Source organism: Mixophyes fleayi, chromosome 9 (assembly GCF_038048845.1).
Source record: "Mixophyes fleayi isolate aMixFle1 chromosome 9, aMixFle1.hap1, whole genome shotgun sequence".
NCBI lineage: Eukaryota > Metazoa > Chordata > Amphibia > Anura > Limnodynastidae > Mixophyes > Mixophyes fleayi.
Window position 1 is genome coordinate 55,070,710 of NC_134410.1, and position 72,089 is coordinate 55,142,798.

Here is a 72,089-nt window from a genome sequence, read left to right on the forward strand (position 1 = left end):
GAATTCCCACAGCAACAATCCCCATGTCCCTCCAGTGTTCCCTTTTTAACTCCATTAAAAATCCCCGGTCCTTGCCCCTTCCCTGGGTCAACCCTCAGGCCATGATGCCTTTTCATTGGTGGAGGCAGGACTCTGGGTGGTAACAGGGTTGGAGGTAGAATATGATCTCAGCATTAGCCCACCTGCTTCACTGCCATCAAGTCTAGTTTTGGAATGTGCTAGAACAATGGTCAGTCAATAATCAAAACTACCTCCTGTTCTTAACCCCTTCCACTACTTTGTAACTTGTCATAGTCCCCAGCTCTACCATACTTCCCGTGGGCAGCCTCCTCCTCCCTCTTTGGTCAAAAAACAATGCTGGATCTGGCCACCGGGCAGCATTTAACATACTGGGTGGGCCAATGTAGCCCAATTGGCCAACCGACTGACAGACCGGGTTGGCACGATATTCCCATTGTGGTGCCCAGTATCGACACATGTTCAATCTTTGCCTTTTCCAAATCATGGGTGTCGTGAACATAGAGAACTTAAAGTTATTTATAATGCTTAATCCATCACATAATTGTGGGGAATAATGCCTAAATCATAACTGCAGTGTAAATATGGTATATCAATTGAATCCATTGAAAAGTTGAGCTACTGAAGTGTAAAATGTGAAGTCTGAAAATTTCTTGTATGTGTATTTGATGGCTCTTCCCATCCCTGTGTTAGAAGATAGCAGTGTCACCTGTGGCAGCTTCAAAGGGTCCCTGCTGGGAGCTATATTCGGACACAAGTTTTTTGGACACCTGAATAGACTTTGTGGGGCCGGTCACAGCTTGAGATCATTGTAGACAAAGACAGCATTGAAGACTACCGATATAGATATATAGAAATATGAACTTCACAAGTATATGTCCTCATAGTTCATATTTTTAGAAATATGTGTGCCACTCCATACTGGGGCGCATAAATCACACCAGGGTTGTGGATGACAGGTACTGCGGTATCCAAGAACAGCTAAAATCACTTGTCTGTGGGAAAGGTATGTCACATTGTCATAATTCCATCATGTTTGGTAGTTAAATGTGCGGGATATTATAACCGATTTATTGAAGGGGACGTTATGTCTCTATGATATATCTGTAAGGTATTACCAAAGGTCAACACTTTTTGGAATATTTGTGAGCAAACTATAGTGACACCCAGAGGACATCTCTGTGCCCCTATTAGCATTAACACTGCTCCTGTGAAGACCATCTCATTTCATTTGGCTTAAAAAAAACTTGTGTTGGGAAGGGGAAAATTGTCAGTTTCTTGGGTATCAATCTAATTGAAGGACTGTCCATCTTTTCTGCTTACTCCCAGGCATACACATTATTATACGTAAGTGATGCTCTGTACTTTCATCCCATTTGTTTTTATAACTGTTTGCATTTTTTAATTTGTCTGTCAAATCTTTATCAAATAGTTTTTTTATTACCTGCAAGCATAGTACCTTTTGTATATTAAATCTAACAATTTAATATTTCTGGCATTATTGCTCTAAATGAATCCATTGCCTGTGTAGAAGAGATAAGATTGCTTGACTATGCTAAGACCTTTCATTGCTGAGGTGTGAATTGTGAATACATTTGTATACCAAGCCAAGTGTGTGCCTACATGTATATTTGTGTCATAGAGCCTTGAGTGGTTAAGGGTTAACCCTTTGATTGTTGGTGCCTTGCTAACTGTGTGTAACAAGGAGTGCTCATTGTGTGCCAGTGTGGGACAGGATATTGGCTTCCTATTGCCCGTATTCAATAGGTCGTGGCTAAACCAAAATTGGTGTGGTTGTGTGAGCGCTGTTTGGGGCGATTCGGCAAATCTGTAGCCTTAGAGAAAGAGGTGAGTGTGCGATTTGGGCTGGAATCAGTATGTTCCCTTACACTAAACACTTCCAAGTCACGAGTGTGCAAAGTACGGTTTTGTGACTGGTAAAGGCAGTTAGGATAGGTTTTCCTGACAAAATAGAGGTGATATATTGTCTGACTGTGTGAATATATGATAAGATATTAAATCAAGGAGTAGCTAGATGGGCTTATCTCTGACAATGGGCCTCCCACATCCTGAATATCCTCTGGATATGCCTCCTCACCTTTAAAAAGTGTAAAAAACAAAATGAAGGTTAAACACTAACATACAACCATCTGCTTTATATTAATCAATGTCATTAAGATGTTGAATAATTGCTTGCAACACAATTTTTTGTGTATCTATGGTGAAATATTACCCCCAAATTTTGTGATCAAAATGAAAAATTGCTGTATCAAACACCAGATATATATATATATATATATATATATATATATATATATATATATATATATATATACACATATATATATATATGCACGGGAGTATTCTGACCGGGAGGCATCTGCCCAGGAGGACGTGGCCTTCAAATCTTCCCCCCTTCTTTTGGAGCAGCCAAGAGAGGAGTCAGAGGAGGAACCCAAGGATCTTGTGGAAGAAAGTAGGTATTTTGGTGTTATAATGTAGTAAAATTATAAAATCTTCATTAGTAAGCATAAAAGCGTTGTCCATCAAAATCTTTTTTTTTTCCAAAATGCCATTTAATCTAGACCTGGTGAGCTTATCATTCCACAAGTGTCTGCCAACATGGACCCAATATGTTTTTTTTGCAAAGCAACTAACCCCATACCGAATATATATCTGCACGTCCCTCCAAAAATTAATAGTCCTAGCAAATACTTGTTCAGCCTAACATGAACCTTGCAGAGACTTTCACTTAATGTACCACTTCTGAACTCTGCTGAGCTTGGAAAATGTGAGCACGAAATACACCCATAGAGCTAAGATATGTTTTAAAAATGTCGTAAAACCGTGATAGTAAAATATTTTTTTTCTTTTCTTTTTCCAGCTGACAAACAAATCCCACCCGCACAAGTTGCCATCCCCCACTCCCTCGTTGGCATTTTCTGCCCATGTGTTGTTACAAAATATCTAAAAATATTTTTAAAAATCAAAAATGTTAGACTTTTAGAAAAATATTATTTTATGCCAATTTTTGTTTTATTTTTTGTTGTTTATATTTAACCCAAAATTGAAGTTATAAAAAAGTTATTTGTTTGAAAAAAAATGGTGTGTTCTTGATAAGGAAAATTTGTACTGATATATATTTGTACCATAATAAAGGGACATTTGGAACATAACTAAATATATGAAATACATTTGTCCCTTTTGACTGGCATTAACTAGAACACAGTTTCTAGCATAATAAAATCTGTGATAAGGGGTCAAGGGATAAAAAGTACAAAAACTCATCCCCTATTAGTGTTAGAAACGAGGTACAGTTTGTCTGGGTGAAAATTGTTTTCTTTCCTCACACAATGTATGACAGCACAGCCGATATAATCACACAGTGTATGGCAGCACAGCCATTCTCCCGTTATGCCCCCACAGTATGTGGCAGTACGGCCTTTCTCCCGCTATCATCATATATGCCTTTTTCATAACAGGCAATATCATACAATTAGCATACATATTGCATCAAACATACAAAGGGTTAATGAGCAGTGTTAGAAAGAAATTATGATAATATCCATTATAATAAAACATAAATGTAAAGAAGGAATTGCAGACCTGTGCTTCCCACTATGAGTCAGCAATACAAATGCATATTGTACTCAAACATACATCTGCAGGTGAATTTATTAGATGGACAAATATTGACACAGTCCTTTGTGCGCCAGTTTTTAAATCATGTAATTGATTTGGCTATAGTAACCAATCAGATTCTAGCTTTGATTTAGTGCATTATACAAAATGACAACTAGCATCTTATTGGTTGCTATAGGCAACATCTCCACTTTTTCAAACCCGCAGTTTAGTAAATATACCCCTTAGTATCGTATTCCTCATGGAACGTTTCTTTAGAACCACTGCTTGTTTAAAACGGACGTGTATATATCCAATGAACGTGCGTATTTATAAAATGCTCATTACGTTCGATTTGCGTTTTTTAATGAACCAGGCCCAGTGTATCCAACCTCATTTAAAGAAACCACCAAAGAATCCAAAAGACCTACATTTTGTGGGCATCAAATATTTCAAGAAAGACTGGAGAGGAGGCAACTTTTTAGAAAATATCTCCAAAACTGAAGCCAAATAGATTTATGATTTAAAAACACTCTCACCATCAGGTCTAAATCTTGACTTTGATCATTCCTGACACAATAATGTTTTAGCTACACTTGCAATTTTCATTTTGAGCAGACAATGTGTTTTTTATTTTTATTTATATATATTTTTAATTTATATATTTTATTTTGTTTCATTTTATCTTGTTTTTTCTTTTAAATAATTTCCCCATTAGAGTCACATTATATTGCATTGTCACATTGTTTTATATCAATAAAGATTTTTAAACATTTTTCACTATAGGATGCCTTTTAGTGCCCTCTTTTTTTACATACTTTCACCCTTTTTGTCTGCATCTGCTTCCATACACCCTCTTTCACGCTACACGTGTGTCCCAATGACACCACAAAGCCAGCCATCTACAAGGGAAAACTTCAGCAAGAGGCAGAAGATGGAGAAGGCTGAAAAGATGTGGTAGGGAGAATCTTTATGGTAAGATTCAACCCACTATATCTAAAACGTAATTCACTGCATAATAAAAGCTTTAAATATTGTCTGCTCACATTTTTATATAAACATTGTGGGATTGATTCATTAGGGCATGTATCTGCTGATTTTGAGCGTATTATACTCAATTTCACTCATGTTCAGAACCGACAGATACGGTTGGCAAAACAGCCCTTTTCCACGCTCTAACATACGGAAAGGGCACTTAGTAAAGCCTATGATAAAGGAAGTGATTAGGGTGGGGATGGGACGTGTGGCCTTAGGCAATGTACAGTGTGCGTGTGCCAAACTCAAATGATCGTAGCCACGGCTCTAGATAGCCGTAAGGCCGTGGAAGTAATTCCCATTTTGGTCGTAAGTCGTGCTCCAGCTATGGGGCTAGTTTAACTTAGCCAGCAAAGTTAAACTAGCTGCCATGGAAAACCTCTACAGTATAAATAGAGCTTGGGCTAGATTTACTAAAGGGTGATTTGATGAAACCGACAGCTTTCGGACGTTTTTCCGGTGATTTTAAAATTTACTAAAGGCCAAACCGCCATTAAAATGGTCAGAATTGATATTGTTCAAAACCACCACTTTACAAATCGTCATTCTGATTTTAACAATGATAAACATACAAACAGGCGGATTTACTAAGCTGGGGTTTGCAAATCCACTGCAAAACTACCATCCAAACAGCCAAAATTAAAAAAATGTGGTTGTGATAGGCGAGATTGCTCAAACTGCATGTTGTTTGAGCTATCTGGCCATTCAGAACATAAGAGGAAGCACCAATGACATATAGATTTTGGGGGTAATCATTATTTATTGATTAATGGGCAAAATTCCATAATTCCATAACTTTGACCCATAATTAACTTATGGGTCAAAGTTTATTTTTCATTATCTTATTGGGGGGATAATATTATTGAATTATATTATGGGAGAAATATGAATATATCATTATATTAACTGGGCAATACTGTTTGTTAATGGTGGATATAATCATTTATGATGCACAATCTGGCATTTCATAGTGCCCCAAAAAATAATTATACCATAATTTGGTCCCCATAACAGACTGCTAAACATGGAATATATTTTTAATTTTATTGCAAGTCTCAGAGAGTCATCTAATACTTTAATCCTATGTACACAACTTGGACTGGGACACTTGACCTGAAATTTTTATATGGTGAGCACTCATATTGTTTGGATAGAAAAGATCATTGGGAAAGGAATTTTTTTTTTTTTAATACTGATCAATGTCTAAACAAATTCAAGTATTATATTATTCACTGGTGCCGGTTTTCAATGTTTTATATATATATATATCTTGTGGCAAAACCCCGCTACTGCTGAAGCACACACAAACAACTTCTTTCTTTGGATGCAGTTTTAATGGCAGAATGGTAAATGTTTTGACACCATACAGATTTAACACTGTTTCTTGAGACCATAAACACTAGCTAGACATGGACCAGCTCCCTAAAAAAAAACAGCCAGCTTCTCCTGACTAATGAGGCAAGCAAGCTTTTATAGAAGACACTCCTCCCACAGCCCTAGCTTGATGGGCAGGTGACACACCCAACTCCCCTTTAAAAGAGGAAACTCCCATCAGTGCTCTGTTTGCTCTGACATAAACACACCCTGTAAGTTTTCTGTGAGGAGGACACTACAATCTAGGTGCATTATTGTATGAATGTTTTGCCCTGCTTGCATACTTTCTCTGCATAGTGCCAGCTAAATGCCTCCCTTTGTTACAATATTATATATTTCCATACATACATACACACTTTCAGAAAATGGTTAACTGTTCTGTCTCAATAACATTGGCAATGACAGATTTGCTGACCTTATAAAGTTCACTTTGTTACTTGTTGCTTTGTTGCAGTGTGTCCCAGAATTCAAAATTGTATTGAAAACTTTATTAGACAGCCTGAAATTTACTATATAAATTAAGAGATAGAGTTAACAAATACGCATAATTAAAGCACATTCATGTTATCGTGTGTCTACATATCATCCTCTTGTTATTTACTGTTTTAAAACAGGGTTTTTGTATAGAAATTGCAACAGCTACAAGTTATTTTCTACTGAATGTCAGTGGGAAAATATATGTGACCTACATTGCATGTTATACAAACTACTGATATATTATAAGGTTTTTGTTTTAATAATATCTGTACCGTATTCCTACATAATACTGCATTCTTTCAACATGTAAGAGTTAAATGGTGTAAGTTAAATGGAGCAGAAACATGTAAACACATTACTTGATGGATGATAACAGGAACTAAGGAGTAGAGTATTAAACATAAAATAGCTACATTTTGACATATCCTATCAGGAAAAAACAATTCAGTAAGGAAGAGCTATCAAAAGAAAAGGAGCACAGACAAGAGTCTTGCAAGTAAAGATAAAAAAAACTATACCACAGGCAAAACAGTTAAAACATCCATAAGCGTGATTCTTCAATCAGCCACTTTATTAGGAATATTAAAATGACTGTTCAGGGCCAGAGACTCACAAATAAGTACATTGCTTTGTCTTCAAAGTCCTTTTGTAACACAAGAAATGAAACAAGGAAATGCCTGTTTTATACACAATAGGATTCAAACACCTCTGCTGGTAATAGAAGAAATACGAAGAAGATACAATTAAAGAAACAATAATTACATTATCTGTCCATTATTCAGTTTTCATTATGAAATGTCTACTTAGTCCTCTAAGGTGCAAGCTAACCAAGAGACAATGCTTAGGACAACTACTTTCATTATAGGAATTTAGTAGGTGTACTTAGTTTCCAAAATGTGTAATCCTAATCATCATTTAATGGCTTATTCATTCTTGTAGGTGTTTTACATATATTTTATAGTTATAATGCATTAAAATGGCCACAATTAGTAAGTTTATGGCCCATACACTTTTCCGTACTATGCATGTGCACTAAAAATGCGTCCATATATTGATTTTTGTACAACCTAGATTTGTGTCCCTTTATGCCTAGAGAGACTAAATCAGTGATGGGCAAACTATGGCCCGCGGGCCGCATCCGGCCCACTTAGAGGTTCTATCCGGCCCGCCAAAATTTAAAAAAATTTCATTAAAATGTGCATAAAATTATTAGGGCCTGTGTGTCAGAACCTTCATTTTTATGCCTTCCCAGATATTTTCTCCATTACACTTCATCCTCCTTCCTAAAAGGACACTTTGTATGTCAATCACTCAAACACCTGCCCTCCCCCTAATGTCTGAAAGTCATGTGAGAAGAGATGGGCTGGGCCATATACTAAGGCGGATTTCGATTGGCTACTGTGTTGTCAGTTAGTGGCTCACCAGAAAGCTGGATCTGCAACAACCTGCTGAAATAAGTGCTGTGTTTGTACAATCGCTGCACTTATAGAGGTAACACTGCTATATAACACCCTCCCGTCCCATTCAAAAATTTTGTATTATATATTTTGATATTTGAGTGTTTTAATAAATTATATTGGCCCGCCTAAAGTTTTTCTTTTTTTATTTAGACCGCTCATGAAAAAGTTTGCCCATCACTGGACTAAATGGAGGTGGTCAGGGGCGGGTGATTATAAGCTGAGAACAGTAAAGACATGTTTACATAAACGCACTATAATAAGACATGGCCGCATGCCCAGATACAAGTCAAGAGAAGCTTATCTCTTGTGAGTACTGGAGGGCACATTCAAAGATATGTGATTATGATGATGACCATCAACACCACTATCTAGCTGCTTCTGATTGCCTACTTGCATATTGATCTCTCCATCCAATAGTACTTAGTTCATTAGCATTGTAGATATATTATATGAAGTCATGGCCTTCTGTTTGCATTACTTGTCATTTCCATTTGAACTACTGCAGGCAAGTAGATTGCCTTTGGATATTTACAGCTCTACACAACGTATTTGGAGGTAGCATGGTATTTAGTTTAAATGATTGGATAATTGACTGATTTTGACCATCTTTGGTATGATGTAAGTATCAGGTCCACTTGCACTGCAGAATTTTGAAACATCAGAAGCATTTTGATATATTTTCTTTAACCACAATGATTTGAAATTAGTATGGAACTATGCACAATTTCATCAAAAAGTTTGGGTTTTATGCTGTAGTCAGACAGATTCTGCTGTAATATTTTATGATTGTTACATAAATGTATCATATCCATAGTATATATGCTGAATAAGGACAATTACTATTTTTCTTTAAGTTAAAATTTTATTTTACTGTAGAGATTAGATTGAAAGTTCATCTTGTCACATACTAAAACTGTCAACCATCTGCTCGATCATTGAGGCTTGTCCTTAGGACTTGTCCTGTGCTTTGCCTATCTTCTTTGTTCTATAACTTAGCCATTTGATCTGTTGCTATTTCAGTCTGTTGTTCTGTTACTTATATACTGCCTCTGTAAAATTGAAATTACCATATAATTTGTATTGCTTATTTATTATACAGTTATCTATGGAGAATATGTAGTCATTTGCATCAGTCCCTGTTCCATTGAAGCTTACAGTCTATATTCTTTATTATACATGTAAATTTTGTCATAAGCCAATTAACATACCAGTATATTTTGGACTTTGGAAGGAAAATGGAGCACCCAGAGAGAACATGAGTAGAAAATGTAAACTCCACCATATAGGGCCCTTGTCAGAATCAACCATATGACCTCAGCGATGTAAGGCAACAATGTTGATCACTGGTCTGTCATGCTGTCCTAATAATTTACAGTAAAATTACTTAAAAATTCAAATCCAGTTCAAAATTTGATTGAATTTCAGTGCTTCAAAGGCGACCAAACATTTTTATGGTACAATTGTCTATAGACGTACATTTGAATTATGCTACCGTTAACCTTCACCATTTACATTCAAAGATTACAGGTTGTGGTTTGTGATAATTGTACATGATAAAATGTGTGCTGTTATCTTTTAAAATAATTTTTAAAAAAGTATTTTTTTCATTAAATAAAACGTATATTAATTGTTAGGAACCCCTCCAGCCGGTACAACAAAACCCGGAGTCTGCTCCGAAAGCCTGGTGTTCACTGGGGCCCCTAGTAGTGGGGACAGACTTGGCCGCAGACTAACAGAGGGTCGAGAGTTGTATACTGGCTAAGGAGAACCCAGGAATAGAGTGTTATGGCGGACAGCAGCGTGGGGTCCAGGCAGAGTCGGTGCCGGCAGCAGACAGCGTATCCACAGAACAACCAAGGTCAGAGGTCACAGGCACAGGTTTGGAGTCCAGGGACAGGCGAAAGATCAGGGTCACTAGCAGAGAATCAGAATCCGGGATCAGGCATTAGATCAGGGTCAGAGGCACAGGTTCAGAATCCAGGAACAGGCAAGGGTCATACACAGAAAATAAATCTTAGGTTAAACACCAAACACAGGGACAAAGTAGCAGACAGCAGTACTGAAACAGGACGCTATAACCGGCAGTGAGGCTCAGATCTCACTGCCTTAAAAAGTACTAAGAGCCAATCAGGACAGAGGAGGATAGGGCTGACAATCAGCCTCAGGAGCAGCTAATTAATTACTAGCTAGAACTAGCATGGGTAATAACATAACCAGGAAGCATGTATAAAAATATAAGTGAACCAGTTTAAATCATATGAGAGATCCCCTGGTGTTGGAGGCTGTCCCTACACCCTCCTACATCTATGCCACAAGGATAATAACAGTGCACAGAAACTAAAACACACGCCCGGCTGCTAGTTCATGCCAGGATTCGGCGTACTGCCACGGCTCGTGACATTAATATTGTTTTCAATCGAACTGCAAGAGCAGAAGGCAAACAAAAACAATATGTAAAAACTAGATTCAATAAAATGTTTAAACTGCAAATAGCAAAATTCTCTTGACATATATCGAATTGAATACTTAGGAGGTGATTTGCATATGACGCAGTGCAAAATCTTCTTATGTAACATAATGTCTGGAAACGGGGCAGAGTTGCCATCAGTCGATAAGAGGAGTCCAGTATAGTTAAGTTCTATGCTAACTGCAGTCTGTGTCTAGTATTGCAGACCCTTGCAAAAATTAGAATTCATATTGCAGAATGTAATTATAAAAATGAAGTAAAAAGGTGAAGAAAAAGCATTTGTAGTTGAGTTACTTGCTTCTGGGCCAGTACACAGTCATTTCTACTACACAAAACACTTGAATATTGAAATCTGCAAGGCAAATCACAATGTACAGGTTTAAATAGAGATACTTTGGCACAAATACATTTTTTGGCATTATATATTGTAGAGATGATCAAATAAGAGACTCCTTATTCCAGGCTTCTTAAGCAGTCCACAAGCCCTAGTTATTGTCTGGCTGCTAGTCAGCATTGTAAGCTCCACCCAACAGATCCCACAACCCTTTTACTCACAATCACACACCACAGCCATCACACCCACATCATAGTCTCCCTCCTCAAGGTAACATCAGAATCAATAACGCTATCTGCACCTTTCCCTGCTGGACCTATTTTGGTCACCTTTTCCAATATATATATATATATATATATATATATATATATATATATATATATATATATATTCTATTGTGTATATAAATAACTACTTCTACATTTTTCAGTGATGTGGGCTGTTTCCTTCAGACAGGGGCAAGGGTATCAGTATAGACCATGCAATATCATCCAACAGGTTTCATCCATATATCTAGATATATGGATGAGGTATACAGAGACCACTGCTGTTGTTTACAGATTTCATGTAAGTGCATTTCAGTTTTGGTGTAAAAGGAGTATTTTATAGTTTCACAGTGATCTTCCTCATTTCTTTCTATTTATGCATTTACCCTCACTGAGTTCACCTGCAATTTAACCACCTATGAGCAGAGAGCTGCAGGTCAGCTAACTAACACACACAGAAAGTAGCTGAACAGTGAGATCACAAGCAGGGAATTGGAGTAAGCACGGCCGGAGCTACAGCACATTAAGTTAGAGCCAGCAGTCACTACGCGCATTATCCTCGCCACAAGGTAATTCATCTACCAAAAAGCATTTAAGGGGTGGAGGCTGGATCAACATTGCTGATTTGTTTATGTACTGTATCAGCATTTGAACAGTTTGTCAGCAATTCATTGGGAATTTGGGCGTTTTTCTCCTCCGTTCTAAGAATCAAGTTTCTATATTTATATTTATCTCACTGTGTTTTTTTTTTGTGTGCTTATACATTATTCATCTTTCCTATATATCTTGTCCCCTTGTTGAGCACCAATTGTATTTTTTCATTTGTCTGCAAAATTTAAAATTACGACTTTTGCATACCTGGAAAACAAAAGTGTCCTTACCCTTATATTTATACAACTCTATTTTGTGACACATGTATCTTAGGAAATGTGCAATTTTAAATCTAACATACAAAAACATTAAGTGCAGAAATGTGACATCATCATCATCAACTCAGAAACCTGCTCTAGATTCATTGGAGGTTTAAAGAAAAACCTCCTGAAAAACATATTTTAAAGGTATTGTCGTAAATGAATCTCTAAGGAGTGTGTTTGACTTGACCTTTAACGGCTCTACTGTAATGAACAAGAAAGCTGCTAACCTGCCTTCCCAAGCACAGGGCTACAAATATTATGTTAAGTTTTCTGTGTGATGTCATCATTTACATCATTAATGTTGTAATATGTCATATGCTTTTATGAATAATGTCATCAGAAAATCCAGAAGGAAGAGAGGGAAGGAAGGACAGGAAGAAAAAAAAAAGAAGGGAAGAAAAAAGAAGGAAGGAAGAGATGGAAGAGAAGACAGTTTACACCTCTGCAGAGCTGTTTGTTTAGATAAATAAAGCCATCTCCAGGGTGGCTTTGAAGGGCCTGTTAATGCTTCCTCAGAGTTATGCTAGCAAACCCAGGATAGGTTACAATAGTGGTTTTAGCAAAGTTTCTTTTACATTGATGAGCAGGGGTCCTTGTGAACATTTCCTCATTACACAAATTGGGAATAGGAATACTTTTCTAAACTGTGCAACCATTACTACCATTTGTAGAACGGTGGAAGAAGGCTACCTGCACTCTTCAGCACTGAGACTGGTTGAGTTAATAAATGATGGGTCAACACTATATTTTCTACCTTGTCCTACCCTCTTTTAAAGCACTCATGTCTGCTCTCATGAGCATAATTAGAATGGGCTCCATGGTGCTAATTTTTTCAAAATCATGCTAACCTGCCCTGGTTTCTTAAGGGATTGGCTATACAAACCCTAAGGTAAGCCATGCTGCTCTCCTTTTCAGTAATTTTAAATATTACCATCAACTGGAACAAAAGTACTATGAGAGGTAAATCCTTTCCTCAATGTGCCTACTAGTTTACAAGAGAACATTTGAGTTCAAGTAACAGTAAAAATTACGAGAAATGTCCACCATATAGTATAGTTTTACTGCATAAACCCAGGAAAATAGCCCTTCAATTACATTAAAAAAAGAAGTCTGAAGTTTGCTATAGCCAATAATTTCATTTTGCCATTCAGTTTTGTTTAAATTATAAAAGAAAGTTTATCTTGTTTGAAAATAAAATGCATGGGAAGATGTAGATAAAGTATGGTTCAGAAACCTGAATATATCAGTCTATAATGAATAGTGAAGGCTTTACTAAGGACAACCTATAATGTATTGAGAGAATAATGACAAAATAAGTAAACAAAGGTATTTACTAGACAAATATGATGCCAATAGTGAAAAACCTGCATTTGGAGAGGAGTCGGTTCAGCAGACAATGACACAAGTACAAAGAACATTTAGCAAGAAAATATCACCCTTGAACAATCAGTATGCTGAAATGGCAATTCCAATCCCTGTATACTAATTCTCTAAAGCACCTATGGGATAAAATGCTTGAGAACCCATACATTTTTGTGAGAACTTGGGATTTTGTATCTAGAGAGAAGCACACCAAAAGAGGCATAGATGCAAACCAAAGAGAGTTTATCCCACCTGATTACACTGAGGTGTTTGACACTGTAGGCAAAATGCTGAGGTTACTGCTGAGTACATGAAGTGTGGAGGTTTGGTAATGTACAACAGAGTTTGCAGGTACTGTCTTGGCAGCACATATTGTGTATTAAGGTACCCGAAGGTGTAGGCACTATTTGGACAGGGTGTAGCATACAATATGGTACATGGATGTGTTGACACTGTTTGAATAGTCCATAGCATGCAATAAGGTACACAAATGTGTTGGCATTGTTTGAACAACATGTAGCATGCAATAAGGCAAACAGAGGTGTTGACACTGGTTTAAAAGGACATAGCATGCAATGAGGTACATGGATGTTTTACACTAATTGAACAGCATGTAGCATGCAAAATGGTACATGGAGGTATTGGCACTGGTTGAAAAGATCATGGTGTGTAATGAGGTACAAGGAAGTGTGGCACTGGTTGAATAGCGTGTAGCACGTAATGAGGTACATGGATGTATTGGCACTGTTGAACAGCATGTAGCATGCAAAAAAGTACATAGAGAATTAGCACTAGTTGGACAGCTCATAGCGTGTAATGAGGTACAAGGAAGTGTTGTCACTTTTAAAGCAGCAAATAAATGGATGTAACAGAGTATATTGCAGTGACCCTATAGAACAATGATAGCAGGTGTAGCGGAGTACACAAACACAGATGACAATAGCTAGCAGCCAAATACATTGGCGCTAAGTCTAATAATCCCACCAGACTTTGCTCTGTGAGGACAGAGATCAGAGTTGGTTCCCTCCATAAAAGCAGCAGAGTGCTTAGCTGGTAGGAGGACTTTGTCAAAAACACAGCATATGGAAAGGAAGGTATGTTTGATCTGCTGTCATGGAGGCTGGATACAAGATTTGAAAATACACAAATAGCTGCTATATTTGTTCCTGATATAGTACTGGAGTGGGAGTATCGAAGTTGGACACAATTGATACTCAGGCACTGAGTAGATTCTTATAGTGGCTGGTTGTTTGGTGATTCCTTGAATGTGTCATCAGTACTGAAAGTTAGTGGGAGAGGTGTTATGTCATCTCTGAACCCAGCTGTTAAGGATTCTAATTGGAAAGGCCAGCAATAAGTGGCCTATTGAGTGTTTCAGGCAGACCAGTGATGTCTTAGAATACTGGTACTGACAATCTTCCAATGTCAATGTACTTAAATTTGTTTTGCTGAAATTTGGGTCCAAGTGCGATTTAAAATAATTTAGAGCTTAATAAACACTAAGCTTCAATAATTAGCATCAGTTATTGAGTCCACATTTGCTGCAGCCAATGCTTGTACATAACTATTTCATTTATTTTCATAATTTTGACTAGTTGCCCCATCTTCATTTTGTGCTAATTTGCTTTAGAATAGAGGCAAACAATCCCAACAAAATATGTTACTTATGGCACATACATGGCACATGATTTATTTATTTATCAACTGTCAAATGGTCAAACTTGAAATTTAGAAGTGGCATTAAGAAAAATAGGAATGAATGGATTTTGGATTGTTGTGTGGTCATTTTGTATAAAACATTGTATACTGGCAAGGTTACAGATAGTACTTAATTTTTCTTATTTATCTATTAATCCTAATTGTATATAGTCTATTATAATGGGGCTTTTTTATAAAAGGGTTCCAAAGCTATCAGTAGGATCTGAAAATGGTGTTATCATTTACTTGGAAGACAACAAACAAGTATTCTATAAGGAATACATTTTATTGAGGAAACAGATTATAAAAAAAACAATATTTATGATATGACATTATCACTCACCCCCTGTTTCCAACCGGTAACAATTTCCAACCATTCATTGGACTTGATGGGAAGATTTTTGAATCTGTTGATAAGTATGATTGGAGCTTAAATTGACATTATCAAGCCTTTGAAGGATGTCCCTCTAAGTTTACGTTTCAGCTCAGCATTCAGTTGTATCTTTTGGCTAAATATATAGCCATTTCAAATAAAAATGTTTTTTATGTTATTTAATATATTTTTGAAGGAGGCGTCTTACATTATTTTAAAATATTTTTTTCAAATATTCACTGGTCAGAGATCTTAAACTTTTCACAAAGATGAAAATACCCCCATTACCATCATGGTAGTTTGCTTTGTCCACAGTTAGCGTTAGAATGAGTCCTGACATCCAAATGGGAACAAGTTGTTATTCCCAGAATAGCACAGTACAGTGGAGTTAGGAATATCGCTTGTCACTTTAGTATTGAATCTAACAGATGACTGTTCAAACCATCCTTGAAATCAACCGAATATCCTTGGTGCTCATAAATGAGTCTGAAAAAAATACATTTTTTATTGCATTATTTTATTGCACTATGACTATATGCTATTTGCACTGAATACCAGTATTAGTGCAATAAAACAGAGAGGATCATGTTAGTACATTAACTAGCTTTATCACTCATTCAGAACATCACTGTTTTAGTAAACTATGAATGTTTTGTACTAGCTGCGTGGAATAGTTGTTGTCATTTTTTTTATATTTGTGTTGTTTCTTTGATACAATGCTTATTATAGCTATTTCTTGAATAATCAAACACAATGGTCAATTGCTATATTAAGCAGTTTATTTGGTAGTTATATAACTCGTATTTGGAGTTCAAATAGTGGAGAACCTCGGTACAACAATGATAAATCATCGTCATTATGTTCTATCATGATTGTTTTTCACTTCTAAGGGTTGTGCCCTGCAGTGTTTTATTTTCATTATATACAGCTGACTTATTGCTTTTCTTACATAAATCATTTTCCTGCAACCAAATAACATGGTATCTGAGCGATGCCATATATATACATTTTGTATGGACTCTAATGAAGGACAAATTACAAAAGAAAGTCAAATACAAATATGCACAATTTAATATATTGTAGTACAGCACCAGAGTTTGGAATGAAAGCTCATATATGATACAATTGGCTATTCTAAATAGTTTTTATGAAACAACAATTATTGGATATGAATGTTTATAGGAGCTGGTTGCAGTCAGTACAGATCCAAATAAATTATGCTATGACTGCACTAATTAATGTGTAAAAATAACTGAATAGACTTGTATTATAGGACAGAACTGTTTAATGTGTTGTCCACAGGTCAGACACATCTTAACTTAATTGTATAAAATTATTTAATAATTAAATAGGACGGTAACATAAGGTCAAGAGTGTAAAAATACAATAGAAACACAATTATTCAGAGTACATTTTATTATCAATGTATACACAATGAGAAAAAGCAGCTATGTCTGTTTAAAACAAAAAACAGCAACCACAAAGGAAAACCTTATATTAAAATGAGCATGGTTCTGAATCAAGGAATCTGAATCAATTACAGTAACGAGGGTTTCTTAGGCACCATTTCCATTCCATATAATTTATTATGTTATTGCAACATTTCATTTTTCAATAACTTAGTTTATTTCCAATATTAAAATAGCAATAGTCTATTAAATAATTGTCTAGGGCATCGTTGGGATAACTACAGTATGAATAGGCATGCTAGGTCTCACTATGCTACAAAGCTAATTCTACTTCTTACTGTCAACCAGAGTTCCAATATTGATCGACATTGCACCACAGTGTTGCTAAACTCCCTGGCTTTTGTGGTCACAGATGAATGGGAAGACAGCGAGCCCAAAAATTAGCTGCAGAGAAGAAGGCGAGAGCACTGAATAAAGATAGCATCATGTTAACCATTGACCCAGCATCTCCTTTTTCAAATTCAGAACTATTCCTTTTCTTGTACTTCAGGAGGGGTTTCTTGTAACCTCTCCTGATATGAGTAGACACCAGGTTCTAGTGACTGCAGCACATACTATAAAATCCCTCCTCTATTCTCTATAGAGGCAGGTGGTTCTCCTGGACCCAACATTGCTAAAGTAATTAAAGCAATAGGCAGACTACTTTCTGTTAAACTACCCTTATGATTTCAAGACTGAGATTACAAAACTGCAAAATGAAATGCAATGCTTGAGAGAACCTATATGTCAAGTTGAAAGGAGGGTAGAAGAATTAGAAGCTCACATAGAAACAATATAAAATAGCATATCAAAAATCCTAGAATAGATGTGCAGGATACTCATACCAGAGGAAACGGGATATTCAGATTGTATAAGATCTAATGTTCTCCGCAGGATAGGCAAATACTGAGTGGACAAGCCCAATCCAAGTTAGTAGTTCTGTCAGAGTAATAGCAACACTCTCATCCAACAACACATTTCAACTGATAGTCTTGACAAAAACTATCAGTTGATACGCATTGCTGATGAGAGTGATGTCAGGCATTTATATCGGGCATCATGAGATTAGAGTGGTTGCCTTTTGAAAACAATCTGTTACTCTTTTTATATGACCACATCTTACCTTGTCTCTCTTACTCCAAAAAATTAAGGAGTCATGTCAGGCTTCACGATTAATCAAACTAAAGCAATAATGATGTCTTTGGGTCCTGAAACGCAGCCATTATGGAGTGCACGGTATTCTTTGTCTTTGGCTAGTAGGTTCTTTACTTATTTAGAAATGTAATTGCCAAAAATATACAGGATTTATATCCCCTTAATATGAGAAAGGTGATGAAGGCAGCAATTGTTAAATTTGCTAGCTAATAACACTTGATGCTCTCTTTTTTTGGGCAGCGCCAAATTGATCAAAATGATCATATTTCCTACCTACACTTGCTACAAATGTGTTGCCTATTTTATTTTTCATCTGCGGATGAACGATTATTAAATAGGGAATTTCAACATTGTATTTGGAAATTAAAATGGCCCAGAATATGTCTCTTTAAGCTACAGCAGAGTTTATCTGAAGGGGGCATTAATTTCCCTAATTCAAAACTGTATGGATACACAGGCACCCCACGCTACATTAGGGATTGGTAACACACGGGAAACTCCTATGTCAATTGTGACTTGGAACAATTGTTCTTGACAGATGTTCATTTGACTGCCTTTCTTCACCTTCACAAACATGTTATCCCACAGGAGGTTTGGGACAACTCGCTTTTGATGATGGCCTGGAAGTTTTGGCACTTTGTTCACCAAAAGTTTAACCTGTAATTAAAAAAAATGGTATCTGAGCTGTTGCATATATACATACTACTGTAGATATTAATCTCTTTTCTTACCTTTTATACATTATCCCTGAATTTCACGTTCTTCATTCCTTTTATCCCTTTAATCATTGGCAGTTGTGGGGTATTACCCACATCAAGTCATTGGTCATTGTCTCTTCACGGACCTCTCTTATGATATCCCAGGTTATGGAGAAATTTAAATTATCGCCTACGGATATGTTTGCTAATTTTCAGACCAGACATTATGTACATACTGTGCTGGATTCATTGTCAACTGAGGACTGGAGTAATGAAATTGATCTGATGCTGGATAAGCCTATTTCTGGTAGAAATGTTATTTCAATACATTATAAAGATACGGTCAGGACTGTCTCATTGGTTAACAATATTTACTTGTAAATCTATAGATTTAAGATTCTTCAGACACTATCTTATTCTTTTCATATTCTTTCATCTAGCAATTATAGAAAAATGTTTTTTAATATTTTTCATTGAGGGTGCCTGTCTCCACATCATAGGTTTATTATAGGGCTCACCAGGGTCTAGTGGATGTCCCAAGTGTCATGTAAATCATGCTTCCTTTATTCATTGTAAGTGGGATTGTCCATACATAAAATGATTTTGGAGGCAGGTGCATGACTTTGCCTTTGATACTCTTTTAAATTTTTTCCGTCTTTTCACTCGAGAATGGGCTGTTGGGTATAAATAAAATGGGCTTTTTGGCCGTGTTTGGGACCTGACCTGTAGATATTTCGATCTGAGTCTTATAGTCCTGGAGGTATTATATGTAGCCGGGAGATATTCTCAGAAACTTGTCATTTCTCCCAGGCTGAGTTTGTAATAAGTTTGACCGAGTATGGGTCTTAATTTAGGAGTACGATTGTAGTTTCTATGTTTAAGGCTGTTAGCATCTTAAACACTATTTTGTGATGCCGTTTTTTGTACTGCGCCTTTGAAAATGTTTGCTTATTTTTTGTACCTACATTGTTGTACACTATGTCATGTCTGTAACTTTACATGTGTATTTGCTTTAGTAAAAAATAAAAAAAACTTAATAAATAACCTCCTTATTCTCAGTAGTATCTTCCCTCAATTATTCTCATTCCTCCCTCCACTTCTATTCACCTGTTCTTCTCTCCATCCCAACTCCACTGTCCCTTTTTCTACCATCATCGCCTCACCTTTCTATGATCCCATTCATTCTACTAATTGCTGAGACACTGTGCGGCAGATTGGTGGTCCCGATGCAGCATGCTTGAAAAAAGGGCCACCAGAGAGGAAGTACAGGCTGTGAACTGTAGCAATAGGCTGCATGGCTCCTACATGGTGAGGGATTAAAATGGCAGCCAGTATGAAAAAAGTTTACTGGTGCTGATTCAGACAAGTTTCTGATTCGCTGCCAGATAACGTCTACTGTCAGACTGCCCCTTTCATATCATACAGGTCCTAATGGTTGAGGCAGCAGAGGTGGCCCCCTCGAACACATTAGGCTACCGGCCTATCGGGAAAGTTCATGGTAACTATGGTCAATGCATATCTGTCCCTGTCTGTATATATGTAATTAGAACCTTCAACTTGTATATTAAGGCGAAGAAAACAATAAAAATCAGCTAAAATCTAAAGTGACAGTATATAAAAGATGATACATGGTAATAACCCTTTGAATTGTGTTCATAGCATTATATTCATAGTCAGAATGTTTGTATTCTCTATTATGACAAAAAATCTGAAGAGTGCCCACTACCTCAAAAATGTTAAGAGGCGATACATAAAAGATCATACAAGGTTATAGCCCTGTAAAAGCCTCAACTGGATTTAGTTCATATTAGTACATAGTTGCCTACTCTCCGGGAATGTCCGGGAGACTCCCGAATTTTTCCTGGACTCCCGAGAGAGCAGGCAAAAATCCCAGATCCAGCTGTCTCCATTGTTGAAGATGGGTGGAGGCAGGTCTAAATGAGACATTGTGGCCCCGCCCACTGCTGCGATTGGCTGAAATTGCATAAGATTGACAGGGGCGGAGCCTAATGGTGCACCACGCATTGGCTACGCCCCTTCGACAAACCCCCTCCCGGACAGCTGCGTTCAAAAGTAGGGAAGCATGTAATAGTATATACATAATCAGAACCTTTGATTTATAGCCCAAAAATAGAAGAGAATCAGCTGTCCTAAAAATTTAAAGGGGCAATGCATAAAAATTTAAAACATGACAAATCATATAGGTTATATGTTATTCATTTCTATGATTTCATTAAGTCCATGTGACACCAAAGAACACATACACTCCATTCACATACACATACATTCAAGGATTAGATTCAGATCCAGGCATTACTTGTCAGAAGCAGGTTTACTGTATTTCACTATTGCAATAAGTTATTTTGGAACATGCTCCCTGCTCTACGAATATATTTAGTAGCACATGTATAGACTCTATTTTCTAGCTATATAAATTATGTGCAATAATAGAATTTTTATTTAGAATTCCAATATCTAATCCCAATTGTTTTTCCCTTTATGTTCCTATTGTTGTTGAAAATAAACAGATTAAAAAAACAAAAAAAAGAACTTATACACAATATCCAGTATGCATCTCTGTTACATAAAATGGAAAAATTATCATCACCTCTCTGGGTATTTTTAATCCATTACATGCTTTGAACAAACAGACAGTTTATATCTACACCATAAAAATTCAGCACATGTTAAGACAGAGTGTTCCTCCTGTGTTCCAGAAATCTTATATTTAGCACCCTGTTAGCTCTCACTATGTATTGAATACACCTTTTACAATATATGACATAGATAACATAAGTGATATGACAATGGAATGAATACCTTCACTGGAAATATCTTTTTCATAAGAAACAACTGAAACTTATTGATTTTAAAACAAAATTTACAGGTTATACAATTGATTGTTCTAAACAGTAGAATATAACTGATGTTGATGGTAGCCACATGAGCCTCTTATGCTTCTGTTTTTCAGCTGAGTTACATTTCTTAAAAAAAAGTATAGTCCAGGTAAGGCAAAAATAAACAGTAACAGTTCAGGCTGAATGGAACAATGGATTTCCAGATCTTGGCAAACAAGCAGTAAATAATAAAGAAATGTAGCAGATGACTTAACTGAAACCAGTTTGCAGCAGTAGTCAGAAACATGCAGGTAAATCAGGTGTGGATAATTAACTAGCAGTGCTAGTTAACCCCTGATAGTAGGAACGGCTGAACAGCAGCTCCTCTGGAGAATCACAGGTATTGCAGGGTAATATGCACACAGAGTAACAAGGCAAATAATAACACAGGGTAAAATGCACACAAAGAAACAAGGCAGATCGTAACATTATCCCCCCCTTACAGGAGCGGATTCCAGACGCTCCATAAAAAGTCTCTTTTAGGCTTTTCTCTTCCTCTGCTTACCCCTCTTGCGGGATTTTCTAGGCGACACAATTGAGTCCTTCTGCAATGGAGTGCAGGCCAAGCCCAATTCTTCGAAAGCACAGAAAGAATTGTCACGTTCGTTCACTAACTCTCTAGTATCCTCCAAAAATTCGCTTTCAGAGTCTGAGTCCCAGCCTAGAGTCGGAACAGGACTGTTAATTTTATGAGAAGATGGTGAAATGCCCATGAAGCCGGTACCCAAGGTTTGTTGTTTGTGATTGTTCTTTTTATTTTTCTAAAATATAGGCTGACCAATGGAAGCAATGGACATCGATGATTTGTGAATAAGCAGAGGAGCTGAAACACAGGCCGGAATGGAAACAGAAGGACTATGACCAGGAAAATCAACTGTTGATGGAGAGTACTTCTTGCACACAGCGTTAATAAAGTCCATGGTATTATGAATAATGGGGTTATCGGAATTTAGAAGGGAGAAGGCCCAGGTCTGTGGCTCCCCTCTAAAACTCATAATTATAGAACCCACTTGGTTAAATTGGTTGGCAAAGTAATCTGGAGAGTCTTGAAACTGTTTCATGGACAGCTGAAGAACCGACAAAAACTGTTTGATGTCCCCATCAAAGAAGACAGGAGGAGGATCTGATGACTTGGAAGAGGCATCTGGGCATTCTGGCTCTTTAGGAAACTCTGGGGAGTCCTCAACTTGAGCAGCAGTCTCTGGAGAATCCCGCACTGGGACGGTAGAACATGAGTCTCCGACTGGGACGGCAGAGCAGGAGTCCCCGACTGGGACGGTAAGCTGGGCACATCTGACGGATAGCCCAGACTGAGCACACCACTCGGATTGTACAGCACTGTGAGGAGCCGCAGAGCAGACATCATAGAGTGGCAACTCGGGCTGAACCGCATAGAGTGGCAACTCGGGCTGAACCGCATGGACTGGCAACTCGGGCTGAACCTCATGGACTGGCAACTCAGGCTGAACCGCATGGACTGGCAACTCGGGCTGAACCGCATGGACTGGCAATTCGGGCTGAACCGCATGGACTGGCAACTTGGGCTGAACCCCATGGACTGGCAACTGAACCCCATGGGACAGGGCCCTCTCTGGAGCAGACTGGAGGGACAGGGCCCTCTCTGGAGCAGACTGGAGGGACAGGGCCCTCTATGGAGCAGACTGGAGGGACAGGGCCCTCTTTGGAGCAGACTGGAGGGGCAGCGCCCCCTCTGGAGCAGACTGTAAGGGCAGCACCCCCTCTGGAGCAGACTGTAAGGGCAGCGCCCCCTCTGGAGCAGACTGTAAGGACAGCGCCCCCTCTGGAGCAGACTGTAAGGGCAGCGCCCCCTCTGGAGCAGACTGTAAGGGCAGCGCCCTTTCTGGAGCAGACTGTAGCTCAGGAACAACGACAGCAGCTTGTGACTCGGCACTGGAGGCAGCGGCTGAAGACTCGCCACTGGAGGCAGCGGCTGAAGACTCTGAACCAGGTAGCACAGTGGCAGGAGACTCAGGATCGGGCAGCACAGTGGCAGGAGACTCGGGTGCAATGGCTGCAGCAGGAGACTCGGGACCAGACACAGTTGCAGCAGGCTCAGGACCAGACACAGTGGCAGCAGGCTCAAAGCTGGAGGCAGATGATGGGACCTCAGAGCTGGAGGCAGATGATGGGACCTCAGAGCTGGAGGCAGGTGAATCGGACCTCAGAGCTGGAGGCAGATGATGGGACCTCAGAGCTGGAGGCAGATGATGGGACCTCAGAGCTGGAGGCAGATGATGGGACCTCAGAGCTGGAGGCAGATGATGGGACCTCAGAGCTGGAGGCAGATGATGGGACCACAGAGCTGGAGGCAGATGATGGGACCTCAGAGCTGGAGGCAGAGGCTGGCACCTCGGGACAGGAGACAGAGGCTGGCACCTCGGGACAGGAGACAGAGGCTGGCACCTCGGGACAGGAGACAGAGGCTGGCACCTCAGGACAGGAGACAGAGGCTGGCACCTCGGGACAGGAGACAGAGGCTGGCACCTCGGGACAGGAGACAGAGATTAGCACCTTGGGACAGGAGACAGAGGCTGGCACCCTGGAACAGGCGGCTGGAGCTGGCGCCTCAGGACAGGCAGCTGGAGCTGGCGCCTCAGGACAGGCGGCTGGAGCTGGCGCCTCAGGACAGGCGGCTGGAGCTGGTGCCTTAGGACAGGCGGCTGGAGCTGGCGCCTCAGGACAGGCGGCTGGAGCTAGCGCCTCAGTACTGGTAACTGGGGTTGGCAGATTGTGTCTCATCCCAGGGAGCAGAACAGGTGAAGTGTAAACAAATCCAGATTGCGGAGAAGTAACAACAAAAGATGGTTTGGTAGGCTGTCGTGGTCTGCGGAGAGGACAGGCTTGTAAGAAGTGTATATTACTTGCACAGTAGAGACATAGTTTGTTGGTTATTCTGCGCCGTCGCTCCGCTTCGGTCAGGTGGGGGCGTGGACCACCTGTGAACCGGGTATTTGTTACACTGTAGTTATTACTTAAATGCAAATTTGTCATAGTACTATTAAGAGGTGCTGGCAGCACAGTTTCAGCAGCAGACAGAGTTGGCTGAAGCAAATCAACAGTATTGGATTTCAGAGAAACAGATTCTGATAGTCTCCTGAGTGGGTCCAAAAGTATAGCAGAAAATTAAGCTAGTTGAGAGCGTAACAGAATTATGTCAGTTTGTAGACACTGAAGCAGAGGCTGTTCAGCCATTTGTAGAGCAGACATGTTTGCAGGGAGAAAACAAATATACATATATGAATCCAATTTAATAGGGTTTTTAAAGAGTTAAAATCTGTGACTAGTGCAATCTTTAGTATTTTAGAGTAATATACCTTGCTATGAACATGGTATTCAGCCTAACACCTATTGATCGTAGGGCATTTACTGTGTCATGTTAGAACCTGCACTTTAGATATACCCTTTAAATGGTCCTTTGCTTATAATAATATGAGTTATTTGGCTAAAGGTTTTCCCGATATCTGTGTCTCTTTAAATGAGAAAAGAATAGTGTCCCAAAGAATGCTAAGTGTTTATAGATGCTATATATTAATATATATATATATATATATATATATTATATATATATATATATATATATATAAAATCTTCTATAGATAAGGGAGAGGTAAGTACCTTAAAACTGTTACACCAGTATTTTTACAAAAGACATATTGTTTTGTTTTTAAATAGAATTACATTTACGTTTTTACTTGCAAAGCTACATGTGCAGTCACAAATGATATGCTGTCTGCTATTAATGGCCATTAGGAAACATTTAAAGAAAGATATAAAAATGAAATTGCCATTTTATAACATCTTTATATCAGATGGATATTATTTTTATTCTGATATTGATTAACTTTTTGACTATTTACCAATAATGTTTTAAGATACAATGCCAATTGTTGGTTTACCAAGAGTCAGAACACTAATTAGCAGGGTTCTATATTTGGACAGAATGTTCATTAAAAGACTGCCAGATACAAGCCTCTTATTGCTCTTGGGAAACCTAATGGTGAAAGGGGAGAAACATGTAGGAGTTTTGAATCAGACAGAGTCTAAGGAATACTGCTGTTACATCTGATCTCCTGATCCCTGGTGAATATATTGCTACTAATATCAAGCAAACTGTACAGTTGCTGCAGGGACAAAGAAACATTTGACCGCTATGTTAAAGTGCTGAATAGGAGGTGTATTAGAACGTGTCCTTGATATAGGTAATTAACGCTTCACAATTATGTGGTAGAATTACTAGTGTCTTGAGCTGTCAGCATATAGAAGGACCCTCTGATTGTGGGAAATTTTTCCGAATCTCTTTCTGGAGACTATATGTCCTGTGCATAAAATTGACTGATAATCACAGTAATCTTCAGGTGGCAATAAGTTTTTATCAGCTCTATACATCAATTGTTGCTATATTGTTGCTATACAGTGAACTGTGTATAGTATTAGCGTGTGCACATGTGGAGTTGAGAGCAAAATTAGGACATTAAGGTGTATGTTAAAAACTTGTATTAAAGGTTTTAATATTTAATGCTCTATGTACTATCCTTTTTCTTTATTGGTTCCATATATACTTTGGAAATTGGTATTTCATTTTTTGGAGAGCAGGTGGCAGCATTATTATTACTTTAAAACAGCCATTTTTTTAAAAGTAGCTATTTTTGGAATCTGAATTTCTCAGATGTGTTTTCTCATCTGATACTTTTATTACCTGCAAAGGACTTACACTCTGATATTTATAGATAATTAGTCATATCAGCAATATTATGAAAAGAAGCTTTCTCAGCATGTTTTTTTGATGAATGCACTCGTCAATTGCCAGCTGAGCCATCCCCTCCCTTCCTACTCCCACAGGTTTCTCCTGAAACTTTGGCAATATGCTTGATAACAATGAGTGTCTGAAGTGTTTAAGAGTATTATTAACATTTGCACCCCACATGACACTCCATTGTCTCCTCCCTGCAATGCTTTTTTGAGTGAATTTTTCCTTCAACTTGTCCACCAAGGTGGATATCCACTTCACAATCTTTGAAAAGCCCCATTGCAGTCAATAGCTCCCTGATCTGATAACTTATCAAATAATTAAACAGTTTAACAATATATTACCTATATTTTGTCAGGAAATCACATCTGACTGCCTTCACCTGTCACAAATCGCACTCTACACATTGGTGACTTGGAAGTTTACTGTAAGGGAACACACAGGATTCCAGCTAAACTCTTGTGCTCACCTATCCCTTAGGTTACATATTTACCCTTCCCCAAAACAGGCACACACTTTCACACCTCATCTCAACTGCCCCCATCTATGTATAAGGCCCATGGAATGCCTATGAATTATTTACCCAATTGCACACAATCTGCACTTTGATACCTAAGAGTTAAAACTTCTCACACTGCTATTTCAAGAGATAACACAGCCAAGCAATCAACCACTTCTAAACAGGTAGTGAATTAATTTAGAGCAATAAGGACAGCACTTATTAAATTTCAGATTTGATATGGAAAAAAGTACAATGCTTACTGGTTATAAAAACAATTAATAAAAGATGACATAACATAAGCAAAACATGTAAAATATAAGAATAAAGGTTCAGAGTATACATTTACATACGAGTTGTGCAATCTGCACCAAGGAAAATTGGATTGAAAGATGGGCAGCTTATCATGTGGGAGCAATTTGAGATATGGGATGTTTTCGAGCTGTTTTTCATTCTGGAAATGAAATATAATGTGTGGCCTTTTTGAACGTTAGAGGGCCACATATGAGGGCATGTAAAGTATTTCAGGTTGCCCATGACTGGCCTAGCTGATTGGATTCTTTGATTTTATGTAATATTCATCAATATTTTATGATAGTGGGTGGTTCTTTAATATTTGGGTATACATATTAGTTCTTTTTTGGTCCATATCTATCACAACTGCTTGTAGATGTAAATACACATAAAAAGAAAAACTATTATATTATTTACATATTATATATGCATAATTCATTCATTGGCAATTATTATTCAAACCCATTTGTTATAATGGGTCCAATCATCTATTTCAGATTTTCTGCTGGTAAAATGTTGGTGTATCATGCTGACCTACTTGAATGTTTAGGGCCACAAACATTCATGTCAAAGGACTTTTCAAAATCAGATTTATCTCACAAGTCTGGTATTCTATCATAGTGTCTAACCCCTTCAGAATATCCAAAACCTGATTGTGTTAACGTTGTGAGCTCGATTACATGCATTATACAGATCATTTTCTGATAGGAACATAATGCGACATTTTGTATTGCTGCACTACTTTTATATATATAAGTGACAGTTCAAACAGTGTTTCAGTGAAAATTCTACTTTAGACACACAATGCTCGCTATGAGATCCTTAAATTTTAGAACCATTGGCTGAAACGGACGGCTCACATAGAGGCCCATTTATTAATTAATAGGGTTTTGCCCCATTAATTATCATCTGTCATTGCAACAAAGACAGATGATTTTTGGTAACCATTTATTAAAAACTCATTCCAGGAAAGCGCGTCCGATAGGAGGTTGTCCGAGCAATGATTTCATTTACCTTAAAAGTCCCGTTGTCTGTCTCTTCTCTCCGGTAAGTTTGGCAAAATTGCTTTGCGCATGCATGGCCTACAGTCATGCTTGCGCAGAGACATATTTGTGTTAGTGACTGGAGGAGAGAATAGGTAAGTTGCAATGAGGGATCCAAAAATACCTCTATCGCAATGATCTCCTCATATGATTGAATGGTTTCAGATAGCGTTAGCAATTGTGGACAAGTTCAGAAAAGCTTTGACTTTTTTGAACTTGGTAAATGAGGTACTGGCGACTGCATTTGAGTACAATGATGGTAGTATCTCCGATATCTGCTGTGATCCTATTTCTCTAAATAACAATGTTACTTAATGTGTGGTTAGCCCCCGAAAATTGCCATTTTCGGGGGATTTCCAACCCTTAGGATCTTAGTAAATAGGGGCCATAGTGCTGTTTCAAGTGAGCACTCCTTTACCATTAACACCATTAACAATAATCTTGCAGATTAAGTTGTATGATGCTTAAATGTCTTTCTTTTTACATATTCATATATAGATATAGAGACACGGTGGCTAAGTGGTTAGTACTTCTGCCTTACAGCACTGGGGTCATGAGTTCAATTCCCGACCATGGCCTTATCTGTGATGAGTTTGTATGTTCTCCCCATGTTTGCGGAGGTTTCCTCTCGGGTGCTCCAGTTTCCTCCCACACTCCAAAAAACATACTGGTAGGTTAATTGGCTGCTAACAAATTGAACCTAGTCTGTGTGTCTGTCTGTCTGTGTGGGTGCGTTAGGGAATTTAGACTGTAAGCCCCAATAGGGGCAGGGACTGATGTGAGTGAGTTCTCTGTACAGCGCTGCGGAATCAGTGGCGCTATATAAATAAATTATTATGATGATGATGATAGAGATATATAGATATTCACAATTATATTATGCTTTGATATATGAATCATTATAGAACTTGTCATTAAATAGTTTTTCATATATATTGTGACTGGGGTAGGGGTGCAGGTGTCATCTCCTGGGGTAGATGATCGTGTGTAGCAGCGGAGAGATCACACAAGTCCAATGATTTGGGTACAACTGGTGTCAGCCGGTTTTATTAAGCAAAAAAAAAAAATCAAAATAACCTGCTTGCCTGTCCCAAACTAACTAAATAAAAGTCACTCCTGACTAACAAACTAAAACAAAACATAGAAAGTGCCAGCATGGTTTTCTCATAGCAAATATCGGGGTTCTTCTCACTGAGACTCCGCAATCCTTTTCCCCAGGTACCGACAGACTGAATCCACTGATTAGCAGCCTTTTTTTTTTTTTTATGAAATAAGTTTTTATTGGGTTTAGAAAACATAGACAGGTTATAAATGCAAATCAAACACAATGGCATGGTAGGCTATTGACAATGAAAGACTGACATCATGGCGCCAGGCCACAACATGCTTGAAGACCCTGAAAAGGGATGCGCCAAACCATACATATATAGGTGTTGAGCACCTCCAGACATGAAGCACGCATACAAAGACAAAGGGAAAAAGGGGGAAAGGGTAATCATTGGGGGGGGGGGGGGCAGCAAAAATCCTCATTAAAGACCTAAGTTTAAGGTTCCTTTAACCCAGCAGAATGCAAATCAGCCCGACCCAACACATACCTGTTTGTCCCGCCCTACCAGGCAAGTGTTTGGATGTCAAATAGGACCCGCACCAATCAGTTTGTCAAATCTAAGATCGGGGACTCTGGAGAATCTAGGAGATCTAACCATGGGCACCAAATGGCATAATATGTTTTGAAAGAATCTGTGGATGAAAGGTGCATCTCATCCATGATCCTGTAGAGTTCCAATCTATTCGACCAATCCCGAATACTCGGAGGCGTAGTTGCTCTCCATTTCACTGGGATTACTGCCTTAGCCGCTGAGATTAAATATTTTAAGAGAGATTTTTTAAAGCGTGATATAGGCATGTCAACTTTATTTAATAGCCAGAACACTGGAGTGTTGGGTATATTTTGACCTAGCAGCTTCCGCGTGATGTTCACCACCTGAGACCAGAATGTTTGTAGCGTCGGGCAATCCCACCAAATATGCAAAAGAGAACCAGGTCCCTGGTTACATCTCCAACATGTGTCGGGCACCCCGTGAAAAACTCTCGCCAAGTAGGCCGGGCATCTATACCACCTGGTAAGTACCTTATAGTGGGTCTCCAGAATTGAAACACTAGGAGAGCATGCATGAGCTGCTTGGCAGATTTTGGACCAGTCAGTATCTTGTAACTTTACTCCTAGATCTCTCTCCCATTCTATCATGAATTTCGGAGGGGACACAAATAGATGTTCCACCAAAAGCTTATATATAATTGAGAGGGAATGCGGAGGACAAGTTAACCTGCAGCACAGGGATTCAAAAACCGTTAAGTTCCTAGAAGTGTGTTGTCTTGGAAGCCCCAACGATAGGAGATGTTTAATCTGCAGGTATCTCCAGATCTCTATATTAGGCAGATTCCATTTGGATTGAATCTCTGCAAATGGTAGGACGCCCTCAGCACCCACCAACTGGCCGACACGATGTATCCCCGCTTGAGCCCATTGTTTGAAAGCTGTCGGAGCAGTTCCAGGGGGGAACTTTGGATTATTGAATAATGGGGTTAGTGGGGAGATTGGGGAGGAAATACATGTGAGGATTCTAAGCTTAGACCATTTCACTAATGTGGGGCCTATGGTAGGATGGGCAATCTTAGGAACACTGGAGAGCCAGAGCAGTGTGGCGGCAGGGGAATCCAGAGAGAATGACTCAATTTCAACCCACTGTTTCAGCTCAGCCCTACTAGACATCTCCATTATTCTGACCAGTATCGCTGCGTTGTAGTAAGAGGAGAAGTGCGGAAGTTGTAGGCCTCCTAGATGTCTGCGTCTAAATAATATCTCATGCTTAAATCTGGGACGTCTCCCACACCATACAAAGTCACGCACCATTCGCTGAATACCCTGGAACCATGAGTCTGGGACGTGGATCGGTAAAGTCTGAATGAGATATAGGAGACGGGGAAGGACATTCATTTTGATTATGTTGACCCGACCCATCCAAGTAAAGTTCTTACTCTGCCACTCCCTCATATCTGCCCTGAGCCTGCCCAGAAGTGGCTTAAAATTGAGGTCATAAAGGCATGAGAGGTCACTAGCAAGTATCACCCCTAGATATTTTAATTGGGAGGGGTGCCAAATGAAAGGGAAGGCCAGTTTTAGTCCCTCCACCACTGAGGCCGGGGTCTTGATATTCAAAGCTACGGATTTACTATAGTTAATTTTAAAATTAGATAGGACGCCAAACTTTTGAAATTCTTTGACCAGATTAGGTAAGGAGACAATTGGATTGGTAATAATGGCTAAGAGATCATCTGCAAATAACGCAAGTTTGTGTTCCTTCTCACCAACCTGCAGACCTGAGATATTTGGGTTGGCCCTGATAGCTCTCGCCAAAGCCTCCATGCACAACACAAAAATAAGTGGTGAGAGAGGGCACCCCTGCCTAGTGCCATTACTCATTACCACTGACTCTGACAAGTCTCCATTAATCTTGATCCGAGCCGTAGGGCGTCGGTAGAGTGCCAGAATTCTGTGCAGACCCATTGGGCCCAGGCCCAGGTGTTCAAAGACCCCTCTCATAAAAGGCCAACTCACGCGATCAAAAGCCTTCTCTGCATCAGTGGACAAAAGCATTGACGCTGTTGCTGAACGGGAAGCCAGATGAATCAGATCTATCACCTTGGTGGTGTTGTCCCGTGCCTCCCGACCCGGGACAAAACCCACCTGATCCGAATGAACTATCTTAGGGAGTAACACTTTTAGTCTATTTGCAATCAGTTTTGCATATAACTTAATATCTACGTTAAGCAGAGAAATTGGCCTATAGCTCGCGCATTGAGAGGGGTCCTTCCCCTCCTTAGGAATCACCGTTATGTGAGCTTCCAAGCTCTGAGGGGAGAAAGGAATCTCCCTGGAGATTGCGTTGAAGGCCGACACCATCAGGGGTATCAACTTGTCTTTGAATGTCTTATAGTAAGCGATGGTGAAGCCATCAGGGCCCGGACTCTTACCCGAAGGTGTAGATTTAATTGCCTCCCTCAACTCCCCCTCAGTAAAGGGCTGTTCTAGCATATCTCTGTCCAAGTTTGAGAGAGTGGGAAAACCCACCTCCTTCAAATATGCCGAGATCTGAGCTGAATGATTGTCATCAGAGCTATTAACCTGAGTCTCAAGGTTATACAGTTTGGTATAATAAGTGTGAAAAGCATCAGCTATTTCCGAGGTTAACTTACAATCTCGTTCTCTACCATCCTTGATCAGGGCGATATAAGCCTTAGCTCGTTGTTTACGCAAGGCCCTCGCTAGCATGGTACCCGGCCTATTACCCCACATAAAGAAGCGGTGACGGCACCTACGGAAATCTAATTTAACTTTATCATATAACAACTTATTTAGCGCTGCCCGTGTCTCAGTCAGCTTATTCAGCAGGTCACTAGTTGCATTGGATTTATGTGTTGTCTCCAGGTCTTTAATCTGCTGTAATAATTGATCCCGCCGAGCTATGTTCTCTTTCTTAACGCGGGATCCTAGCTCGATAAGTTTCCCTCTCATGACACACTTATGTGCCTCCCAAATGGTAGTTTTGGAGACATCAGGGGTATCATTGTCCGTAAAATACTCGTCTAGTGCTACCGCCAATTGGTCTCTATATGAGGTAGTTTGCAGGAGAAGCTCGTTAAGGCGCCAGGTGCATTTTTTGGAAATGTGTTGTGAAAGTCGGATAGTTAATGATATGGGTGCATGGTCAGACCAAGTTATTTGGCCAATGGATGTTGTAATGAGATAGGGGAGAGACCTGTGTGAAAGGAACAGGTAGTCAATTCGTGAGTAAACATTATGTGGGTGGGAGAAGAAAGAATAGTCTCTCTCCCCAGGGTGCTGAAGGCGCCATGTGTCGACCAGTTGGTGTTCGTGAAGTGTACGTCTGACCTTACAATGTTGGGCTCTACGTATTGTCGACCGGCCACTAGAGGTGTCAAGTTCTGGTTGCAGTGTCCAATTAAGATCCCCTCCTACAATCAGAGTTCCCTCTGCGAGCTCCGCAGCCTTTTCGAGAACCTGTGATATAAACAGTGGTTGACCTTGATTAGGCATATATATATTGACAAAGGTATACATTGCTTCAAATAGGCGACATTTAATCAGGAGTGCTCTCCCTTCAACAAGGCGGAATTTGTGAATATCTGTGAAAGGGAGCTTTTTAGAAAACAAAATAGCAACACCCAGTGTCTTACCCCCACTATTATTACTAAAGTATGAGCTAGTATAGAAGCTATCTGAAAACCGGGGAGCCAATCCTTGCTTAAAATGTGTTTCTTGGATGAAGACTACGTCGGCTCCCAGGTTTCTCATTTCCCTTAGTGCCCGCGATCTTTTCTCAGGGAGGTTAAGCCCCTTGGCGTTTATTGAGACCACTTTAAGCTGAGCTGTCATGACGGATATGGAAAGATCGAAAGGTCACCTCTGATATCATATAGACAAATTAATTGTATCGTCAGTTGTAGGGATGCTAAGTTCTTAAGCTTAGTGGGTAATGAAAGGATTGTATAGATTGATACTGGTGGGATATCTGGGGAAGGAAAGCTACATGAGGGAAAGGACACAAAAAACACATACAAATCACAGGACAAACACAGACATAACAAGTAGCAAACAATTAAACCGCTCCAGAGAAACGAGAGAGGAAAAGCCAATCCCATCTCTCAGGCTTTTTGTGCGGTGTGGGGAGAAAAGGGGGGGTTAGCAACAGTGACTAACAGAAACATCTTATAAGTATGGCAAACGTTATAAAAGCATACAATACAGTATCCGTAACAATAGTAATAATAGTAACTAGAGCACAACAAGTCTTGTTGTTAATATTAGAGCCTCTACTAGGAATATAACAAGAACTCTGGCACGCCAACAGCAATGCTTGGGAAACAAAGATTTTTCTCTTAATACAGATCCTGGCGTGCATCTAACAATAGCTATTTAAATGTTCATCTTCAGGCAGAGGAAAATAACAGGGAGAGATACGGCAATTATGGAGGACTATTACTCCATCCTCTCAGTTACCCTCAGGAAACCAGGGAAGGTACATCAGAGTAGAAAAGACCGATGAAGAAAGCTAGTTAAGTTAAAGCAGCTCATGCCATGGCCCGATGGGAGAACTAGCTGGGACCAAGGTTTCCTGATTACAAAGGACACAGGTGAATAAACGACTCAGCTCAGGGCACCAGATTATGAGACCAAGGCCTCTGGAAGGTCTCGCCGTCTTCTCCTAGCGCTTCCATGACCCTCCACCGTTTGCCAAGAATCTGTACTCGTCGGATGCAGTCGGGCAAAATGCTGTTGCCAATCCGGAAGCGGCATCACCTGTATACCCAGTTGCGAGCAGAATGGGTTAATATCTTGAGGCGATCTCAGAAACTCAGTCTTTCCATTGACAGACACTTGCAGATTAAAGGGGAATCCCCATCGGTATTTAATGTTCTTGGCGCGTAATGCATCAGTTAAAGGTTTGATCATACGACGCATCTGGAGAGTGCTCCATGAGAGATCTTGAAAGATTTGAAGCCTGTTACCATCATATTCTATGCCGTCTAGTTTTCTTGACTTTTGAAGAATTGCCTCCTTCTGCGTATAATAGTGTAGGCGGCAAATTACATCTCTTGGCCGCTCAGTTGGGGAGCCCCTTGGTCTCAAGGCCCTATGAGCCCTATCAAATTGGATATTTGTGGTGAGATCCTGTTCCAGAATCCCATTGAAAACTTTAGTGAGGAAGGCCATGAGATCTTGCGTAGCTATGTCCTCAGGGATTCCACGGATACGCAGATTGTTCCTGCGACCCCTATTATCCAAATCATCAACTCTACTCTGTAGTAGTAAAAAATCTTGGGCCTGCTGAGAAACCGTGTCGCGGAGACTATCGTGCCGTGCAACAGATTCTTCTTTGAAATCTTCTAACGCAGAGATTCTAGATGTAAGACGGGTTAGTTCAGCTTGTAAAGTGGCGACCTCCTTCTTGACCACGTCTTTAAGGCTGGATTCCAATAACTCAAAGTCTCGCTTAGAAGGAAGCTCAGCCTTTGTTGGTAGTGACTTGATTAATTGTAGGATCACCCCAATTTCCTGGTTGGTACTCCCAGGGCACTCGGCAGAGGAGGCTTCAGTGGAAGTGGCCATTTCTGCAGCCTTAGAGCCTTCAGGAGAAGAGGGAGGACTACTATCTTGTTCCAATGGAGCAGCTGCAGAGTGTAAATATTGTCGTAGATCTTGACGCCTTGGAGTATCTGCAGATTTCCCGTGTATCCGCTTGGACTGGGCTTTCTTATCTTTGCCCATTAGATGGTCGCACCACAGACACCAAGTAGAAAACGGAGTTAGAAAAGTTAAACGTATACTTGCTGTAATTCGATGTTCTGCTTTGTCACATGTCACTTCCCCCCAGTGGATGGATTACTTAGCCATCTAGCTAAGCCGCAATACAGTATAGATGCCCTTTGTAGATAGGTGGAGCACTGTCATCAGGTACATGGTTGTGCCCCAGCTTCATCAAACCACGCTGTTATGTGTAATTTTTCAACGCGTTATGTACAATCAGGTGGGCCACGCTGTACTTTCAAATCTGTCAGCCTGAGATGTTATATAACCTGTTTGAAGCAATACGGCTGTGGGGAGAGTTTGTGAGATTTTGTGAGGTACAATCACACTGCCTGTACTCTATTTTTTTTTATATTTTTTTTTATTTTTTTTAAGATTCACCACTGGGTGGCAGCAGAGATAAGCTTGTATGTATCAGTTCCACAACACTGAAAAGACTGCTTTCGATCACAGTCAGCAACCAACCCAAATAGGTTGCAGCTTATTAAAACTGCAGAGTGGGAGGGACATATATTTGCTTAGCCCTTATCACATAGATGCCAATTTCTGCGCTAAGTATGGCAAGATAAGTTAGGGGATACGAGTTACCGGGTCAACGCTGCACTTCAGGAACAGGCGCCCCCCAGCGGCAGAACAGCCTGAAGGGCCTCACCGGACCAGGGCTCCCGGGCAGCTTTGGAATACCAGGGGACTCCGGCCGGAAGTGCCGGAGGAAGGTAACTTCCGGTTTCACCGCCGGAGAAATTCACCTCTGAGAAGGCTTCCACTAGACGCTCCAGCCTGACCCGCCGTGCAGAGAGGACCCACCGCTTCAGACGCATGTGAGTCTCGGGAATCAGTGGCACGGGGAAGTCGGTAGCTCCGTCCCTCTTCCTTTCTTTCTTTCTTTCGGGGGGCAGTTCCCCACGGATCCACTGGTCCTCTCAGCCGCCGTTCCAGCCAATACCGCCCACAGTGATCTCTTTTAAGCCCGCCGCGTTCACCACCAGCAATTCGGCAATTCGGGGCCTCGGGCAGCTCCGATGCCCTGACCTAGTAGGCCCCAATCCGCCAACTACGCTGAGGGGTCTCCTCAGGCACCATACAATAACTGCAGGGCAACAGGACGGGCCCCTCGATGTATGCGTAGCTCGGGGAGCATGTAAGGGGCACAAGCCCACCGATGAGGGCAGATTTATTACTCTTTGGTGAGGAGCACACAGAGGATGCGACCAGCTAGAATGGCTGCCAAGCCACGCCCCCGATTAGCAGCCTTTTAAACACAGCTCACAGGTGCCAGCATTAATCAGTTGACAGCAGAAAACCTGAACTGGGCCTTGTAAATGGAGCCCACCCTTCTCTCTTCATCAACACCCCTGGTACCCTTACCTGTTTTCCCCTAAAGTTGATCATCTCTCTTGGATGCATTTCCCAAATATAAACATTCTCCCTGGGGTTTTAAAACATGTAGGTTACATACCTGTGACTAATAGACCTGCCTGCAAACACTATTGCAGTGTAGTTTTCACAATATATATTTAAATACCTATGGATCAAGAGATTATGTACTTTATGTACTAATAGACCTGCCTGCAAACACTATTGCAGTGTAGTTTTCACAATATATATTTAAATACCTATGGATCAAGATATTATGTACTTTCATTAATTACACCTGTGTGCTGTTATATCTGATTTTTATGAAAGGAGAAATTGGGCAGATAAGGAAATTCCTTGGTGAATGTGGCTAACTGGACGAATACATGACATAAATGGCTGAAGAGTTGCACAACACTAAACCCAACATATCTCAAACTCCAAGTAGGGAAATATGCTCCCACATTATATAAAAACATAACAAGAAGATGCCAAAGCGACAATATATAAGCACAATGCATTACAAATGTACTTTCTTACAAATTTTTTGGAAGACACAATAATAATCAAAAATCAAGGACATGTTCGACAACAATAAGAAAACTTAATAAAACACAAATTTGGCTCTATGATTATGCCCCATTTCGGGCATGAAGCACACCTACATCCATCGAGATTATACTAATACAAACGTATAAAATGTTATCAATAACATAAATATAATAAATTGTTTTTTTGTTCCTAAGCCAATCCCATTAATGTTCATGCACAGTGTTTGCACAGATACATTTTAAAAAGATCAAAGTTATATGGGACCTACAGTAAGTATGCACAATATATCTATTGCTCTTCAGCTTATTTGGTGATCAATTGATGACCATTACTGTGTCCCATGCAGCAAAATTCTATTGAATGCATTCTATTAAAAGTCAATAAAGAAAAATAAAACACCTGGGGTATATTTACTAAACTGCGGGTTTGAAAAGTGGAGATGTTGATTATAGCAACCAATCAGATTCTAGTTATCATTTATTTAGTACATTCTACAAAATGACTGCTAGAATCTGATTGGTTGCTATAGGCAACATCTCCATTTTTTCAAACCCGCAGTTTAATAAATATACCCTAGTCTAAGCAAAAGGCAAGTTTGTTGTATGCTACTCTAGTTAGTTGTAACATTTCTGGCAATGTATCATTTCAAGCAAGATATGTTGGGAAGAGCCATAATTCCAGGGGTGTTTCATCATCAGATTAGGCTTGGAAGCAGTGGCGGAACTACCATCGGTGTGGCAGGTGCAGAGCCGTAACTTAGAATTCTAGCGCCCTGGGCGAGAAAGACAAATGCCGCCCCCCTAGCCCTCAATTTTAACCAAATTAACCTAAAATATTCCTAAATTGCGCCCCCCTTTAGTGTTGCGCCCTGGGCGGTCGCCCCTGTCGCACAGCCCTAGTTACGGCCCTGGGCAGGTGCCATGTACTGGGGCCCATGGAGATAATGGGGTCTGCTGCATGGCAGATGTAGAGGATCGGAGGACTGTTTCCCTTCTCCCTGCCTCCCTGCATCGGGGCCGACAGCTCACTAGTTCCGCTTTTCCTGGGACGAGTTTGCAAGTACAACCTAAGCGATTTTACAAAGAGTAATAGTGGGCCTGCTTTTTCATTTGGACCTGAAATTTTCTTCCTTCTCCCTCTGCAAACTTTCCAGTTTAAAAGATACCAAGTATACTTATGAAGTAAATAGATGGACTGTAATTTCTGATGTACACCTTTCAGGAGTATCACAGTTTAGTAAACATGGATAGAGCTATCTTGTTAATTGTAGGGTCTACAGATACAATCAGACTGCAATGCCTTCTACACAGTAAAATATTGTAAGGAGTGGGGATAGAGAGTAGCTACAAAATAAATTCTGCACTACATATGTTTTAAATTATGTCAAAGTAGTTGGTATATAGTGGTATGCCATACCGCCACTTTTCCTACTGCTATCATTGTAAAACTATTAAATTCAATTCATCTACATTTTCCATACAACCACTTCTAACTGTCCTATTTGGATGAGCACAAGTTAAGGAGCACAGTTGTGCATGGGCAAATATTATGGTGCACACGTGTAGGGGAACAAGTCAGGGGAGGTTACATATGTGTGGGTGCACAAGTCTAGAGGGGCAGAGGTGTGTGGGGGCAGATGTCATGAGGCACAGGTGTGTGGGTGCACAATCAGGAGCTACACAAGTAATGGGTGGGGGCACTGGTATGTAAGGGCACAAATTAGGGGGGCACAGAAGTGTGGAGGCAGAAGTCAGGTGGCAGAGGTGTGTGGGGGTAGAGGCTAGGGGGACACTGAAGTGAGGGGTCATGTTAGGGGGGACTCAGGTGTGTGAGGAACAAGTCAGTGGAGGCACAGTTCTGTGGGGCCACAAGTTAGGGGAGGATAGGTGTGTGGGGGCAGAAGACAGGGGACACTGGTGTGTCATTCACAAGTGAGGTGACACAGGTGTGTAGAGGCACAAGTCAGGGAGGCACAGGGGTGTATGGACACAAGTCATGGGGACACATGTGTATGGGGCAGAAGTCTGTGAGGGCACAAGTCAGTGGAATGTGCAGGTGTGTGGTGGTACAAGTCAAGGAAAGGTCACATATGTGTGGGGGAACAAGTCACGTGTGCACAAATGTGGGGGCACAATTCAGGGGGCTCCAGGTGTGTGAGGGCACAGGTCAGGGCTGCACAGGTGTGTGGGGACTCAGGTCAGGGGAAACACACTAAAACACATATTTAAATTAATATGTGTAGTTAACCTTGAGGTTGAACTTGTCTACAGAACTCATGTCTTATTCTCCACTCAGCACAGGCACCTGACATCAAGCAAGTCCTTAGTAGCTCTGTAAACCATAGTGACATATGATTGGCTGCATATATACTCAGAGCATTTACTGTAGCAACCCTGGAGCGATGGTACAGAGTGACAACCAAACTGGGACGATAGAGGTGGAGAAAGGGTGGATGGTCCACTCTCTCCAGCCATATACTGGACGAGAGAATTTGCCTCAATATTCACCAGGAGAATAGCTGCCTGTGTAAGTGGCTGGTTCCGGGGCGGGGGGAAGGGGGCTTCCAACTGCAGAGGGGTTCAGCTCTGCAGTTGAGTAACTCTGATTGCTGGAATGAGGATCCCACAATTAATGGATGACATAAATGTAGGTAGACTGAAGGGGAAACACACATACTGTTGTGGTTGGGTGTTGGTCTCTATCCTCAAATAGTGATTTCTGCTGTGACAGCAAAAATTCTATGTTGAGGTCGTGCTCAGGTGTCGGAACCTCGAAAGGAAAGTGTATGACATCACTTTCTTTACACATTTTCATCACCAGAATTGATTTTTGTTATGTGATGCTAAAGAAGTTTCACTTCAAAACTTTTGGTACTCAGCTTGCACATTTGATATTTGTCACAGCAACAGTAAAAAGCAAAACATTTTAGAAATATCCTTGCTCTTTGTTAAATAAATACCACGGGTAAAGTTCAAGTGTAATACTTATGGCAGAAAATAGTTTGCTTTGTAAACAATTTTTTCATTGAAATAACACAGTAGATTAATTGCAAAATGTGAATACTTTAATCTTAGAAATACCTTGTTTTTGCTCATGAAACATATACACAATAGACATGGTGGGCTAGATTTACTAAGAATCGTGTTTGGTGGCGGTTTGGAACCGCCACTCATCGCCGGCGGTTTAGTGGGTCAAACCGCCGCATTTACTATAGGGCGACTTGAGGCTTCAATTTAAAATGACTGGCGATGTATGGCGGATTGAAAAAGCTAAACCGCCGGCGGTTTGGATGAAACCGCCACAAAACCGCCAGCCAAAAGACAGGACAGGACAGTTTTAATACCTGCTTCAGAATGGCTTGATAGCTTAAATATGCTGTTTGAACTATTTTGCCATTCAGAACATTAGAGAAAGTACCATTGACATTTAAATTATGTTGGCAATCATTATTTATTGATTAAGGGGCAAAATGAATAAAATATTATCTTATGAGGGAATAAAAAATTTTCATTAAATAAAGGGGATAAAATTATTTAATTATTACATTATTTGGACAATATGTCATGACAAATTGTGCAACATAAATAATTATATCCACCATTAACAATCAGTTAATAATATTATATATTCACATTTTCTACAAAATATAATGCTATAACAGTGTCCCTTTAAAAAAAATATATAAAAAAAAATTCTTTCATAAATTATTATTACATTTATTTTGTCCCTTTAGCAATAAATAATGATTTTCCAAATGATTATGTGCTTTCTCTTATGTTCTGATTGACCAAATATCTGAAACAGCACACTGTTTGAACAATCTCGCTGCTCACAAGCAGCGCTTTCATTTTGGTCTATTGAATGGCGGTTTTCCGGCGGCTTTATAAACCCCCTAATAGTAAATCCGGCTGTTTGTATGTTGAACATTGTTGAAACCGTCATGGCGCTTTATACAGAGGCGGGTTTGAAAACATCATTTCTGGCCGTTCGGACGGCGGGTTTAGCCTTAGTAAATCCGGCGATGGCTAAACCGCCGCCAAACCCGCCGAAAGTCGACGGGTTTACAAACACGCCTGTTAGTAAATCTAGCCCGGTGAGTTCATGGTAGTGTAGTATTCTGCAGTATAATTGCAATACAAAATATGTGTTGTAAATGACTATTTTTACTGAATAAGTTATTCTATATAATGAGATAATATTACCTTAACAAAAGCTCCTCTGGAGGGGAAGGAGCAGATTATGAATTATCTGCGGATAGCAGGTATGGCACGAAGAAGCAGTAAAGATCTGCGGACTGCAGGGATTCCACAAGGATGCGGGTGATGATCTACAGACTGCAGGTATTACTGCTGGGATAGCGGAGTGGATGATCTGCGGATAGCTAGTTTTTCCACAATGAAGCGGTGGTTATCCGCGAACTGCAGGTAAGACACAGGTAGGAAGGAGTGGCGTCCACGAGCTAGTTCCACACAAAGTGAACCCAAGAACAGGCTAAGAAGGAGGGAGGAGTCTGCTTTAAATAGAAAAGAGGCAGCTGATCGAGAGGCAGAAAAGTTTTTATAAAGAAATCTGGTCTGCACATGCGCAGACCCACATCAAAGATGGCGGCCGGCAGCGGGGACGGACGGGTGCCGGCGGACAGGTGAGGGAGCCGGATCTCAGTCTAAGGATACCGAGGACCTGGCATATGACAATAGTATTGTTAATTAGTTTCTTGGATACTGATTTCAAAGTGTATATATTTTGAATTGATTTTTATATATTTATATTACATGTTACTTTTTTTAGTTACATTGGCCATGAGTGGCTTTTATTTTTAACACAGGGAGAGGTCAGCACCTCACTTTCCTACACAAAGGTCTGACAGTAAAATTGGCAATTTAGAAACTCCTTTTTTTGGTGGCAGTGCCTCAAAAGATGTATTGATTTTCTGCAATTGATATTTACAAAACATGTTCATGTCAAGTGCTACTGCTGTTGGAGATGATGAAACTGTAAAAAGTGTTGACAAAAGTGCAATGCATGGATGCCAGGAGACCATTACAAAAAATTGTTAGTTCAATACCTAATAATTCCACTGTATAGGTCATTGGTACAGTCTCATCTAGAATATCGTGTAAAATTCTGGAGGCCATATCTCCAGAAGGATATAAATATGTTAGAGACTATACAAATAAGGGTAACTAAAATGGTGCATGGTCTAGAGCACAAAACTTACCCATAAAGACTGAAAGATCTTAATATTTATAGTGGAGCAGAGATGGGAAGAGGAGGACATTATAGAAACTTTCAAATATATCAAGGGTTTTAACAAGGTACAGAAGGGAAACATTCTACAAAAGAAGAGACGTATTAGAACATGAAGCATTAGAACTGAAACTGGAGGGGGAAGTAGGTTCAGAGGAAATTTTAGTAAAAACTACAGAAAGGGTAGTGGGTAAGTGGAATAGTCTCCAATCAGATGTGATTGATGCTAAGACAGTAGAGCAATTTAAACATGCTTGGGCTAGACATAGGGATATCCTTACAAAGAATAAAGGATCAAAAATGGTTTGAGGTTACCATAGGTTAAAAAGTAGGTAGACCAGATGAGCCAAGCAGTTCTTATCTGCCGTCAAATTCTATGTTTCTATATTTATAGGTTACCTGAATCATTGTTGACTGTAAAAAAAATTTGAGGGAAAATATACCATTACAGATAATAACTAAAAATAATACTGCAATAAACAAAAGGGACATGGCTGTTAGTTCTTCTTAATTTACATCCTTTCAAAGATGAGTCACATGCTTTCAATACAAATAACGTAACTCCAGCATCATTAAAGAAGTCAGCTTCCTTAGTAATGAGAACATTGCTAGTTTGGAAATATTTTTAAGAACTGATGCAAACAATATGACAATAGCCAAGTACGTGGTGTATGCATTTGCATTGTAAACATATGGCCACATGAGTTCATGGAATAAGCATCTATTCAGTGCTGCTGGTAGAATTGAAAGTGAAAAATGAAATCGGTTAGCACTTCTTAAATGTTGAAATAATTAAATTTATTAAACTGGCCCAACAAATAGCAACAAAGCAAATTACTCCACCTGTTCAAATGTACAATTATAGTAACTATTGTTTATTTTGTGTTTAATAAAAATGCTAATACTATTTTGGGTTTAATAACCTACTTCTTATGTTAAATATTTTTCTGCCCTTGCCCAATATATGTTAATTGTGAAAAGGTTGTATTTAAATAAAATAATACTTTGTTTGAAAAATAAAGCCCATGAAACCCTTGTAGTCTTGAATAACAATACATGATGAGTGGGTGAAGTATTTTTATAGTTTAAGTTTACCTAGACTTTAAAATATCTTGGTTCACTCACAACTGATATGAACACCACACTCAATTACCTCAGTAGATGTGGTTCAAATATTTATACCTCTTTTTAATTCAGATAAATACTAGAGATGTTTACTGAGCCCTGTGTTTTATTTTTGGACCTTGTGACAGGATGGACCACCTATGCCACCCTGTCTGTTGTTGCTGGGAACCCGCTGGGCTTACTTTACCACCATCCACTTTTGTTATTCTGAATGAAGCAAGTTTGTACATGGGTCTGCAAAATGCCTTTTTTTCCTCCCAGTATGTAAAGGGACAGAATGACATGTCTTTTTCTATGCTATTATTAAAACACTTCTCCACCATTCTTTGGAAGTTGATAGTAAGATCAGAGGTGACACGCTTATTGGGAAATTCTTTTAGACCAGACCAGATGTGAAAATGTTCTGTTGACTCATCTGCATCACCCCTGGGTCTCATTGTAAATCATGTTTTTTTCCTAGCAGCAGTTGCCTGAGAAACTGAACGAGGGGACGCCGTCGTGTCAGGTACCACTTCAGCTGTCAACTTGCTCACCAGGAGCTCATTTCATCTTTTGTGATCTGGGACAGTTGGAAATATAGAGAAGACATCGTTCTTAAACCTAGGATCAAGAATAGTCGCCAAAATGTAGTGATCTGAATTCAAGATGTTGACAACTCTTCGATCCTGGCGAAGCGATTAAAGTACTTCGTCCGACATACTTAGCGTAATTTCTTTGTTTCATATCCTCCTTCAATTTTGCTTCAAGGTGCTTTCCCAAAAATCTAATTAAGGGAATCACTTTTCTCAAGCTAGAAGTGTCTGAACTCACTTCACAGGTGACTGCTTCAAATCGCTTCAGCACCTTGCACAACACGGAAAGTATTCTCCACTGCGCTGGACTAAAATACATTTACCCTTCTTTCACAATGTCATGGCTTGTGGATTAAACGTGGATGACTTTTTGCTACTCCTCCATCCTCACAAGCACATAAAGTGTTGTTACCACAGCTTGCTTCAGTTGGTGGTAGGGCAAAATAAATTGCTCTTGTAGCTGCTGCAATTTCCTACATGTTGTTGCAAAATGCCGAAAATGTCCCAAACTTTTTTGGGCCACAGACAGCATCTCCTGCACGTCCCTGTCATATTTGAAACAACTCTGAACCACCAAGTTGATTGTGTGAACAAAACAGGGAATGTGATGGATTTCACCCAGCTGTAATGCTCTCACAATATATGTGTTATTATCATAAATGACATATCCTCAGGAGAGTCCAGACAGGATAAGCTATGTTGCAATGATATCCCTTAGTTTTTCAAACACGTTGTCATTGGTAGCAGGGAGAATTACATCACATTCCCTGTTTTGCTCACACAATCAGCTTGGAGGTTCTAAGCTTTTTAAAAAATGTCAGTGGCATGCAGGAGATACTATCTGTGTCCCAAAATAATTCAGGTCATTTTCGGCATTCTGCAACAGCATGTAGGAGATTGCAGCTGCTGCAAGAAGAATCGAATTTGAGGGAGAATGTACTTTAGTCTAGCACAGTGGAGAACACTTTCCGTGTTGTGCAAGGTGCTGAAACCACTCTAAGTAGTAACTGTTAGCTTGAGTCAAGTGATTCCCCTAATTAGACTTTTGGAAAACCAGCTAGAGAAAATGAAGGAGGAGATGAAACTAAGCAATTCCACTAACTATGTAGGACTTGTAGATCAAGTACCTTATTCACTTCGCCAGGATCCAAGAGTTATCAAGATCTTAAAATTGGATCACTACATTTTAACAACTGTGCATGATCCTAGGTTTAAGAGCTGTGTCTTCTCTTTCTTTCCAACTGACTCAGGTCTCAAGAAATGCAATGAGCTCCTGGTCAGCAAGCTGACAGCTCAAATGGTCCATGACATGAAAACGTTTCCTCCCTCAGTTTCTTTGGCAACTGCTGCTAGGAAAAAACGTAGCTTTCCCAAGACACCCAGTGGTGATGCACATGCGTCAGCACAACATTTTGACATTTGGTCTGGTCTAAAAGAATTGGCCAAAAATCATGACAGGTCTGTCATTAAATTAACTACAATTTCTATGAGGAAGGCAATTACATCAAAGTACAGATACTTCTGTAAGGGTGGATTCCAGCAGGGATGAATTAGTATTGTGTGAGGATAATGTAAACACTGATGAGGGTGAGGATGATGACAGGTGTATATTACAGGGGCTGGGATCTAGCTGAGAAAAGTGAGTTGGCAGATGCTGGTATGTTTCTTAATATTTAGGGTAGAATGGCAAGTCCGCAACTTTATGTTTTTCTGCAGTAAAATTTCACCTTTATTAGAAGGGTTTTTTTTCTTTAAAAGGGTAAAAGATTTTTTTACATCTTTGTTTATCTGACTCAAAACCATTTTGCACTTGAACATAGGCTTTATCAAATGACGTAGAGGGATTAGTATCATCATGACTGAGACTGGAGAGTGACAAGAACATTGCTACCCCTGTTTCTGTGTGACCAACAGCACTGAGACTGGAGAGTGACAAGAACAATGTGACTGAAGAGTGACAAGAACACTGCCAGCCCCCCTGTTTCTGTATGAGCTATGGCACAAAACAATGTGACTGTAGACTTTTTAGGACACTGCCAGCCCTATTATTTCTCTTTCAGCACTGACAATGAGCAATGGCACGTAGAATGGCAAGAACACTGGCAACTCTCTTGTTTCTGTGAGAGCTATAATAACACAGTACAATGTGGCTGGAGACTTTTAAGAACACTGCCAGCTTTATTATATTTATGTTTCAGCTCTGAACACTGACACCTCTCCTGTTTCTGGATGAGCTATGGCACAGTAGAATGTGACTGGACACTTTTAAGAACACTGCCAACCCTTCTCTTTAACTATTATTAATGACGCTGCCCAACTGCCCTGGAGACTGCCAAGAAACCTGCTACCCTTTCTGTGTCTCTCTGTAAAATGGTGGTGGATCTCCGTGGAGGGCAGTACTTATAGAATTCAAAACTCTCAAGTTTTGACGACGTGACAATGACTTTTTGCTTTGTTTCATTTCCCAGGGCGTGCAAATGTTCAATGCCAGCTCGGATCGTTACTCGGATAGGTTATGTTCGGGTCGGCTCGGTTTTCTGAAAACCGAGCCCAAGCATCTCTAATAAATACCAGTGTGTGTGGTTTAAATTATTTTACAATTGAAGTACTACAGTCATGGCCAAGAGTTTTGAGAATAAAACAAATATTCTTTTTCCCAAAGTCTGCTGCCTCAGTTTTTATGATGGCAATTTGCATATACTCTAGAATGTCATGAAGAGTGATCAGATGAACTGCAATTAATTTAAAACTCCCTCTTTGCCATGACAATGAACTTAATCTCCAAAACAATATTTCCACTGCATTTCAGCCCTGCCACAAAAGGACCAGCTGATATTAGGTCAGTAATTCTCTCATTAGTACAGATGAGAGTGTTGACGAGGACTCTGTCATGGAGATCACTCTGTCATGCTGATTGAGTTGAAATAACAGACTGGAATTTTTAAAAAGAGGGTGGTGCTTGAAATCATTGTTCTACCTCTGTTAACCATGGTGTGATCTGCAAGGAAATACGTGCAGTTATCATTGCTTTGCACAAAAAGTGCTTCACAAGCAAGGATATTGCTGCAAGCAAGATTGCACCTAAATCAACCATTTATTAGATCATCAAGAACTTCAAGGAGAGAGGTTGAATAGTTGTGAAGAAGGCTTCAGGACACCCAAGAACGTCCAGTAAGCACCAAGACCGTCTGCTAACGTTGATTCAGCTGGTGGATCAGGGCACCACCAGTGCAGAGCTTGCTCTGGAATGGCAGCAGGCAGGTGTGAGTGCATCTGCACGCACAGTGAGGTCTAAGAAAACTACACCCATATATATAAAAACTTCAAAAAGTATGCTACAAATATGTAGCTATGCATTGTTTTGGGAGGTTTTATTGTTTAGCTTTTTACCCACAAGCATTACTGTTTTGGAGAATGGGTTGGTGTCAAGAAGGCCAGCAAAGAAGCCACTTCTCTCTAATAAAAACATCAGGGCAGACTGATATTCTGCAAAAGGTACAGGGATTGTAAGCTTGCGAGCAAGGTTCTCTTACCTCTTTGTCTGTATCTATTACCCAGAATTGTTTTATTAATGTTTGTTCCCAATTGTAAAGTGCTACGGAATTTGCTGGCTCTATATAAATAAATGATGATGATAATGATGATGAGGGATTGGACTGCTGAGGACTGCGGTAAAATCATTTTCTCTGATGAATCCCCTTTCAGATTGTTTGCGTCATCTGGAAAAACGCATGTCCGGAGAAGGAAAGGTGAGCGCTACCATCAGTCCTGTGTCATGCCAACAATAAAGCCAATAAAGATATACCTCATGTGAAGGTATATCTCATGCCTATAAATGAATACCCTTTGCCTTGTTTAGCCCATCTATAGCAGCAACTTTTGCTTATTTAGTATTTACATCCATGCTGTAACTCAAATGCATGTGCATTCCTGCATATCTAGGAGCACTAAAAGGTTACCTTTGTAAATGGCCCACAATTCCCATACACTTGTTTCCTGACTTGGCATTTCACTTTAAGGGGCCTATATAATAAAAAAAATTAGATTACTCTTTTTTTTCACTGACAATCGATTTAAGGAGCCACATATACAGGAGAAAAAAAGCATCATAGCTTTCAAGCCTGAGTTCCACCTGCCCTAAAGCTTGCAGCACAGATACAGTTATAAAGGTCTAAAAAAACTACACCCATATATATAAAAACTTCAAAAAGTGTGCTACAAATATGTAACTATGCATTGTTTTGGGAGGTTTTATTGTTTAGCTTTTTACCCACAAGCATTACTGTTCTTTTTTTCTCTCATATAACTGGAGACAAAATATTGCTGACAAAAAGTATAAATCAAATAAATTAGATGTATGTCAAAAACTTATAAATAATGAATTAAATACTGGTCTACTCATAAATATATTAGCAAACGTCTGCAGAGTCAAAAATAATATTTCCCCTATGGTTTACATTTTTAAAGCATATGGGTAAGTTTCCGTTTATGAGGATCCATTATATAGTTTGAAATATATATAATTAATATAATGAGTTAGTGTTACTTCTAATATGATATGGTATATCTTTTTATTACCATAAATATATGCATGAGGTAGTATTTTATCAGTGTCAGATGAGAATATACTCCAATGCATAGCATAGAAATATTGGATTAGCAGTCTTTATGGGGATTTGTGGGAAAGAAGATTGTTTTAATTTTATTAAAAAAATGTAAGACACATTTGTCAACCATAATTAATACACTTTAACCTATGGTTATTAAAATGCTGCATAAATCATGACAGCAATCTCTGAAGTTAACATTGCCAAAGTTCAGCCATCGAGGCAAGGGCTAGAAACTAAAAATTTTGTGTTGCTTCACTGCACCCATTGTTTTCTATTTTTATATGATAAATGCAACTTGTGCATTTATTATTGACTGTTAAAACACAATTTCCTCTTGCATTTATGACCATTCATTATATTATTATGTGGTGCACAAAAAAGATAATGCGACTCTTGTATTTGCAACTAAAATTGTCAAGCTTTGTCACTATTATTATTATGAAGCATACTTACCAACTTTTTGTAGTTGGCATCCGGGAGCCTATCAAGGGAGGTGGGTGTGCGGGGGGCGGGGCTCAGAAAAACGCATCATTTTGGACACGTACCAAAATGACGTAATGACGAAAACACGTCATTTTACAATAGGGGGCAGGGCTAAATGCCACGATTCCCGGAGAATCGTGGCATTTTGGACCTACTTCTGCCCACTGGAAGTGGGCAGATGCGGGAGATTGCTATACTCTCCCGGGAGTCCGTGAGTCTCACCCGAAATGCGGACATTCCGGGAGAGTTGGCAAGTATGTTATTAAGGTTAGGCATAAGTGTATACACTTGTACAACTGATAATTGCCTGGCACAAATACTACTGTTTGTTAGTTGGACATAGTAACATAGTAACATAGTTGATGAGGTTGAAAAAAGACACCAGTCCATCAAGTTCAACCTATTTTGGATCTCCTGCGATCCTGCCCTTATATTTGAAATTAATTCAGAGTAGGCAACCGCCCATCTGTTTCAATTTTGAAAATCCCCCCAGACTCAATATTGCAATCCAATTTTTACCCTATATCCACTACTATCCTTTATTTTAAATTAACGGTCGTATCCCTGGATACACCTTTCTGCTAAAAATTTGTCTAACCCTTTCTTAAACATATCTATTGAATCTGCCATCACAACCTTCCCTGGCAATGAATTCCATATCTTGACTGCCCTTACTGTAAAGAACCCCTTCCTTTGCTGGTTGTGAAATTTCCTCTCCTCTAACCTTAGGAGATGACCACATGTCCTGTGTATGGTCCTTGGGGTAAAAAGTTCCCATGAAAGCTCTCTGTATTGACCCCTAATGTATTTGTACATAGTAATCATATCTCCCCTTAGACGCCTCTCTTCTAAAGTAAACATGCCTAAACTGGCTAACCTTTCCTCATAACTTAATGACTCCATACCCTTTATCAATTTTGTCGCCCTTCTCTGAACCCTTTCTAGTTCCAAATTATCTTTTTTATAGAGCGGTGCCCAGAACTGTACTGCATATTCAAGATGAGGTCTTACCAACGATTTATACAGTGGCAAAATTACACTGTCTTCCCTTGCATCTATGCCCCTTTTTATGCATGCCAATACTTTGTTTGCCCTTGCAGCTGCTGCTTGACATTGAGCACTATTGCTAAGTCTACTGTCTACGAGCACTCCTAAATCCTTTTCCATTATAGATTCTCCCAAATTAATTCCATTTAATTTATAGATTGCGTTCTTGTTTTTGATCCCTGAATGCATAACCTTACATTTATCTGTGTTAAACCTCATATTCCATTTAGCCGACCAATCCTCCAGTTTATTTAAGTCCCTCTGTAGAGAAGCTACATCTTGCTCTGATTTTATTACCTTACAGAGTTTAGTGTCATCTGCAAAAATAGAAACTTTACTCTCTAAACCATCACCAAGGTCATTAATAAATATATTAAAAAGGAGTGGTCCCAGCACGGAACCTTGAGGTACTCCACTTAAGACCTTTGACCAATTAGAAAATGTTCCATTTATCACAACTCTCTGTTCCCTATTCTCTAACCAGTTTTCGATCCAAGTACAAATTTTGATTTCTAGACCCAGTTCCCTTATTTTGTAAACCAACCTCTTGTGTGGCACTGTATCAAAGGCCTTTGCAAAATCTAAGTAGACCACATCTACTGTCCTGCCCTGGTCTAAGTTCCCACTAACTTCCTCGTAGAAACTAATTAGATTAGTTTGACATGACCTATCCCTCACAAATCCATGTTGATTCCCACTAATAATTTTATTGCATACCAAGTAATCCTGAATCCTGTCCCTTAAAATACCTTCCAGTAGTTTCCCCACTATTGATGTCAGGCTTACAGGTCTATAATTCTCTGGTTGTGATCTCGTCCCCTTTTTAAACAACGGCACCACATCTGCTATTCGCCAATCCCTTGGTACTGAGCCTGATGAGATTGAATCTTGAATCTGAAAATTAAGAATAGCGGTCTAGCTATTTCTGAGTTTAACTCCATAAGGACCCTTGGGTGTATGCCATCTGGACCTGGAGCTTTATTTATCTTAATATTCTTCAGTCGCCTTTGGACATATATTGAGATTAGTGGGAATCAATATACACACATAAATATACATTTGTGCAACAAAATATTTACACCTATGCTCAGAATGCAAATACATCCAACTTTAGATGAGGCTCAATATATGCAAAAATATAGTAGTTAAAACTCATGTACATTTAGAAAATGGGCAAGTTCCTCAAATCCCACAAAACAAAATTGTGCAAAATGCTAAATATCTGAAAGAAACAAAAAAATACGATCCTAAAAAAGCTCCTCCTAAAAAAACATAACATTTTAAACTACTCACTATGCACAAATCAAAACGTAATTTTGAAATTGACGTTATTAAAAGTACAACATAAGTACTTAAAACAAATCATCATCATCATTTATTTATATAGCGCCAACATATTCCTTAGCGCTTTACAATTGCGGACAAACATAGTAAACTAATAAACAAACTGAGTAAAACAGACAAAGAAATAAGAAGACCCTGCTCGCAAGCTTACAATCTATGGGACAATGGGAGTTTGATACATGAGGTTAAGTCTACATTTTGCATTTCGGTCCAGCCAGACTGCAAAGGTAAAAGTGACTCATAAGGTAAATGATCCTGTCACACAACAATGTTGGTCAGGGGGTAGTTGTCTTGTGTGAAATTGTGTAACGGGTGGTAATAGGGTAATGTAGTGAGGTTAAGAGGGTGAAAAAGCATTATTTACAGTGGAATATCTCACACATATCATATAATTCTCCTTTGTGTAGAATATATATGAGGCTTGAAAATCCACTCTTATAATCAATGGTAGGAAAAAACACACCAAAATAATGAAACCTTCTAATCCCTCCAATTTGCTGCTTAATTAATTAAACTAGTTGAATCAGAAAGTAAAAGTAATGTAGCCTTGCTGGGGAAACAACAATGAATAAGGACAACAAGTACTGAAAGAATGAAAGTAGGGAGCTGAAAAAAGTATACAAACCAGCTGTGTTCTGATGTACTGATGCCAGAATGGTACATTTATACAAATATAATGTACAGGTTTTTGAAACTATAACACTTTGTCTTTGTCTTATTATAAATGTTTACAATGTCATTGTGAGACAGCAGTAACAATGACAACGGATACTTTATATGAATTTTGAAATTGATAGTACAGGAATGAATACAAACTGACTTAGTCACAGAAGCTATACATAATAGATATGATGCTGAACCCAAATTTAGCATAATTTGCGATGCAAAAAAGTTACATGCAAAAATAGTAAATTTGCACCCTTATGCTGAGCAGAATCTCAGGATTATTTTGTCTATATATTGTTGTGTCTATTAATTTTCAGTGTCTATCAATTACTTTTATTGACTTTATCTGTCTGTCTTTGGTTTTGCTAGCACTTGTTCTATGTTTATTATCATTTTCTATTTCTGGGTTTGCATTTCACCATCTGTCTATCCACTGATGCTCGGTGAGTTGCTTTGGTAAACTACTCCCTGACATACTATTTGGCACACGCCATCTCACATGTTTCTACCTATTAGATTTGTTGCTAATATACCCATTGCGCTGATGTCATATGGGGGGTGGGTCATCAGTCACATTATATTTATTTAAATAGTGGCATTGGTGTGCTAGTAAACAGCCTTGTGTTTACTTTTTGATTCAGATGGGCTGTATAAAGTGTTTATTTATTTTATTTATACTTTGTGGTACTGGTTTCATATGCTTTTACAATAACTTTTTCTTCTCATTCCCCTTGTCTTGTACTGGATCAGTTATAAACAATATAGGTCCAGGAACTCTCAATTTAAGCCACACAATACTTTACCAAATTGCCTTCACATGCTCCAATCTAACTAATGAACTGTACTACATGGAATCCATAGAACTCTTGTACAGCTTATGAAGTTAATGTGTTCTATCCTTCAGTTGTTTGATTTTATAAAAGAATGACAGCCTGGAAGTTGCACACACATACAAAGTATTAATGTACAATAATTCATCCCTTTTAAGTAAAGATTGAAGTTAACCTTATTACTGATATGATTATGGTGATCTCTGTCGCCTTTGTTTTATATGTATTTTCTTTTTAATACATAACTATTTCGTTAAATGAGTGTAGTAATACACATATTATGGTTTTTTTTTATTGTGTTAAAAAAATTTTTTTGATGATATCCGCATGTTAATGTTTGGATGGCATTTTAAAGTTTTGGTTGCAAGATTACATGTGCTCCCTTTCTTTTGCTTATTTATTTATGTATTGTGCTGGAGATGTCTGTTAACACCACCCCACTGGAAAGCCCACGGCACAAACAGCAGCACAGGCCTATCAGTGCTACTGATCTGGATTCAAATTCCCTGATGTCATACGACAGGAAGTCCAAGCTTGCTTGAGTTTTCATGGTAACCTACATAAACAAAAATAAAATGCATAGTACAACAAAATTGTTTGAATATCGACATCTGTCATTGCCAAAATTTAGATAATTTCAATACATATGGACAGTGCCGTAACTAGACATTTTAGTACCCTGGGCGAGACAGGGCACGGGCGCCCCCCATCTAAGTGGGAGTGACATTTGCCAAGTGGGTGTGGTGAACCTAATATGGGGGTGTGGCTAGCACTTTACTGAAAGAATTCTGTTACACATTTGCAAATGCATGTTATATACATATAAATATATATATATGTATATATTTATATATATATATATATATATATATATATATATATATAAGAACAGTAAAAGAGATACACAAAACTATATTGTTATAAAAAAGAGTTTTAAAATGTTAAAGAAAAAATGTTAAAGAATACCTTACCCGACAAAAATCTGTTATTTATAGCCTTCCTTTTCTCCTCAAAACAGTGTGATGCAGCTTCCTCTGCCCCTCAAAACACTGAGATGTAGCTTCCTTTGCCCCTCAAAACACTCTGCCATGCTGCCTTCCTTTGCTGACCCTTGCTCCGTTCCTTCACTTACCTTTTATATTGGCTCCTTTCTTCTCTTTTCATCCCTTCTTGTCGCCGACTCCTGTCTGTGCCGCTCCTCACTGACGTGACGCCTGACATTCAGTGCGGGCGGAGCAGGTGCCGACGCCGCAGAGAGGTGATTAGTTTTTTTTTCCAAGGAGGCTTGAAGGAACCAATGTAATAGAGGGGAGGAGAGAGAGAGACAACTTTCGCAGTGGAACAAAGGTTTGAAAAAATGGGTGGAAGTTGGTAATTCATGGGTCTTCCGGCCGAAATGCTGTGGGTGTGTCTGTTATTGTGTGGGGTCTGTCGCTGGAGAGGCTGACCATGATAAAGTGTGGAATTAATAACATTCGAGAGCTAGTGGGGCACAAAGTCAACATACAGATGGTTTATGATAGTTTATGATAGACAGTGCGGGCGGTTGCTAAGCAATCGACACCTCTCGCGCATCTGCTTCACTCCCAATTTAGATTCCCGGAGCAAGCAGTTAGTGCTCAAATTCCAGGGAGCAAGCAGAATATCCCCTCTCCCAGGGTGCGTGCGGCGAAGGGGGGATCTCTATCCCCTCTCCACGCTCACCCTGCAGGCTATAAGCCCCCCCCCACCCAGTTCAATGTAAAGAAATAAATAGCATGCATGGCATTTGTATGTGTATGCATGGGGTTCACATGTGTATGTATAATTATATATACATGCATTATGTGTGTTTTAAAATAAATTATATAATTAAATAAAAAATAGTATATAATAAAATGTGTGTTTTGGCATTTGTCAGTATGCTATGTATTTGTATATATATGTATATATTTGTATGTGTGCGTGTGCATATGTATGTATATATATATATATATATATATATATATATTTATATATATGTATGTATGTGTGTGGAGTCAGGTTTTGGTGTGTGCGCCTCCACTATTACAAACACATGCACCCCCTTTTTGCTCCACAGTCCCCAACCCCTGGTTACCACATATAACCAGCATATTAAAGTCTATGTCCTTTAGTAATGCAGTTTCCATGGGAACGGGAAGTCTTCTGTATATCACACCAGGGTTTCATGACAACTCAAGTGGTGCGAACGCCAAGTGTCGGCATCCTTCAAAATGTCGTATGGAAGACTGAAGAACCTATGGAAGCGGAATCGTCGAAGTGCCCCCAGTGAGTATTGCACACCTTTCCATCGCAGCACTATACATGCCAGGCAGCATTTCAATGACTTTTAAAACCTCTTCTGTTTTCTGCCGGGATCCTCACACATGGAGGACGTTAGGATACACACAAAATATTGGCAGCATAACGGCAAGCTTAAATAATGCAGCTGCACAGCTCGACACACAGGGTAGGGATTGGTTTAAGTTGTGAATGATGCCTTAAGGGAGATGTCAGGGTGGCGACTTATGAGTTCTACCATGCTGGTTCTTGGTTTTGAATTTTTGATGGGGGCCTCCATAGAATACGTTACTTCCGCAGGCTAGAACATGCGTAGTGAACTCCTTATGAGAAGAAACGCTTTATCGTTTAAGAGGAACTAGCATATGACAACAGTTTTCAGCAAGCTTGGTAGACAACCTTGCAATTAATATGTTTTTTTTCCCTCTAGGGATATTTTATAGCTAATATTTACACGTATATCTACATTCAGCCAGTGTATGCACATTTAAAAGGCCTTACATTAATAGGAACTGAACTTCTAGAAAAGTTTTGAAGCCAGGAACAGGAACACTTTTAATCAAGGTGTAACTAACAGTTTGCCTGAGGATTGGTGGATACGAGTTTATTTGTTCTGCTCTGGCAACAATCAGTGGGCCTTGTCAGAGCATTTAACCCGGTGCACAATGCAACATATCTGCTGGAGTGCTAAGGTCCTACCTTTATGCGCCCATGCAGATTGTGCACTAATGATGTTTAGCATTTAATCAAAATTAGACTTTATCAAGACAGGCACAACGCGGTATGTGAACGATAATGAGGATTTACCCTAGAACACCCGGAGATACGATCTCCATGCCCAAAGGCTCACTCATGGTACCTTTGGTGGCATAGATCTAGCTTTGTGTTTGAATGCCCTGATGGGTTTCCATAATGTTTTCAGTTTGTTTTGCTTTATGATATAATAGACAACAGATGGATGGCTTATCATGACTACCCGACACTCAAGGTCTCGTCCATTACGGGGCATACCCAGTCTTCAAGTCTGATGGGGCTGGTGGCATAACAAGTCAAACCAGAATAGTCATCGAACGTCATATACAGCTTCATCAGTGGGCTCTTCAAGTAAGGTTTCCCATATTGGCCAACTATATTTGTAACTATCTAGTCCTGTTCTTTCTTAAATTCATGTCTACCATTCTAAGGTCTCCTGGTTTAATGGCTTTTAACTACGAGCATTCTGTCAGCTCTTTGTTCTGTAAATATGGAGGTCTTATCTCTGCTATAAGTCCTCAATACACTAATTCTAGCTTTGGCGGCATATTAGCCTATTATATTTGTATGAATATATAACAGCATGAGCATGTCCAGGTACAGGACTTCATTTGACACTGGACAATACTTTTATGTCTTACACAAGCTTCATGGGGAAGCTGGGCGTCCATGTCTTATGGAGCGGAAAGCCTGGCACCTTCAATTCATTAGTTCATTTTACACACTGCTCACTCCTACACTAAATCTAATTCATAGCATATCATGACAATCTTCTAGAGTGTAGCAGCAACGAGATCAGCCCAGGATATTATCTTTTACGCACTACACTTTACACTATTCCTTTACTCTTGCTGAAACATTGTTTTTTGTTTTTTTTTAATGCCACAGGGCAATGCATGTTTGAACTTTTGCTCACGCTGTAGGCATTAATACCCCCCCATTATATATATACTGACAAAATAAGCTTCAAGGGGAAGTTAGTCTGGGGATCGCCAACAGACATTGTCTCCTTGAATGGCACTACGGCAAAGACACTAGGGGGTGTATTTGCTGGACTGTGGGTTTCGGGGGGTGGAGGTGTTGCCGGTGGCTGCCGGTTGGATTCTAGCTGTCATTTTGTACAATGCACTATATAGGTGCTGGCTGGAGTCTGATTGGTTGCTGTGGAAGGTACCTCTATTTTTTTCTGGCCCGCGGTTTTGTAAATATATCCCTAGGGGTGACCACAAGTCAGGGGTCCGAGACGTACCATTTGGGTAAAGGGCTTCAGTAGCCATCGCTTTATCTGGAGGCCCGATCATATGTCTGGTGGATCTTACACGGGGAATACAGCCTTAGTTAATAAGGGCTATACATATTACACAGATTTCCATCCTTGACAACTTACAAGAGAAACAACCTTCTCGCCATCTAGCGATGTTTTGTTTAGCTCACTAAAACTCAGCACCCGTTCGGTTAGGAGTAGGCCAGCTACCGCTGCGGCTTTGGGGCCATTACAGTTAATGTTGGGGAAGTACGATAGATACATGGTTGCACATATGACACACATGGATTAGCCCAGCTTGCTCACTAGGCGCAGGCTACTCTGCAGCACACAGATTATATTTAACACTGGTAGGTTTTTGACACACCATGGTTGTAAGGAAGCTAGGGCTACATCCCTCCTCCCAGCTGATCTGTATATATATATATTAAGCTGCCTTACATACAGTGGGTCTCTTGCAGTCCTTAAGGGGTTTTCACATGTCTGTTTCATGGGATGGCATAAGAGATAATGCGGACATGTAGAATTACAAGTCTAAAACAGACCAAGCAGTTAGATGGTTGCTGTATGCAAGTAAACCAACACATAGAGATTGAGCTTTTCCATCAACATTAATGACACAGTGCAACGGGGCAAGACCTCCATATTCCCCCTTTGCTTTAGTGCATTTAAACAGTTCACTACTCACAAGGTATCAATTTCACACACTATTCAAAGGAACTTATAAATTTCTGGGTGTACACTCCTAGCAGTATGGCACTTACTACTTTTGGTTTGGGGCGGCTATGTCCACTGCCTTGGTTGGAGCATTTGTTGCAGCAATCAAACACGTACTAATCTACAGCATACACGATAACATTTAGCCTGATGTTGAATGCTTGCTCTTCCTTGCTTTCCTCACCTGATTACCCAAGGCTCCTCTGCTCGCTGCTTTATGTTTGTGACACCTGCAGTTTTAGGAGGCTCTAAGAAAGGGCTTGGGAAACACTGGATTACGTAATCAATTATTATATCATTATGGCCAAATATCAAATGGGACAAAATGCATTATTTCATAAAATGTATTTTCAGATTGCACTTACAACTGAAGCATTGTTGAGCAACAAAATCTTGGCTCAAAGTTTCTTTCAAGTGGGAAGGTTCCACTTCCACATTGTCTACCTCCTTTTCAGCAATCTTGACCTCCTCCTCCTCCAAAAACATCCCACTCTTCATTGCAATATTATGAAAAATGGCACACAGACCAATAATGTTGCACACAACATCTGGAGCGTACACGAGGGCTCAACCACACCAGTCAAGGCAACAAAAAAAGGCTTTAGGAAGTCCAAGGGGTAAATGTATTAATGTCTGGATTCTTCAACTCCGGCGTGTTCAGCGTCTTCGGCGATTACATTTAAAGCGGCACTGCATTGTAAAGGAAATGTATTAATGTCCGGATTCTTCAACTCCGGCGTGTTCAGCGTCTTCGGCGATTAAATTTAAAGCGGCGCTGCCTTGTAAAGGGAAGTTTCCCTTTACAATGCAGCGCCACTTTAAATTTAATCGCCGAAGACGCTGAACACGCCGGAGTTGAAGAATCCGGACAATAATACATTTACCCCCAAATGTTCATTCAATGACTGAGGTATGTGCAGAATTATATTTGACTGTGGCTGGATTTAATACTGGAGTGAGATGGCAATGTCAGAAAGGGTATGCAGTGTCTCATAAAAGTAGAAGAAATGCAGCTCATAAAAATCAAACCTATATGTGTGGCTGAATGTATGTTACTACAGACATTTTAAAGTCTCATAAATATGTAACTTTAGAAGGGAACAACATTATCCACAATATATATTAAAAATAGCATGATTCTAAAATGGTTAGCTGCATGGTGAAATGAGCTAAAATTCACGGAACATTGTGGCAAATACGTCCGTTAATACTTATATTACCAAAGTCATGTTAACTATTTGTATGTAAATAATCATTATTACTACTCTCTGATATATGACTAATTGCCTCACATTGATGGAGTAATAGGTGCTTCCTGAAAATTTAGCAATAATGCTATAGATGAGAAGAGACACATCACATATAGCCTGGACATTTCTGAAATGAAAAATTGATTCATTTTGTCCCAATGATGCCAGGATGATACAATCAAATGCCCCTATGACATGCGAAAAATTTGCAATATTATAAAACTTATGTTTTAAAACATACAAAGCCAAATTAGTAAACTGATTGAAGTATGACAGGAATAATCATGGTGCAACATTTAAATATCCAATTGAGAGCAGTCTGAGGCATTTTTATTATCACAGGTACTGTGTTCTGGAATGATCCAAGTGCACACAAATCTGGAGTACCAAGACACTTTGGAACTGTGTCAATAAGGCAAGCAAAGCAAAAAAAAGGAGTAAATTTGCACTTGGTAAAACCATGTTGCGTTGGAGGGGGAAGTAAATTTAAAATGTGGGGACAGATTTATAGTTGAGGAAGGGCATGTCCTAGATCAACTTTAAATTTCAGTGTAAAAATAAAGCTATTAAGTATTTGTGTGCTACATGAAAAAGCTGAAAAATAAAATAATAAACTTATTTGCACCCCTTTCATTGTAATATGGCTTGTCCAGGAGAAAATCTACTTGTTTTTTATGCTTTGCTGGCCCTAATGAATCAGGCCCATGAGGTATAAAAAGTTAAGAGGTTGGCAGTTGTGTACACCAATATTGGTAAAGAAATGAGGTATGAGGTGTTTATGTGGTGATGTCAGCTATGACCCTGTTAGAGATCTTAATTATTTTTTTTGTTAATTGGTAGTGGTATGTGTCTGAGAAAACCGGATAGAGTAAGTATGGGTAGTGGTTGTGTGGAAGAAAAAGTGTTAGTAGGTAATTACATTGTATTGGTGTCAGGCAGATAATAGCTGTTATTAATGAGACACACTCACTAGCATACATTCTACTAGGAACTGACATCATTTTCCACCTTATTGACATCTATTATGGGTATTTTGTTGAATAAGATCTACTGGATATGTGTAGTGGTAATATTAAATTGATGCCAATCAGATGTGTACACCTTTACTATTTGTTGAAAAATATTTTGGAACTTTGAATTATTGTCATATTTTGTGATATTCTGAACTTGTACACTTTTGTGATGGGTAGTAGGTTCTTTCTAGATGTTGCTTATGTCAGATTTAATTTGGGAATTTTTCAAATTTGTAGTAGTTACCTATCCCACTGGATTAATTTGAACTGATTTCCTCAATTGTTGTACCTGCTCTACCTATCCCACTAAATATATTTGAACTGATTGACTCACTTGTTGGACCTGCTATTGTTAAGGGAGTCGTGCTGTACCTATCCCACTGGATATATTTGAACTGTAGACCCATGGCTTCTTTGGACCTGACACCTCTGGAACACACAGCGTTAGCCTTAGTTGAAGGTTAACAAGACACCATCATCTAATTAAGCATCATCTCATAATACATAACTTAAAATATTTTACTGTTGTATAGAAATAAATGTAGCTGCACTATTAAACACTTTTCTAAATATGTAATAGTCTTTGATTTCATCCAGTGTTAATCCGTTTCCGAGTGAGGCAAAAATTAACAAATGTAGGAAACAATTGTATATTTCACCTACAAAAACATTCTAATTACACCATACAGTAATGTAGTTATTATCCATTAAAACAACAGCAAATCTGTACAGTTTAATATTCCTTTTATGTGATTATTTCTTGAAGAATACATAATTTAAATGGTTTAATATGCTATTAATACAAAGGCACAAAATGGAAGCTTGCACTTTACGGATATTGTAAATACATATTTATTTGGTTTAAAAGAAAATAAACCCTTTATATACATGGTAAAAGATGTATGCATTGACGACAATGTAAAAATATGTAATGGATTAACAAATACATAATATTAATATGATTTTCAGTTTTTTTTATTACATAAGCTGTACATGCCGAGAAAGAGAGCCAAACTGAAGATGAGGAAGGCAATGAAGAACATAAGACAGAAATGCAATTATCCCCATCTCCTGACGGTCACCATCTAACACAAACACAAAAATTTTTTGCAGGACATGCAAGCATTAAGCATCCATGTGGAAAATAACTTTTAAATAAATATGTCAACTGAAGGAGGAATGGGGGTGTGATTTATTTCTCACAATAGAAAGACAAGTGCAATAACTATTACTAATAACTAATCTCATTAAATATTAGGACAAAATGCAATTAGCGAATTATCCGCTATTTTGGTCAGGTTGCAATTACCTACACACCCTTTATCTCGGATTTGCTAATGAGGTATCTTTATACTCAACCTTTTAAAACATTTGCCTTGCACCACTACTACACAGGACAGAGTATCCCAGCTAAGAAGCTGACACCTCTCAACTAAGAATCCGTTATAGTGACTAACGCAATTTCAATCAATGTATATATATGATTATGTCTTGTGCGTTGCGATCGCAATTATACATACATATTGGAAGTTAGTTTCTATTGTATCATAACTGTTGCGATCACATCCGATTTATTAATATTATTGTTTCATTGTGTATAAAATCAGACTTGATATAACAATATATTAAGTATGTTTATGTAACTCTTTAATGTCAAGAGCCTGAGTGGAAATACTTGTGTAACCTGTATCTGGTGGTTGGCTGGGGGTATTACCAGTTGGTCACATACACAGTTACCATAAAGAAAGTCCCAAATAACTTAAGAGCTGATCTTTAGTGAACCGTGTTATTGAACTGTTCCTGGTCTTTGACATATAGGAAAGTGACCAGTGTAACTGTGACTGAAGCTTCTGTTATACAAACAACCTCAATACAGTCTCTTGTGTATTAATAACTCATCTCTGCTCTTTGGACAGCAGAACATTATAGAAGCTTGGTACTGGTATTGGCTGCATATGTCCTTTACTCTCAGGTTTTTGGCAGTATTTCTGAATGTTATTTCTGTACTTGATTTCTGAATGCTACTCTATATTTAATAAATTGCTCTTTGTGCTTTGGAACCACAACCTGATCTACCATCCACTTATGTACCTTTAAAATATGGGGCTCGTGAGCATACAGACTTACTCATCTCACTCCTTCAAAATTTAGAATTACCAACAAAAGGGTGGAAGATGCGTTATTAAAAGGTAAGGACATTTTGTTCTTTTTTTTTTTTTTTGCAATGATGTAGGTAAATCGAATATCCTGCTTTATGAATTGATAAGATGCTGGAAAGAATAAGGTAAAAACATGGTTTGTTCCGATTCCATTGTTGTTGTTGATGTTTAGAAACATGTGTTTGCAACTGTATTCTTATGTTTCTGTTCCCATATTGTGTTTCTTTATTGTCAAATTGACATAGATCTAAATGCTATAGTGATGTATAACAAATTGATTGTTTGTCATATATATGTTGAAAGTATCAGCAAGGAAAAGTGAACAATCTGTGTGACTGTTGTGAGTATTCATTGCATAGTCATTTTTGTTTTAATTTTTGTTTTAACTTGTCATTTAATTGAAATTCTCCCTCATTTAACAAAAGTTTCAATGCAATCAGAATCTGAACTCTATAATAACAAAATAGCCATACGGTGACTGTTCCTTACCATCTGCTTTAATTACACATATATGGTTCTTTATGTTTTCCTATGTTTTAGTTTTTATAAAGTACTGTGAATAAACATGTTGTTTTTTAATATTTGTACTATTTGCAGATTTCCTTCTATTATTCTGCCATCTGTGTTTTACTTTTAGTTTTTACAGATAGGCTTATGTAGAGCACTGTTTTAAAGGTTCTTTTTATGTTTATTTTGTTATTGAATTGCGTACTGGAGAAATTGTTCACTGAATTGTGAATTGTTGGTTGTTCATATGGTTAGAGTAGGGGTAGATATAGTGATAAGCAAGATTAGGAAACATTTTCTGACTTTGCCTGAGGTTGTGGGAGCGACAGTCACCACGGGTGCGACAAACTAGGTTATTTGAGAATATCGTGAGCAAGCGCATATATGTGAGCAAACAATAAGACTGTCGTGCCTAATGTTTCCGGGGCAGTTGGGTGTACCGTTGGGCTCAAGGTCCGAGGCCAGGTATTTTACCATTGTACCTGAGATGCTTGGCAACGCTTGGATATGATCTGGCCTGAGATTTCTGAGCCTGAGAGTTTGGCAGTTGGGTGTTCTGCAAAAGTGCAGACAGGGATAGATCCAGTGGTAGGATTAAGCCGGTTCGCACCAGTTCGCCAAAAGCAATACCTAATTTTAACGGCAGTCCAGCGAGCCAGTGGCCCTAGACTGAGTCCACCCTCTCTGTTGATGGGGGGAGCGGGGTCCTTTAAAAAAAAATAAAAAAAAATACTCACCTGTTCGCGGCGACGGCACTCGTCCTCCCTGCTCCGTTTGCAGTGAACGTCGGGCATGACATCATCACGCCCGACATTCAGTGAGGAGTGGCGCAGAGAGGAGTCAGCAAGCAAGAAGCAAGAAGACAGAAGACATGAAGAGAGGAAAAGAGAAGAAAGAAGCAGATCGAAAAGGTAAGTGAACGGAAGCAAGGGGGAGCAAAATCAGCATGGCACAGTGAAGGGGGGTAAAAGCAGCATGACACAGTGTGAATGGGGGGCAAAAGCAGCATGGCACAGTGTGAAGGGTGTAAAAGCAGCAAGGCACAGTGTGAAGGGGGGTAAAAGCAGCATGGCCGAGTGTGAAGAGGGGTAAAACAGACATGGCACAGTAAAGGGGGGTAAAAGCAGCATGGCACAGTGTGAAGAGGAGTACAAGCAGCTTGGCAGAGTGTGAAGAAGGGCAAAAGCAGCATGGTACAGTGCAGGGGGTAAAAGCAGCATAGCACAGTGTGAAGGGGGGTAAAAACAGCACGGCACAGTGTGAAGGGGAGAAAAGCAGCATGGCACAGTGTAAGGGGGGAGCAAAAGCAGCATGGCAAAGTGTTAAGAGGGACAAAAGCAGCATGGCACAGTGAAGGGGGAGGGCAAAAGCAGCATTGCACAGTGTGAAGAGGGGCAAAAGCAGCATGGCACAGTGTGACGGGGGAATAAAAAAGCAACATGGCAAGTGTGAAGAGGGTCAAAAGCAGCTTGACAGAGTGTGAAGAAGGGCAAAAGCAGCATGGTACAGTGAAGGGGGGCAAAAGCAGCTTGGCACATTGTGAAGAGGGGCAAAAGCAGCATGGCACAGTGTGAAGGGGAGCAAAAGCAGCATGGCAGAGTGTGAAGAGGAGCAAAAGCAGCTTGGCAGAGTGTGAAGAGGTGCAAAAGCAGCATGGAACAGTGAAGGGGGTAAAATCAGTATGGCACAGTGTGAAAGGGGGTAAAAGCAGCATTTAACAGTGAAGGGGGGTAAAAGCAGTATGACACAGTGTGAAGAGGGGCAAAAGCAGCAAGGCACAGTGTGAAGGGGTAAATGCAGCATGGCACAGTGTGAAGGTGGTAAAAGCAGCATTTAACAGTAAATGGGGTAAAAGCAGCATGGCACAGTGTGAAGAGGGGCAAAAGCAGCAAGGCACAGTGTGAAGAGGGGCAAAAGCAGCAAGGCACAGTGTGAAGGGGTAAATGCAGCATGGCACAGTGTGAAGGTGGTAAAAGCAGCATTTAACAGTGAATGGGGTAAAAGCAGCATGGCACAGTGTGAAGAGGGGCAAAAGCAGCAAGGCACAGTGTGAAGAGGGGCAAAAGCAGCATGGCACAGTGTGAAGGGGTAAATGCAGCATGGCACAGTGTGAAGGTGGTAAAAGCAGCATTTAACAGTGAATGGGGTAAAAGCAGCATGGCACAGTGTGAAGAGGGGCAAAAGCAGCATGGCACAGTGTGAAGGGGTAAAAGCAGCATGGCAGAGTGTTAAGAAGGACAAAAGCAGCATTTAACAGTGAAGAGGGGTAAAAGCAGCATGGCACAGTGTGAAGAGGGGCAAAAGCAGCAAGGCACAGTGTGAAGAGGTAAAAGCAGCATGGCACAGTGTGAAGGGGGTAAAAGCAGCATGGCACAGTGTGAAGGGTGGGCAAAAGCAGCATGGCACAGTGTGAAGAGGGGCAAAAGCAGCATGGCATAGTGTGAAGGGATAGCAAAAGCCGCACGGCAGAGTGTAAAAAGGGGCAAAAGCAGCAGGGCACAGTGAAGGGGGGGAAAGCAGCATGGCACAGTGTGAAGGAGGCTAAAAGCAGCATGGTACAGTGTGAAAGGCGGCAAAAGTAGCATGGCAGATTGTGAAGAGGGGCAAAAGCAGCATGGCACAGTGTGAAGGGGTGAAAGCAGCATGGTACAAAATTCTTTCTTATAACATAATCTAATTTTGTGTACCTCTTTTTTTGTTCTTATTTGAGTATTAAATGCATGAAATATTAAACTACTTTTCGGTATATCATTTTGTATACTTAAAACTAGAGATGGGCGGGCTCGGTTCCCTGAGATTCTAATCCATCCGAATTTTGCCTATCCGAGTACCGAGCCTAGCCGAGCAGGTTTGGTACTCTCCCACCCATTCGGAATCGAAATCGAGGCATAACGTCATTGTGACGTATTCGTATTTCTGAGCTCGGTTCTCACGAGAATTGAAAAGCATAAATACCAGCCTCCACAGCAATCCATCGCCATTTGACAGAGGGAGAGAGCAGGGTTAGGTCACAGGCTATATCAGCGCAGGGACAGAGCAATTATTGGACACATTATTGTTTCTATTCTATACAATTCTAATATTAATATCAATTGTTATAGCAGTAAGAGGAGGATAGAGGAGGAATTTTTTTCAATTTCTGGCACTCCAAGTGCTTTTGGGGTGTCCCTTATTCCCCATTGTTTTGCAGTAATTTTTCTGGCTGTCAAAAGACATATTTGTCAGCAGTATCTAAAACAATATTTAGCACTACAAGTGCTTTTGGGGTGTCCCATATTCCCCAGTGTTTTACAGTAATTTTTCTGGCTGTCAAAAGTCATATTTGTCAGCAGTATAAAGCTAATACAATTTTGGCACTACAAGTGCTATGGCCTCATTAAAATGGATTCAAAGCAGTCCACATATAAGCAGAATTAGCAACCCGGTTCTGTCACCAGTCCTGATGGTAGTGTTCCCAGTACGTCATCTGGGAAAGGCAATGTCAAAGTACATAGTCTTTTTAAATCAGGGAAAAAAACACACACCAAAAAAAAAAATTACTGTGAAGCGAAAAAGAAGTGTAACTGAGGAAAAGTTAAGTGTCGATAAAAAAACAATTGCCAACATGCCATTCTACACACGCAGTGTCAAAGAAAGAATGAGGCCTTCGCCTTTCTCTATTAGTGGCAGATCTAAAAATGTTAGCAAGCCTTCTTCTTGTACGGTCACTCGTGAGCAAGCAAGACCAAGTAATTTGGAGTCTAAAAGTGGTGCACTACTACTGTTACGCGTCAAAGCCGAGCTGCAAGAAAACAGTAAGGCATTAGAGGATAATGTATGCTCAGATTCAGAAATTACACCAATCCCTCTGAAGAGACCATCCACCATTGGTATGTCTAATCGTGAGCATTCTGATAATGTACCCATAAAGAAGGGCCTTTTCAGCAGTTCTGCTGATGTGTGCCTGAACAGCCCGAGTGTAGCCGGTGATACACCAAGTGAGGATGACAATTTGGAATTAGGGGCCTGATTCATTAAGGATCTTAAATGAAGAGGATCCTTATTTCAGTCTCCTGGACAAAACCATGTTACATTGCAAGGGGTGCAAATGAGCCTTCTGTTTTGCACATAAGTTAAATACTGACTTTTTTTTCATGTAACACACAAATACTTGATAGCTTATTTGTACACTGAAATTTAAAGTTGATATTTGTGTGCTACATGAAAAAACAGTCAGTATTTAACTTATGTGCAAAACAGAACACTCATTTGCACCCCTTGCAATGTAACATGGTTTTGTCCCGGAGACTGAAATAAGGATCCTCTTCATTTAAGATCCTTAATGAATCAGGCCCTAGAAGAGGATGAGGGGGAGATTTGGGTAGCCGACGAGGGCGCTGATGAGGATGCGGTTGATTGTGTAAGTCCTGCGCCAGTGGCAGCAGGGTGGCACCAGTGGCAGCAGTTCTGGCACGTGAGATTCTGGCACCAATTTGCACTTTCCAAACACAAACAGAGATGATGCTGGTGGCAGACCACAACAGTTTGACATCTTGGCTGGTTTGAAGGATTTGACCAAAAAATGTGTTACCTTGCCCATAACTGCAATCAATCCTACTATTAACATGCAAAGGATGGTGGAGGGCCTAGCAGAGATTAAACTGTATTTTTCCTAATTTGCACTAATACGGTTTGGGTGTAATATACACCCAAAGTCGAGTGCTCAATTGCTAAGAGTCATTGATGAAGAGGAAGACAAGTAGGCTTGTCTGTAGAATTTGCAGGCAAATTCTACTGTGTTATATAGGTAACACCCAAAGAGAAGCGCTCCATTGCTAATTGTAATTGCTGAAATAAAAATAATAGGGCTGACACTCTTGGTCAAAATCTGCAGTTACATTTTATTGTACCATAGCTCACTCCGAAATAGGAGAGGTGGCAGGGTTTAGTGCTAATCTTCCTCAAACAATACTAATTCATCCCACCATCATAGAAGTCTCTGTACTTGCCGATAATGGCCTTCAAAATGGAATTAGTAGTTCATTTTAGGGCAGAGCTGTCACGATTTTTGGTCAATTCTTTTACAGCAGAGCAAATATCAAAATGTTGTGCGGAATCATCTGCATCACCACTGGGGGTCTTGGGAAAGCAATTTTTTGTACAACAAGCAGTTGCCAGAGAAACTGAAGGAGAAGATGTCTAAACAAGCTGTTGATAGGTCTTGGATCCTTGCAAAGCAAATTAAGTATTTCGTCTACAATTAAAATTTAGTTAGCACATTTACTTTGTTTAATGTCACACGTTAAATTTCTGTAGCTCCTTGTCAAAATGTATTATTAAGGCAATCACTTGACTCAAGCTAACCGTGTCTGCACTCTCTTCACAGGTGACTACTTCGCTGGACTAAAGTGCATTCCCCTCAAATGCTAGTCTTCTTGCAGCTGCTGCATTCTCCTACATACTGTTGCAGAAAACAGAAATTGCCCCTAAATTTTTCCGGACACAAACAGCATCTCATGCATGTCATTTTTTAAAAGTTCTGTAACACCAAGTTGATTGTGTGTGCAAAATAGGAAATGTGATGGAATTCAACCCCGCTGTAATGCTTGAACAATATTGGGGTCGTCATCGGAAATGACATATCCTCAGGAGAGTCCAAGCAGATTAGCCATCTTTCAATGACATCCCTTCGTTTTTGGAACAGATTGTCAGCTGTATGCCTCTTAGTGAAGCTACTAATATCCAGAGTAGCTTACTTCTGAAAAATGTGCCGTACTTGGGTACATGCTGCTGCTGTCTCTGCTGGTGAAGGCGAATGACCAACCCAGTGGGCTGTCACAGTCATATAATCTTTACTTTGCCCAGTTCTGCTTGCCCACATATCTGTGGTTAAGTGTACAGTGGGTAGAATAGCATTTTGTAGCCCAATGATTACATTTTTAACAACTTTCTGATAGAGGTGAGGAATTACTTTTCTAGTAAAATGGTGTTGTAATGGAATTTGGTAATAGGGACAGAACACCTCAAGTAACTGTATGAAACCAGCTGCATTAACCAGCTGCAGATCTAATACTAGCATAGTCCTTATGGCGTCTGTGATCCGCTTTGTGACTCGGTGACAGATTTCATACTTGCTTCCTCTTGCAAAGGATTGTTTAACTGTAAATTATTGGTTCTGGGGATATTGATGATGAAGGTGTTGGGGGGGTAGATTGCAGGTGCTGGGATGTAGATGAGAGAAGGGAGGTAGATGATGCTGGACTGCTTGTTGTTATTTTATTTAACCTAAGTTTCTGATTTTCCCAACAGCTTTCCAAGAACTTGCTGAAAAATGACGTAACATGGATGAGGATCCCAGATGGTGTGGCTTTAAAAACGCTACAAATGGCTAGACAACTGTTGTCAGGATTTGTGTAAAATTAATTCCACACTTAAAAGGTGGATTTTTGGTCTTATGCCCAGGCATGACAATGGCCTTTTTCTTATCACTGGCAAGAACTGCAGAAATTTTTCTTTAAAAGTGTATGAAAATCATATTGTGACCTAGGATGTGGTCAAAATTGAATGGAAGTGACAGGAAATTAGTGTTAGTGAGGTTAATAATAATGTAGGTACAATATAATACTAAATTATGTTATTTTAGGCCAAAAAAATGTAATTTTTTTAACAAATTGCAAAACAAAACCAAACAAAACCAAAACCAAAACACGACAGTAATCCAGATCCAAAACCAAAACCAAAACATGGGGGTCAGTGAGTCAGTGAGCATCTCTACTTAAAACGGTCATTAGGGCAGAGAACCGGTTGTTAATTTATTTGAATCCCACCACTGGATAGATCTGTATTTGTTGAGCCCCTGTGAGCCAGATCGGCAGCCATGTGATCCAAACTATCACGTTATGGGACATATGTTGTAGTGCCTGGAGGTGTCAACACACCTTCCATAAGGGCAAATGATAAGATGCTGGTTCGGTCAGCTAGCTATATTGGGCCTGAATCTTTAGGGCACGTAATCTGAGCGCAACCCGCGCTCAGAATATGAAAACTTTATTTAGGCTTTGCATACACCTGAATTCATTAAGCCATGAATCACAAGATCCATGGTCTGTTGAATTCAACGCAGGGCTACTGTAGTACACAGGCACCGCAGGTACGTACGTATCTGTCAGCGCCTGCTGAACCAGCAGATCGTGCAGCATTACAGCCGGCCGACCTGATCTATACTGGGTAAAAATATTTGATTAAAAAAAAATGTGTGGGGTCCCCCCTCCTATTGCTATTAACCCTAGTGCTACCAAGCTAGTACTGGTTTCTGTGAAATCAGAGTAAAAAAATATGGGTCGTTCGCCTGATTTTACCAACCAGCATTAGGCCAATCAGTCGCCCTATAGCAAGGGGGGGGGGGGGGCACGCAGCAGGGGGTCCACCTGCCATAATGACAAACCAAACTCAGACTGTTCAGCATGGGACTGGATTCCCTTGGGAGTGAGTTCCACCCAAAAATTAATTAAGCCACGGTTCTACAAGCACCAGCATGCCCAGACTGTTAATGGCAGACCGGGTTGGCTGGGACTTGTAGTTCCACAAACTAAAATGGTGTTTTTAACTTTATCTTACATTACACAGATTTTATTACATACAACCACCACGCCAGGGGTGTAGGAAGAACCCTAGTGTTTTCAGCATGGGGTTGGTTTTTGCTAAGTGGGGAAACCGCACAATTTCATTGCTGACTCCACTCCCTAGGGAATCCAGCCCTGTACTGGAAGCCTGGGGTTGGTTTATCATTATGGCGGGAGTACCCCCTGCAGTGTGTCCCCACATTTTTTTTCCACGATATTGCCGTGATCAGCAGTAGCCTGGCAGCACTAGGATTGATAGCAATAGGGGGTGGGCACGCAGATTTGTTTTTTTTTCAAACTGTTTTCTTTTACACAGTTTTTACGAATGAACTGGTGGTCATTCGGCTGTAATGCCGGCCAACCTGACAGCTAAGTTAAACTAGCCCCATAGCTGGAGCAAGAGTTACGGGTGAAATGGGAGTTTGGAATGGGAGTATAAGAGCTTGCTATGGCCAAGGCTGCGTGCGCCCTAGTCTGGCATGCCCACGCTGTACATTGCCTATGGTCACACATCCCCCTTTATTGCAAGTTGTAGTAAGTGCACTTTATGTTTGTTAAAGCACAGAGAATTCTGAGCATCCACAGTGAATTGAGTACAATACATTCAAAATCAGCAGATATGTACCGTAATGAATTAGGCCCATTATGTGCAACGGTTCAATTTGAACGCAAATCTGTACATTGAAAATGACTAAGAAGTATATTAGACCTTTTCCAGGTGTTGGTACTTTCGATAAAGGTATTTTCCAGAATTTAAGTATTAAAGTGCATGCAATTAGCTCACGCCAAATGCATCTCACACAATTTGAATGCTTAGAGCTATAGAAGCATGAGGGTGAGGAATGGTGAGTTAAATTAAGCACTGAAAATTGTGAACCTGTAAATGCGCATGCTTCTAATTGTTAGGACTCTGTCCTTCATTCTGTATTAGGCCTGCGATACCTTTGTGCTGCCAGAGGTGCTGCTGATGTACCTGGACAGCTCTCTTTGCCTACTAGGGGTTAAGTCCTGATTATCTGAGCTGGATAATGCTCACCTGTGTCTGGCCTTTAAGAGTCTGCCTTTACCATTAATTTGTGTCAGTTTGTTTGTCTTTGCTGC